Genomic DNA, 72089 nt, shown 5'->3' on the forward strand with positions numbered 1-72089 from the left:
GGATGGATGCAGCAATACATAGTGTGACAGTGAATGACAGCAATAAAGGAAAGTATTCCCCATGGGTAAAAATTCAAATGGTGTATTTAGTTTTCCACTTTGGACTGAAAGATGGCTGACTCATAGGCAACTGCTGATGGTTTGATTGGATGATCATTGACTTGGAAGGAACAGGGTTGAAAGATAAGTGTCCAAAAACGTCTGGAAAGACTCGTGGATGAGCCTCTCAGAATGGGCAAACACTGTGAAATATTTTTGTCCCATGTGAATGTTCACTAAAGGAGGCTTTCAATAGTCCAGTGGACAAAATTGCTCACATCACTCAGTCCTTATCCATAGTCACTTCATTACAAGGTAAATGAGCCCATGTACAAAGTGCCCTTGGTGGCAGGGATAGAGACAATGCTTGGGTTCAAAACTTGGACTTTCTGTTACCAAATCTGACCTAGAAGCTATTACTGCTGAGTGACTAATCTGCCAACGGAAGAGATCACCCCTGAAACCCCTTCCCAGTGTAGAGGAGAATCAGCCAGCCAACTGGTGGCAGTTGATTTTGTTGAACCTTTTCCATTATGAGGGGTCAGAGATTCATCTTCACTGAAATAGACACACATATTCTGGATATGGATTAACCTTCCCTGCGCATATGCTCTTGCCAGCACCACAATTCACAGACCTATCTACTGTGCTATTTTACAGAATGTTGATCCTGATTATCCACTGTGATAATAATTCAAATAGCATTGCTTCTGATCAAGTAAATCTTTCAAAGCAAAGAAAGTGCATACAGGGGCCCGTGTCCATGGAATTACTGGTATTTCCTCTTTGCTTGTTATGCACATGTGTTTATTTATATGTTGACTTTTTTTCTTCCCTCTTTCTCTTTCTCTTATTATTCTATATACAAGTTGATGGAGACCAGCTTTAAAATGTAGTCTAGCAGTGACCAAGATGTCCTAAATGTTTCCTTCATCTTAAATAAACTTTAGACAGGCTTTTTCCTGACTATAGACACCCTCACCCCAACTTCAGATTTTTTGAAGCATTTACATTAGAAAATTTATAAGTGTAAATCCTTTTCCTGCCCCTTTGACATGTAAATCTTTTAAAAAAACTCCTTGCTAGTTTTGCAACCTAGGAAGGAGCTTCTAAAGTCCCTAGGAGCCATCGTTTTGAAATGTAATCATCAAGGAAGATAGGGCCTATCTCCCAGTTTCTGTAGGAGGGAAAAAGCCTAACTTCTTTAATACTCACTTGAACTATTGCAGCAACCCCCTACTTATTTCCACTCTTATCTCCTTCAACTTCATCCTCCTCTCTGCTACCTGAATATTCTATTTAAAGAAGAAATATGACATGTTACTACCTTTCTACCATCCTTAAATTTTCCTCATACCTAAGATTTTACTCCTCAAACTCAGGCATGCCTGTTACCACACATATAGAGATGTACTAAGAGAAACTCAAAGCATAAAAACATGGCACATATTTCTAGACCATCGATTTTACTCAAATATTTTTGGAAGCAATTTAACAAGTAATTTTCAAATTATTACTATATTACTAAGTAGACATATAATGGAGTAGAATCTAAAATTTACATGAAATTTTAAGCTAAGTGATAAAGTATCAGTGCAGTATTATTATAGCAGTCTCTGTTGTTAGGTGTACTTTGGTGAGAAAGATTAAGAAGCACTGAGGGACAGAATAAAAGCCAAGCTATGTAATATCACAAAGATTGCTGTGACTTGTCTTCCACCTATAGCCCAAGCTCATCTCCCAGCACACTGTCCCCTTAAGCCTACCTCTTAGACCTTTAGAGTTGCTTTTCCTTCTACAAATGACACATAATTATATTGTTTCACGTTGTCATCGCACATGTTGTTTCCCTCACCAGATTGTTCACCTTATGCCCTCATACGCCAAGAGTCTTCTACCAATTCATTTTCTATTCACATTTCAGATGAAATTGATCTGCCATCTTCATGTTTCCTTGACCCACGAGGAAATCTAAGATAAGATTCCTCCTCTTTGCCCACTACTATAACTGCACTTGCCATATTGTATTAAAGCCATCTGCTTACATATTTATCAACCTATTTATATTGTAAACTTTTGAGGAGTAGGAACCACATGTCATTACTGTGCTATTCAACTCTGTATCCCTAGTACCTATCATTGTGTCTGTCACATAGTTAACACTCAAAAAATGTTGCTTGAACAATGCTAAAGTACATAACCAAGCACTGTATTTGTGCTTCCACCATTTAAACCTGAGTTTGATAACATCCCTATATTTTAATTAAAAATCCAGTGCTCTCAGAAACCTTGGATCCACCAATCATGCAGGTAAACACGGTTGAATCCCCCCTTGTAAGACCTTGTGAGTTCATGAAACATGCACAAAATATATATAACACATAGCTATAATATTATGATGAGTAGGTGACTGTGATTGGAGGGATTTCTCTACATTGATTTTGCTCAATCTTAAAGCCGTATCATGAGTGTCTGTGCATGCCTATTGGCTGCCGTTGCCAGCCTTGTGGATGTTATTTGATTCTTAGTGCTTTTGCGTGTGACTTGACCTTTGAAAATTAAGTAAATAATAGTACATATGTTATTATTTAATTTTTAAAAATATATTCAACCTAACATTATTTTTCCAGTACTGAAAAGAAAAATGTTGACAATATTTGAATGAGTATCTAACAGCTAGTTAAAAAGTATTTTCTCATATCAAGCAAAGTTAAAAGTACTAAAATACTTCTAAGAAATTTTTTTATTGTTTTACTTTTGCTGGAAAAGTAACTGTTTTGAATGATTTTTCCAAAATTTGATTACACTGCTACTACTGATATTATATATTTATATAAATGGCTAGTTTACATATATAATTTGATATATTATAATTTATATAAGTAAATAAATTACATTAAAAGTTACTCAACAAATAGAATTAAAAGGTTAAATTAAATGTTTATAGCTTTTCAGTTTTTGAATTTTCTTTTAACTTAAAAATATTAGTCATTCTTAACCCTGTATTGAATAAAGAGTAAGACTTCTGCTTACCTTTTATAAGTATGAAGCACAGATATACATATAGTATATAAATGGATACACAGTATTTCTGGTATTATTAAAATCTTATAAAGGAACAATTAGGAAAACATGTCAAAAAAGGCTTTTTAGTGGGGAATTAATGAAAAACAAGATTGAGAAATATTATCTTAAACCACACAGTCAGGAAGTGTAGAAGCCAGAAATCAACCCTGTTTTGTAGCTGCAAATTCTATGTTTAAAAAAATCATCCCAGCTGGCTTCTGGCAATCAGAAATCTGATGGAAAAGTCATTCTACCACAAGAACATGTTGATTTTTTCACCTCTGCCTGGGGCCTCCGGTGCCCTCTTAATGGCCTGTGATTCTCTGCTCAGCAGAAAAACATTTTCTCCCCACACATCCTGGGAAATGCTCTTCCCTAAGACCAAATACCTTGCAAATCACAACAGACCTAGAGCTTGACTTAAAATTCTGTAATATGCTTTCCTACCATCTGTGCCAAACAGGAACTGATTAAAAGACAGTTTAAATAAAGTGAGTCCATACTAAAAGGGGGATCACCTACAGGTGGGCCAATTCACTCTTCTATTTAGTATCTAGTCTTGGCAGGATGCCCACTGGACAGGCATCACAAGACATTCACCAATAATGCAGGTAAATATGGTTGAATCCCCCCTTGTAAAACATGCGCACACACAAAATAAAACAAAAACAATATCCCTTATATAGAGGGTAGCAATGCCTTCCTATTCATCTTCCCTACTACCAAAATGTTTTAGTGTATAATTAAAGATCTCTAATACTTTTTCAAAGAGAAACCAACAAGTCTTAGACCCGATTTAGTCATTCTACTATGACTTACACAAAATCATAGAAATGCAACAGAGAAGGATTTACCCCTTTGTAAGTTGAAGCTAAAATTACTAAATAATGAGACATCATCTAATTAACACAATGGTAATAACTCATAAAATATAAAATTGCAGTCTATGGGCATTCCAGAAAGCCAAAGCCAACAACCAAGAGTGAAAACTGGGTAACTCCAGGCCAAAGGCTGGTATAGAGGATTTGACCAATCTGGTCAAATGTTATAAAGTTACCATTACGTTCTATTTGCAAATATCCTGGTCAAGTAGGGATGTGCAATGAGTCCTCTGAAACAGAGCCCCCAGGAAACTAGATGGTAAAGACACATTATTTTAAATAAAGGATGACTGTGTTTCCTGGAAGAAGTAAGGAAATAGATTTTGAAGAAGACAAGAGTTGAATATAAAAATGATACAAATGAACTTATTTACAAAACAGACTCACAGATCTCAAAATCAAATTTACAGTCACTGAAGGGGAAACCTGGGGGGAAATGATAAATTAGGAGATTGGGATTAACATATACACACTACTATATATAAAATAGATCACTAATAAGGACCTACTGTAGAGCACAGGGAACTCTACTCAGTATTCTGTAATAACCTATATGGGAAAAGAATCTGAAAAAGAATGGAGATAAATATATATATAATTATATATATATATATATATATATATATGTGTGTGTGATTCACTTTGTTGTACACCTGACACTAACACAACGTTGTAAATCAACTATACTCCAATAAAATGTTTTTTAAAAAGAGTTAAATGTATATCCTTCATTGTAGTAAGATTAATTAGGAAAACAATGTACCACAAAGTGATTTCCACCCAAGGACTTCCATCACAGGAATACAGAATAGGGAGAAATATGTGTTTCAAGACAGTTCACGGCATCCTTCAGTTTTGTCTTTACTCTTCATACAAATTTAATAGAAACTTTGGCTTTCAGACACTCTTCTAGGCACAGGGGCTAATATAAATGTTCACATTAATAAATTATCATAATTATAAACATGAAGCCACCACCCAGGCCAAGAGATTTAGAGCATCAACAGCATCACCAAAGCCCTAAGCAGGCCTCTCCCCATTAACAAAAGTCTCACTCTTCTCAAAAAATAATTACTATCTTGAATTTATGTTGATCAACTCATTCCATTTTTTTTATAGTTACATCAGCTAGGTATGTGTCTCTAATGTTATGGATTAGTATTTTTACAGTATGTAGTATGCCTGTCATTTTATTGTAATCTTCTAAAATAATTATGTCTGTAGGACTCATCCACATTGCTGTGGGCATCTGTAGTGTACCACTTTCATTTCTGCATAGCATTTCACTGTATGAAAATACCACAGTTCATTTAATAATTCTCCTTTTCAAGAACATATGCACTGTTTCCAACTTGGGTTGTTATGAATAATTCATCTATTCTAGTGTATATTTTTAATGCACATGATCATGTATTTCTGTTGATTTTATACCTGGAAGTGGAACTGCTGGGTTACAGATATGTTTACATCCAATTTTAATAGATAATATCAAAGTATTTTCCAAAGTGGTTGTCCTTATTGACAATAACATCAACACTGTACATGAAAATTACTATCAGTCCACATCTATTCCAACATTTATTATTATCAGTCTTCTTCATTTTAGCCATTCTGACAGGTGTGCACTGGTATGGTATTGTAATTTTAATTTACATTTCCCTAATAATTTCTAGGATTGAATACAGTTTCATTTGGCTTCTTGGATAGCCTGTTTGTGAATTGGGTGTTCATTCTTTAATACATTTTCTCTACTGATTTATCAGTTTTCTTCTCATTGATTTGTAGGAATTCTGGATAAGAGTCCTTTGATAGTTATATATGTTGCAAATATTTTCTCCCACTACATGGTTTCCATTTTCACTCAATGATTACATTTGATAAACCAAAGTTCTCAATTTTCCTGTAGTCAAATTTATCAATCTTCTAATTCACCAGTCTTCTTCTGTTATAGTTATTGCATAATGTGTCCTGTTTAAGAAAAGTTTTCCTACTGCAATGTCATGAGATATTCTTCATTCATCTTCTAAAATCTTTGTTGTTTTGCCTTTAATAATTGAAATTGATTTTTATATATAGTGGGAGATGGGAATGGAGTTTCATTTTCTTCCAGGTGTATATCCATTATCCCAGCATTTTTATTGAAAAGATAGTTTCTTTCATATTGCGCTGTATTCCAACATTTATCATAAATCTGGTGACCATATGGAATGAGTCTAATTCTGAGTATCTCTTTTCTGTCCTATTGTTCTTTTTTTCCTCTTATTCTGAGCATACCATACTGTCATACATTTTGTAGCTTCTTATTAAGACGATATCTATTAGAATGAGCTCCCTACCTTTTTTTCTTTTTCAAGTGGTGTCTTGGATATATGTGATATCTATATCTATTAGACATATGATACCTATAGATAGATAGATAGTTGATAGATAGATAGATAGATAGATAGATAGATAGATAGATAGATAGATGATAGATAGATAGATAGAATTCTTATTAGAATACTTCCATCATGTTCCACTAAAAATTAGTACTAGATATTTGATCAATGAGATCATTCTGGAGAAAACTGATATCACTTCAGGTCTTCTAATCCATGAAAATTATATATCTCTCTTATTTATTTGATTTTTCTCAATAAGGTTTAGAACTGCAAAGATAGTGGAGAAAAAACCCTATGATTGTTTAGGTAGTCAAAACAATTTAGCTATTAAAAAAAGCTGCATATTTGTCATGAATGATACAACATGTACAAAGAAGAGATAATTGCAAGTTTTAATAAAACATAGTTTGACACAAAATTTTACCTATGAAGTTGTTATTTGGGTGGGAAAATGAGGCATTCATGAATATTCAAGGCTCTGAAATAACCACTTATATATCTATTAGAAAATTTATCTAATAAGATAAATAGATATATTTACTGTATATTATATATAGTAAATATACCTATTTACTATTTATTTAAATATATCTATATTTATTCTATATAGTAAATATATCTATGTATAAATATATCTATAACATATACATAGATATATTTAAAAATAGACATATTCTAGCCAATTGAAATAGAAATCAAAATTAAGAACTCAGGAAAAGGAAAGTCAAAATTTTTAAAATAATAATATAGAGCATTGAAAACAGTTAAGCATGTCAATTAAGGTACTAAAAAAATGTGATTAAAAAAAAAAGATAACATCCTGAGAATAATTTTTGAAATACAAGATTCCTGTAGTAAAAAATAATCATTTTAATAATGAATAATGTCTAATAATCTCTCCTCTAAGAAGTATGAAGGAAAAGGGGAAAGACATGGTAGGTAAAGGGAAGAACAATTTCTTCCCCTAAATATGGGTAAGATGATTATTTTTAGCTTTTATTGACTATGATAATTAAGAAATTAGAAACTTTAAAATGTCTTTGGTAAATTTAAAAGCAAGCAGTAGTTTACTTAAAAATAATTTTAGAAATAAAACGAAACACAATCTCCTTCTATGTGATAAGCTTAGTAGGAGGTGGGGATATAGTGACCAATCTGACATAGTTTCTTGCTCTTAAGAGGAATATAGTGTAATGATGAAAACAGATATTATGATTATATTTTGTAATTTTGTACTGCCTAATAGAACTACCTAATACTTTCAAAACAAAGCAGTAATGTTAATCATCGTTGTTCCTCTTTGAATCTAAAGGGAATGCTCTGATTTCAATCTTCAAGTGCAATACTGACATTTAATTTGAGATATAAACGTATTTTGAAACATCATAGAATTATGTATTTATTCTTGATCTAACAAGATTTCTTCTTTTGTTGAGATATTAAATTTTACCAAATATTTTTCCATGATTTAAACAAAAACACTTTTGATTAGTTAATATGGTCATTGCATTCACAGATATTTTAAAATGAATCATCCTCTATAGCTAAAACAGACTTCACATTGATTTTGGTGTTTTTAAATAAACTACAAGTTTCAATTACCAATATTTTGAGATTTTTTGTATAAATATTTACACATGCAACTTATTATGTGTTGCATTTGTTGATATTTTAAAATACTATTCTATGGTGTTTAGAAGAGAATTAATTTTGTTGATCTCAAAAACAAGAATTCAGGACAGAAAACGCTTTTGCCTGCCATTTTAACATAGAAGCAAGGCTCCTTTTTTTTTTTTTTTTTGAGTTTCCATCCTTCTTGATTTTTTTTTAACCTCTTTATTGGAGTATAATTGCCTTACAAGGTTGTGTTAGTTTCTGCTGTAAAACAAAGTGAATCAGCTATATGTATACATATATCCCCATATCTTCTCCCTCTTGAGTCTCCCTGCCACCCTCCCTATCCCACCCCTCTAGGTGGTCACAAGGCACAGAACTGATCTCCCTGTGCTATGCAGCTGCTTCCCACTAACTATTTTACATTCGGTTGTGTATATATGTCAATGCTACTCTCTCACTTCATCCCAGCTTACCCTTCCCCCTCCCCGTGTCCTCAAGTCCATTCTCTACATCTACGTCTTTATTCCTATACTGCCCCTAGGTTCATCAGTACCTTTTTTTTTTACATTCCATATATATGTGTTAGCATACAGTATTTGTTTTTCTCTTTCTGACTTACTTCACTCTGTATGACAGACTCTAGGTCCATCCACCTCACTACAAATAACTCAATTTTGTTTCTTTTTATGGTTGAGCAACATTCCATTGTTATATATGTGCCACATCTTCTTTATCCATTCATCTGTCGATGGACACTTAGGTTTCTTCCATGTCCTGGCTATTGTAAATAGAGCTGCAGTGAACATTGTGGTGCATGACTCTTTTTGAATTATGGTTTTCTCAGGGTATATGCCCAGTAGTGGGATTGCTGGGTTGTATGGTAGTTCTATTTTTAGTTTCTTAAGGAACCTCTATACTGTTCTCCATAGTGGCTGTATCAATTTACATTCCCACCAACAGTGCAAGAGGGTTCCCTTTTCTAAGGGAGGCTCTTTTAGATAACTTTCTTACTGTCTTACTTGGATATTTATCGTTTTAATTTTTCTCCATTTTCTTCTGTTAGTTTTAGTGATTTGTAGTTTCCTAGGGAAACTACACAGAGTAAAGAACAGTGAGCTGACTGACAGTGGTTAACAACTAAATATAAGTGGAGAGATGAAGCAAGAAAGTTCTCCAAGAGATGATGAAGGAAAGGAGGTGAAGTGAGAAATCAACAAATAATCTAAGAGTATAGATTTTTTTATCATTATGAAACAATGTATCACAACCCTAGCTAATACTTCTAGATACTTAGAGTTAATTTTATGTGCCAGGTACTGTTCCAAGTAGGGTAACGATTTATGGTTGTTCAGGCAGTATAGTGAACAATTCCAAGAACACCACTTACACTGGTGCTCCTGGAATTGCTTAGTGTAAATCCTGAGTGCCAAACACAGTGGCCTTCCCTTAAGCACTTTGTATAGTAACATATGTAACCCTCAGAACAACTTTAAGAAATAAGAACAATAATTATCATCTCATTTATAGATAATGGAACAGAGCTAGAGAGTGATTAAGTAGCTTGCCCAAGATCCCTCAGCTAGAATGGGTAGAGCCAGGCTTCAATCCAGCTCCAAACCACCACACTACTACATGGAAAATGAAGTTTTGTTGAATTAAACTAATCTGTGCAGAATTACACATTTTCCTACAGACAGGGAGAAAAAGAAGAAATCAGTTCAGAGCAGGGTGATGGGAACATGATGATGGGTGAAAATGTTATTTTAAAACTGTCTTGAAGGCATGAGTGGAATCAGAATGGATGAATAGGTAGAGGAAGGGCTCTCCTGATGGCTCTAACTCATCACCCAAAACAAAAGCTCAAACCCTATCAATGACCTACATTCAAATATATGGTCTTCACCACAAATGCATGCTCCTGCTCCTGTGCACCCAAAATAACCTTCATTATTCAAATCTATATTCAGCATTCTCTTTTTACAAAGTGTACTGAATCATAATATATACTTCAAAAAAGTACATATGTGTACTGTGTTCAACACCTGTTTTTCTTGCTTTAACTTCTATATATGAACAACCATAATTCTTCCTAAAGTATATGTGTGTGTCTGTGTGTCTGTGTGTATGTAAAACCTATCATGATTTATATAACTTTTGAGGACTCATTTCACTCAACATATTGCTAAGATCTATCCATTTTGCTGTTATCACTTTTGTTTATTCTTTTTTGACTGCTCCATAATATTCTATTGTATGATATAATAGAATTTACTTACCAATTATTCTTTTAATGGATATCTGGATTGTTTAAAGGTTTTGTTAATGCAGACAGTGCTGCCTTGAAAATTCTTGTACAGAATTATTATACTCTAATGATCTATTTTTGGATAAATTACCATGGGAGGATTTCTTGTGTCATAGGTTTGTGAATGGTTAACTTTAGGAGGTAATGCCAAATTGCTGTTCAAAATAGTTGCATCAATGTATATATCCCTTAGTAGTGGATAAGAAAGTCCTTGCATTGGCATCCTCATCAATATTTGGTATTTTCAGATTTGTAATATATTGTTACTCGAATGAGTACTAATTGGAGTCTTACCAAAAACAATATATTTATATATATATATATATATATTTATATATATATATATATCTGTATAAAAATTGTATTATGTTTTATTGCATTTTGGTTTCAGTTGAAGAGCTTTTCATGCCACTAGACTAGGGCATATATTTGGCATAAAAAGTAAAATCTAAAAGCAGAGGAATTTATATTTTTCTGTCTGAGAGTATGTGAAATGTCAGTAACAGCATCACTTAACTTCACATTTTTACATATGAATATGCCATAATTAGTCTTAGCTCTTTGATGTACATAAAAATTTTAATTTAGAATAAATTTCCTACTTCATGAATCAAAATGATCATTGAGATGACTGATTACATACATATATATCTTAATCACATAGCTTTACATGCCTCAAAGATTTCACTTAAACTTTTCAAATCAAAGTTATTTTTGAGATGATCACATTTTTTTCAACTTGATGCAAAATTGTAAAGTAATTAAAAGTTAACATCAATTATAAGATGAAATATACATATATACATGTGTGTATACTTATATTACATGTATTTAAATACAATTGAAAGAATATTGAAATTAGCCTATTATGCTGTGACACAGAGTTCCATGTTGCAGAGATTAAGTGATCTGATCACAGAAGGCTAAGTCAGAAAATAAAATAAGATTAAATATATGAAGTAGAATAATGAGAATTTGCTCTCTTGCTTGACTGAGACATCCATCCCTGAATCAGAGTCCTGGTTCTCAGACATTCCATCTTGGACTGAGACTTTAACACCATCCGCCCCCAATTCTTGGGCCTTCGGACTCAGATTGGGATTAACACCATTGGTTTTCCTGGTACTCAGGCCTTTGGATTTGGACTTGGAACTACAGCATCAAATTTCCTGAACCTCCAGATTGTGGATAACAGATCATGGGACTTCCCAGCCTCAGTAATCAAGTTCCAACTGAAGACTGTATGCGGTGACACAGCTTCTGTCTTGGTTGTACCTTCATGTACCCGGTTAAAAGGTACTCAGAGTTGTTTCTGTTTTCCTGGCTAGACTCTGATTAATATAAGAGTTTATAAGAGATCCATCAAGATGGTGGAGAAGAGGAAGTGGAGCTTACCTCCCTCCAATGAACACATCATAAATACATCTATATGTGGAACAATTCTTACTGAAAACTAACTGGAAACTGGAAGAAGGACTCCTGTACAACCAACAGGAGTGTTGTAAGAAAAGATACACACATAATCCAGTAGGGAGGGAAGAAAAATGACTGGGTTTGGATCTGTGCCCCTGGGAGGCGACTCAGAGGAAAAAGGAGATTGCATGGGTGGACATCAGTCTTGGGGATTGAGTGGGCTGAACCACAGACTGGCCGTCCCAGTCCTAGGTATCCCTAGGACTAACAGGAGGCCTATGGGAAGCCTGAACTCAGCTCCTGAGGAGCTCTCATGTGCTTGCTAAGCTCTGGGGCAGGTGAAAAGAGGTCTGCTTTAATGGCTGCCAGGTTTCCCAAGCAAACACTCCAGCCCCCCTCACTCCATGACACATCGTAGCACTGGACTGGAGAGAAGACTTGGCTGTGGGACACAGAGGCAAACTAGTCATGGGTGGGGCTGTGGCTGCCATTGTTGGCATTTACTCAAATAGCACATCAGAAGCAGCCAGATCTCTGACAGTGGCCACTCTACTACATACATGCTTAGAGTCCAGGAGGGCTCTGCCTACCTGCAGTGCAGCTTCACAAGATGGGGGCAGGAGGACTTCCCTGGTGGAGCAGTAATTAAGAATCCACCTGCCAATGCAGGAGGCATGGGTTCAATCCCTGGTCCGGGAAGATCCCACATGCCATGGAACAACTAAGCCCGTGCACCACAACTACTAAGCCTGCGCTCTAGAGCCCACATGCCACAACTACTGAGCCCACATACCACAACTACTGAAGCCTGTGCACCTAGAGCCCATGCCCCGAAACAAGAAAAGCCACTGCAATGAGAAGCCCATGCACTGCAACGAAGAGTAGCCCCCACTCACTGCAACTAGAGAAAGCCCACATGCAGCAGCGAAGACCCAATGCAGCCAAAAATAATAAATAAATAAATTTATTTTAAAAAAAAAGATGGGGCAGCAAAGGCTGAGGGCAGTGACGGGCTGTGAGGGACAAAGGGTACTTGCACCCAAGGCTGCATGTGAGCAGAGCAAGGGAAACAATTGCGGGCACCTGCACAGGCAGCACGTCTGAGACAGCTTGGACTTCTGTCTGTAGCCAAAAGAAGCTGAGCCCACACAGGCACCACTTGCTTCAGCTCTCCTTCAATCTGGGGCAAGTGTCCTGACGAAGGGAGAAGGGAAAACACACTTAAAAGGAGCAGAGCCAACTCGGGCCTGACCCTCAGGGCTTCTGCTCCAGCAACTTAGGATCCGACCCTGCCCCTGAGAGGTTGGTGATAATCGCTGAGCAGAGAGGAAGTCCCAACTAACACCCAGCTCCAGCTCTAGCCACTCCATCTCCAGCTCCACCCCCTACCAAGGTGATAGCTGCCAGCAGATGCTGAGGCAAGACATGACTTTCATCCACGTCAAATCCAGCTTCCCAACCAAAGGAATTAGTCATATGCAGTCTGTATAGGAACACTCCCACATAAGAACACACCTTCAAGATCACCATAGGTAGCCGCTTCACCTAAATTCATAGAGGCAGAGAAAGTTAAGCAAAATGAAAAGGCAGAGAAACTACTCTCAAGTGAAAGAGCAAAAGAAAACCACTGAAAAAATAGTGAAACAGAAATAAACAATTTACCAGATAAAGAATTGAAAGCATTGGTGATAAAAATAGTAACTGAATTATGAGAAAGAATAGATGGGCACAGTGATAATTTTAACAAGGAACTAGAAAATATAAAAAAGACCCAATCAGAAATGAAGAATTCCTATTGGGAAGCAACCGCATAGCACAGGGAGAGCAGCTCGGTGCTTTGTGACCACCTAGAGGGGTGGGATAGGGAGGGTGGGAGGGAGGGAGATGCAAGAGGGAAGAGAAATGGGAACATATGTATATGTATAACTGATTCACTTTGTTATAAAGCAGAAACTAACACACCATTGTAAAGCAATTATACTCCAATAAAGATGTTTAAAAAAAAAAGAAGGAAAGAAGTGAAGAATTCAATAGCTGAAATATAAAACACACTAGAAGGAACGAGTAGCAGACTAAGTAACACAGAAGAATGCATAAGTGATCTGGAAGATAGACTGATGGAAATCACCCAATCAGAACTGCAAAAAGAAAAAAAAAATTTTTTTTAATGAAAACTGTTTAAGAGATCTCTGGGATAAAATTAATCATACCAGTATTTGCAATGTGGGTGTCCCAGAAGGAGGAGAGAAGGGGGCATTGAAACTGTATTTGAGGAAATTATGGCTGAAAACTTCCCAAATCTGATGAAAGAAACTGATATCCAGGTACAGGAAGCACAGAATGTCACAAACAAGATGAACACAAACAGACACATATAAAGACATATCATAGTCAATATGGCAAAATTAGAGAGTATTCTAAAGGCAGCAAGAGAAAAACAAAGAGTCATATACAAGGGAATCCCCATCAGGCTATAAGCTGATTTCTCTTCAGAAAGTTTGCAGGCCAGAAAGAAGTGTTATTAAATATTCAAAGTGCTGAAAGGGAAAAGCCTACATCCTAGGATACTCTATCCAACAAAGTTATCATTTAGAATAGGAGAGATAAAGAACTTCTCAGATGAGCAAAAACTAAGAGTTCATCAATATTAAACCTACCCTGTATTCAGTTTCCTCACAGTCTTGACTACAAACGTATCTCCAGCTACATCCTCCTTCAGATTTCTCACTCCAGTTTCTATTTTACTCAATATTTGGTGAATGTTTTGTGATTTCAGGTCTTCTTGGCTCTGCTCATTTTGACTGAGTTAGAGATAAGAGTCTATATAAGAGTGAAGTGTAAAGTCAGACCACAATTTTTCTAGCATGTATCTGGTAATAGGTACAACTTGTTTCCATGTCTCAGTTATTATAAATAATGCTGTCTTGAACATTTGTGTACAAGTTTTTGTGTGAACATATGTTTTCATTTCTCTTGGATATATATCTAGGTGTAGAATTGCTTGGTCATATAGTAACTACCAGATTGCTTTCCAAAGCAGATGTACAATTATATACAATTCCTACTTGTCTACATCCTCTCTAGCACTTGTAACTGTCCATCTTTTAATATTAGTCATCCCAGTGGGTGTGAAGTGGTATCACTGTGGTTTTTATTTGCATCTCCCTATTGACTATTGATATTGAGCATTTTTATGTGTCTTATGTCTGTATATTTTCTTTGGAGAAATATCTATTCAAATCTTTTTCAATTTTTCAATTGAGTTATAGGCATTTTCACTGTTTTAATGTAGGGGCTTTCCATTTCTGATAACAGACTAATATTCTAGATATCCTAGATAATTAGTCTGTTATCAGAAACATGACTTGCAAATATTTTCTCACATTCAGTGAATTGTCTTCACTTCTGGATAGTGTCTATTGAAACATAAAGATTATTAGTTTTGATGAAGTCCAGTTTATTTTTTCTTTCGTAGCCTGTGCTTATGGTGTCATATCTAAAAGACTATTGCTTAATCTAAGGTCATGAAGACCTATGCATAGGTTTTCTCTCAAGTTTTATAGTTTTAGCTGTTACATTTAGATCTTCGATATACTTTAATTTTTGTACATGGTATGAATTAGGAGTCTGACTTGATTCTCTTGCATGTAGATATACATAGACTCTCAATTCTATTCCATTGACCTGTATGTGTATCCTTATGCCAGTACCACATTGTCTTGATTACTGTAGATTTGTAGTGGGTTTTAAAAACTGAAGATATGAGTCCTCCAACTTTGATCGTCTTTTTCAAGATTATTTTGATTATTTGAGGTCCCTTGCATTTTTGTGTGACTATTAGAATAAGCTTATCCACTTCTGCAAAAAATGGCAGTTGAAATTTTGATCAATTCCGCTTTGATCAATTTAAGGAGTACTATCATCTTAACAGTATTAAATCTTCCAATTCATGAATACAAGATGTCTTTCTATTTATTTAGACTTTATTTAATTTCTTGCAATGATACTTTGTAGTTTTCAGTGTACAGCCTTGTACTTTTTTATTAACCTTATTCCTAGGTATATTACTCACTTTGATGCAGTTGTAAATGGAATTGTCTCCTTAAATTCATTTTTGGATTATTTATTACTAGCATATAGAAATAAAATTGATTCTTGAATACTGATCTTGTATCTTGAAATCTTGCTGAATTCATTATTAGCTCTATGTTTTCTTTGTGGATTCCTTAGTATTTTCAATATACACAATCTGTAATTTGCAAATAGAAATTATTTTACTTCTTCATTTCCATTCAGAGTGCCTTTTACTTCATTTTTTTGCCTAATTCCCCTGGCTAAACCTTTCACTACAGTGTTGAATACAATTCCTGAGAGTGGATGTTCTTGTCTTGTTCCTAATCCTAGGGGGAAAGTTTTCAGTCTTTTACCATTCAATATAATATTTGCTATGTTTTGTTTTGTTTTGTTGTTGATGTCCTTTCTAACACTGAGGGAATTCTATTCTTCATTTGTTGAGTTTCTTAATCATAAAACGGTGTTGGATTTTGTCAATGATTTTTCCACATCTACTGAAATAATTATGTGGTTTTCATCCTTTACTAATATGTTGTATTGCATTAATTGATTTTTGTATATTGCACAAACCTTGCATCCAGGGATAAATCCTAATTGGTCACATTTATTTTGAGTGCTGGAACAAATTACCACACATTTACTGGCTTAAAACATCACAAGTATACTATCTTATAATTCTATAGGTTAGAAGTTCAACATGAGTCTCACTGGGCTAAAATCAATGTATCAGCAGGACTGCATTTCTTTCTTTCTGGAGGCTCTAGAGGAGAATTTGTTTACTTGAATTTTCCATCTTATAATGGCTGCCCATATTTTTGGGCTCATGGCATGCTTCCTTTATCTATAAGCCTGCAACAGTGGGTTGAATCTTTCTTATATCATGTCATTCTTGACTGTGCTTCTGTCACCACATCTCTTTCTCCTACTTTTTTGGACCCTTGTGATTACATTTTTTACCTGGACATGTATTCCTACATCCTCCAATTATAACAATTTTGGTGCATAAATATTTATTCAAACCTAGAGTAATTAATGAATGAAATAATAAAACAGTCATTCATATATTTTTTATTTCCTACTTACTACAAAATGTAAAGAGATAAATACAAATTTTGAAAGGCATGATAAATCAGCATTTCATAAAACAAAACCAAAAACATAAAATGTGTCTCTGTAGACAGTGTATAGTTGGAGAATGGTGGTGTATTTATTCTCCAATCTTTCCCTTTAGACTGGATCCACTTATAATTAATGCAATTTAATATATTTGATGTAATTACTGATAAGGTCAAATTACATCTCCCATTTTGCTGCTTGTTTTCTATTTATCTCATGCCTTTCTCTTACCCTATTCCTCCATTACTACCATCTTTCATGCTAAATTGGTATTTTCTTGTGTATTATTCTAATTTCCTTGTTTATTCTTTTACTCTATTTTTAAAGTTATTTTCTTATTGGTTGCCCTGGGGTTGAAAATTAACCCTTAATTTATAACAATCTAGTGTAGTTTATTACCAACTTAACTTCAATAATTTACAAAACTTTACTCCTATATAAAGACGTTGTTTCTCTTCTCCATGTTGTTGCTGCACAAATTACATCTTTATACAATGTAAGCCCATCAACACTAATTTATAATTACTGCTTTATAAAGTTGTCTCTTAAATCAGATTATATAAATAAGAGTACAAATAAGAAATTACATTAATACTCCCTTTTGTATTTACCTATGTAGTTACCTTTACTGGAGCTCTTTATTTCTTTATGTGGATTCAAGTTATGGTGTGCTGTCCTTTCATTTCATCCCAAGGGATTATCTTTAGTATTTATTTAATGACAGGTTTGCTAGTGATAAATTTAGTTTATAGCTAGATTTAGTTTATGAAGGAATGTCTTAATTTCTTTTTCATTTTTGAAGGATAGTTTTGCTGAATATTGAATTCTTTCTTGACAGGCTTTTTTTCCCCAGCATTTAGAATATGCAGCTTTACTAACTTCTGGCCTCCATTGATTGTTTGGTTTTTTGTTTGTTTGTTTTCACTGGAAATCAGAAAAAAAATATGTATTTATTCATTCAAAGAGAATATATTCCATATAACAATAATTGGAACCAAAAAATGAAAAAATAAAGATAAAAAATAGAAAGTATTAAATAAGAAGATTGAATCTATTAGTAATGACTGCCCAGGAATTGGGTAAAATTACATATGAAAAGACAGATTTCCAGATTGGATCACAAAGCAAAAAAATTTTTATACAATTTTTAAATGTTACTTTCCATTTACAATTATTACAAAATATTGGCTATATTCCTCATGTTGTACAATACATTCTTGAGCCTATTTTACATCCACTAGTTTGTGTCTCCCACTCCCCCACCCCTATATTGCCCTTCCCTCCCAGCACTCCCCTGGTAACCACTAGTTGGTTCTCTATGTCTGTGAGTCTGTTTCTTCCTTTTTATATTCACTAGTTTGTTGTATTTTTTAGATTCCACATGTAAGTGATATCATACAGTATTTGTCTTCCTCTCTCTGACTTATTTCACTTAGCATAATGACCTCCAAGTCCATCCATGTTGCTGCAAATGGCAAAATTTCATTCTTTTTTATGACTAAGTAGTATTCCATTGTATATATATATACCACATCTTCTTCATCCATTCATCTGTTGATGGACATTTAGGTTGCTTCCTTATCTTGGCAATTGCAAATAATGCTGCTATGAACATTGCGGTGCATGTATCTTTTTCAATTAGTGTTTTTGTTTTCTTCAGACATATACCCAGGAGTAGAATTGCTGCGTCATATGGTAGGTCTACTTTTAGTTTTTTGAGAAATCTTCATACTATTTTTCACAGTGGCTGCACCAATTTGCATACCCACCAATGGTGTACAATGGTTTCCTTTTCTCCACATCCCCACCAACATTTGTTATTTGTGGTTTTTGATGTTAGCCAACACACTTGTGAGATGATATCACATTGTGATTTTGATTTGCATTTCCTTGTTGTTTAGTGATGTTGAGCATCTTTTCATGTGCCTGTTGGCCATCTGCATTTCTTCTTTGGAAAAGTGTCTATTCAGTTCTTCCTATTTTTTAATTGGTTTGTTTGTTTTCGTGATGTTGTGTTGTACAAGCTGTTTATATTTGTTGGATATTAACCCCTTATAGGTTACATTGTTTGCAAATATTTTATTCCATCAATAGGTTGTCTTTTCATTTTGTCAAAGGAGTCCTTTGCTGTGCAAAAGCTTTTAAGTTTAATTAGGTCCCATTTGTTTATTTTTGCTTTTATTTTCTTTACTTTAGGAGACTTTAGATCTAAAAAATATTGCTGCAATTTATGTCAAAGAGTGTTCTGCCTATGTTTTCCTCTAGGAGATTTATAGTATCTGGTCTTACATTTAGGTCTTCAATCCATTTTGAGTATATTTTTGTATATGGTATTAGAGAATGTTCTAATTTTATTCTTTTACATGTAGTGGTCCAGTTTTCCCAGCAACACTTATTGGAGGGACTTTCTTTTCTCCATTGCATACTCTTGCCTCCTTTGTCATAGATTAATTGAGCTTAAATGCATGGGTTTATTTCTGTGTCCTCCATTGCTTATGATGAGAAAGTAGCTGTTATCTTCTTGAGGATCCCTAATCATTTGTCTCTTGTTATTTCCAAAATCCTTTCTTTGTTTTTGCCTTTGAAAGTTTGTTAAGATGTATCTAGGTGTGGATCTCTGAATTCCTTTTTCATCAAATTTTGGAAGATTGTTATTATTACTTCAAATGCTCTTTCTTCTCCTTTCTCTCTCTCCACTACTTTGGGACTACCATTAGGCATATGTTTGTACTCTTGATGATACCCTACTGGTCTCTGGAGATCTGTTCATTTCTTTTCATTTTTGTCCCTCTGTTTCTCCAACTAGAAAGCCTCAATTGACCTATATTCAAGTCAAATATGCTGTTTACCAGCTCGAATCCACAGTTGAGCCCTTCTAGTAAATTTTTAATTTCAAATATTGTACTTTTCAATTTCAGAATTTCTATTTAGTCTTTTTAAAATATAATTTCTATCTCTTCATTGATCTTTTCTATTTGGTGAGAAATCACTCATACATTTTTTCTTTTGATATTATTTTCTTTAGTTCTTTGAACATATTTGAATAGCTAAATTAAAGTTTTGTCTATTAAATTCACATTTGGTCTTCCTTGGTGATATTTCCACAAGGATTACATGAAAACTGACTTCTTTTTTGCCCTCTCAGGAACATACTTTCTTGTTTTTTTACGTAACTTCTTGTTAAAATGGGCATTGTAAGTAATATAATGTGGCCACTTTGCAAATCAGTTTTCACAAAGTCTCAGTGTTTTGTTGGTGTTGTTTGTTTATATTGCTATTGCTTCTGCTTGTTGTTTGTTTAGTGACTTTCCTGAACTAAGTTTGTAAAGTCTGTGTTCTTTGTAGAGTGGATCCACTAAAGCCTCAGCTCAGCTAGTTTAGTAGTCAACTAATAATTGGACATAGATTTCTTTAAGTACCTGTAACCACTAAGTTTTCAGCTTTTCCCAAAGGACTCTGTGTCTGTTGGGGCATGCCTTTAACACTCAGCCTGGTAGTTTACAACTCTGCCTTAGCCCTCACTTCCTTCTTGTGCAGACCTCAAGGTCAGCTAGAGGTAAGAGTGTAGGGCCATCTCAGGTTTTTGCCAAGCATGCACATAGCCTTATCTATGAACACAGATCTATGCACATGAGGGAACTTCTGGATCCACAGGAATATGTCAGAAATTTTCAAAGCTCCTCTGGATATTTCCAGAAGCTTTTCCTTTTAAGTTTTTGATCAGCCTGTCAAAACTGTCCCAACTGTTATCACTACCTCAGGCAATTGCCTCTGATTGCTTTCAACAAATGCTCCCCTGGAGAAAATGCTGTTTATACTGGATGAGCTCTGAGTCAGATCAAATAAAGACAAGTGTTGTAAGTGGTATTTTCTAGGGAACTGCTATACAGGTCAAATAATGACAGCTGAGAATGGGGGTTTGAAGGATCTCCAACCCCATACACACTCTCCAGTGTCTGCTAGACTGCTGGTTTTCCATGAGACTATATGGCTCTTGGTTTTCAAGGCTACAAAAGAGACAAAAAGGATGGGGATAGGGTAAGTTAAAGCACCACAAAGCTCATTGCTCTTAACAAGGTTGAACAATTTTTCTTGAATAAATGCTCACAAGAAGGTTGAAAGCCTTTGGTTAATTCACAGAGTTCTGGAAATGTTGATTTTGTCCATTTTTCCAGGGTTCTCATTGCTTTTATGAAAAAGAGAATTTTCAAAAGTTTTTACACCATCATTCCCATTGATGTCACTTGTTTTCTATAGAGATACTAGATGATGGTATTCTGTAGCATAACATTCTAATCTTAAGAAACTTGTAGAAAAACTTTTCATCAAATCCTTGTGGAGAGTATACAGAAATATGAGCTGGATAATAGTACAATTAAGCAGATTCACAGTTAGGCAATTATATTATCAATGAGTTGATCAATAAATTGGCTTAAGACTGGAAGGAATTCTCCAGTGGCTCAGATTTTTGTTTTATATCGTTCAGCAGCTTCTGAACAATTTGGATAAATATACAGAAGATTTTTAAATCAAATTTTCAGAAGTAATTTTAGATGAGGTATTTTGCTTTTTTTCATATTTAATGGGCTGAAACACTGAGTAACAAGACCCAACGTACAGTCCTGTTTTTATCTTTTAAAATTTAATTGCCTTTTGCATATTAGGGGAAGAAATTTAATAGCAATCTATAATAGAAAAGGAAGAAGAGAGAAAAAGAAGGAAGAAAACTAACAGTTTTAGTTGACCACTGAAATACTATGTGCTAACAATAGGGCACACTTATAGCTGGTGTACACAAACGTATATACACACACTGCACTCATAAATATTAATTATTAATTAATTCAAAAGATATTTTTGAGTACATAATATATGTGATCTACTCTGTTAGATACTGAAGACAAAGATACATGGGAAAATATATGGCTTTGTCCTCAGTTATCACTAAAAATAGAAATAAATGAAAACAAATCATAAGACAATTCAATAAGTATTATATCACAGATAAGCACAAAGTGGTAAGGGAACACTCCAACAGAATGATTAATTCTGTTTGAAAGGAAAAGCTTGGTGAGTAAGTAGATTTTAACAGGCACACAAGAGTTTAAAGAGGATTCCAGGGACTAGAAATAACTTTGTATGTATTATTTACTATGTGTTTGGTGTTGGAGTAAAAAATAATAAAACAGGAATTTCTTGGCTTTGACGATCACATTCTAGTGAGACACCCTTCACCAGCAGAAAGAACTCCCTAATTTCCTCCAAGTGAAAATTTGCTGAAAGATCTTAGTCAGTTATTAACTTGGCAAAAGCACCTCTGGATGACTTCTCCCAGTTTCACAGTGGTGAAAAGGAAAACTTCAATTCATGCTATGACAAGTTCTATGGAAATATACTTGGGCATTATTCAGTGAATTAGAGATGAACAAAAAAGATTAGAGTCATATGCATCTACTCATAAAACTCTAATGTGAAGTCCGAACAGTCATCAGACTTTTAATTAAAGCTTGGAAAGTAGTTCTACCTCTATAATGTTCTGGATTCCTCTGAACTTCTTATTACACAAGCATTTTTTCATTGAATTGCTATAGCAACTCTGTGCATTGAACAAGATTTATAATATCACAGATTGGATGACAGATAATGGTGATAGCTAAAGATAATAAATAATTATTGGTACCACCTGGACTCTTTGAAAAATGTCCTTTTAAGGAGTGCATTTCAGAGTCCTACAAAAATAGAATTCATGCAAAAAAATAAAAATGTTAAATTTAAATTAGATGGGACCAAAGATATTAATTTTAATTCACAAGGGGGATATAGATCTTATTTAGTATCAACTGACACAAAATTATAAAACAGGATGGTTTTTCAGATAAGCATCTACATTGAAGAAATAGAATAAGTTCTCTATTAATCTCTTCATGTCAAAGATAGTAAATGCCACCAAATCTGAGTTATGAGGTCACTCTAATAGATTTTCCACTTTTCAACTGAGAAGTCTGATTACTATTGACACTGGAACACATTATACTAAATGTGAAAAAACACAGTGATTGTACATGCATATGGTCTATTTATTCTATTCAGGTCTTTCTGCATTAATGGAAAGTGAGTTAATAATATCAAAATGTTAGTGGATGATTTTGTAAAGACATTAGGTTTGATGATCATTCTAAACCTGTAACAGCATGTTTTTTCTTGATGCCTGGTTCTTCCCTGAGGAGGGAGGGAAGATAACCCAGAATATCTATACACACTTTTATCAGGGTTTCTCATAGAAGCAACTTATAGGAACAGGACCTAATCCCAAGAAAAAGAGTTTTAAGGGGGGTAGTTGTAGCAAATTCACTTAGATATTTGCCAAGTGCCTACAAAATACAACACACGTTTTACACATAGCACTTTACATGCACCCTATTTCCATTCACAACAAATGTTCTAAAAGGATTCACTCCATTTTCCAGATAAGAAAACTGAGTTAAATGTCTTGCCCAAACTGCAATCTCTCTGTACTATTTCCATACTATCACTCAATTGACGGAAACTTAGGGAAAAAGTTAAATTGAGCCACTAAAGAGAGAGGATCTAGAGCAGATTGAAAGCTAGAGAGGTGCAAATAATATCAACATGGACCAGGACATGTTATACTGTGTGGGTAAAGATAAGTATATGTATGTGTGTCTCCAGCCCAAATTATCACCAGAAGTTTAGACAACTGCTTACTGAGTGTTATCTCTATTTATCTAATCTTTATCAATCTCTACCTAATATATCTAAACTATCTATTTCTGTCTAATATTCTCTAAGAAGGACAATCTTCACGTGCTAAAAGCTGAATTAATCTTTCCCCATTCTTCCTATCCTATGCCACTCAAACCCTCTACCCACTTAGTGACTGACACTAGGAAGAGTACAAGTGTAAAATTCATCCTTGCCTACACCTCTCCCTCTCTCTAAACTCTGCAACCCTAAACCCCATTCAATTTATGACAGTCCTTTATTCTAATACAAAAATATCTCTTCAGTCTATTTACTTCTCTCTGCCTCCATTACTGCCCCAGCTTGGCCATCACCATCTTTTGGTGGACTTTTGAACAACTTCCTAACAGTTCTTCCCACTCAAGTGACCTTTCTAAATGTTAATATAATTAGATTCTTCTCATGCTTAACTTCCTATAGCTTTCTGATATTGTTAACATAAAATATGTTTAAATATTATACCTCATTCCTTCACAAATAGCTCACAGATATTCCAGACTTTGGAGCGCTTTTCAGTTACTTGACCCAAGTTCTTTCTGGGTCCTAGGCTGTCACCTATTTGGCCATTTTGCTTAATAATCCCATCCCACAATTTTTCTGGGCTAACTGCCCCTTTCTGTCTCAACCTACATATCACTTTCCCTAACCTACATACTTTTTTCACCATCATCAGATTTTCTTACATATCCCTAAAAAATCAGCCAGCCCTTCCTTTATCTTAGCAATTATCCAATAACATGTTATGATTCTTTGATTGTCTGTCTCTTCCACAGACAATAAACTCCAGAAGGGGAAGGACAATGACTGGATTAATCACTGTTCAATGCCCTGTTTCTAACATAGTATCTAGCACTCAATTAATGTCTAATATTTGCTGAATAATTCGATAAATAGGTATTACTTGCAAAGCAAGGCCTAAAGGAATCTGATCACATCAGACCCTTTTTGACATTTGGCTCCCCCTCTAAGTTTAAACTTCTTAGCATTGTAACCAAGCAGGACCCTATGGAGTCTTCCCAGAACTGACTCCCTCTCATGTCCTGCATCTGCCTTCAGATGTGTAGAAAAACTTTAGCCTCCTAGGCCTTCCCCGAGGTCCAAAGAATACATTTAATCAGAGAAGTGAGAAAATGCAGAAAGAAAGGAAAACAGGTCACACAAGACAAAATAATAATGGTCTAGCCATTAAACAAAATCAAGGACCTTTAGTTCCTCTTCAAAGGCTATAGATAATATTCTGAGCCATATCCTTTGAGCTGTTTTCCAGATACTAAGACCCCCACCAGGTAGAAGAAGTTAACTGTATGCTGCCCACAAGCATGTAGACCCCAGACTGGTTAGAACCAGAAGGTAGATGATGTTGACTCCTGATTAGCTCACCACCAATGAATCAGAAGAATGCCCAGGAGCTGATCACACACCCCCACAACCCTCTTCACTTACTCTGCCTTTAAAAACCTTTCCCTGAAAACCTTCAGGAAGTTTGGGCCTTTTGAGCACTAGCTGCCTGGACTCCTTGCTTGGTGCCCTGCAATAAATGCTGCACTTTCCTTCACCACCACCTGGTGTCAGTAGATTGGCTTTATTGTGTATGGGCAAGCAGACCCAAGTTTGGTAGCAGCATGACCTGCAAAACCCTTTCAATTTGATTCAAACTTTTCTGTGTCATCCCCTGTAATTTGCTCCAGTTTTGTAACCACAGTGCTCTGTTTACAGTTCCCCGAACAATATTTCCTCTTGGTTTTATACGTTTGCTCCTGTCATCCTTAGCACTGAGATATCTTTTCTTACCCTCTAAGTTTCTAAATCTACTCAGTTTTCAATGTGCACTTCCACGGTCATTGATTCTCTGGAGATTTTTCTAAATTCCTTAGAGAAAGTTATAATCTTGTCTCTACTCTCAAAATACCTTATACAAACCTCTGAAAAAGCGTATCTAATTCTCTCTTGTGATTATCTATTTGCTTATGCACCTTATTTAGCAGACTCCTGGAGAAGGAATACAATCCTCTCTGAAGTGTCTCTGCCTCCACAGCCCCTAAGAACATGGTGGATACCCAGTTCATTTTGTTAATGAATAAACTCCCCACGTACAATCATTCTCTCTTCTTTTTAAACTTGCCCTGAATCTTCAGTTCCAAAAGACAATATTCTTATTATATTTATTCTCCAGAATTGAGGTTATCTAAAGGGTATATTAGGTTTTCATATGTACATTAAGTAATCTTCAGCTCAACACTTGAAGCCTGATAGAACAATACTCTAAACACCATTAAAATATTCCTTACTCATATCCTGCATACATATAATCTTACACTTAGATTTAGTATTTTTATTACCAGTCTATTGCCTAATACTAGATTTAATAATAGAATCTACTGTTAACTACCTACCTTTCAAAATGCATGGAACTTGTCTTTGGCTTTGCTCTTTTATATATTAGTAAGATAGATATATTTTTTCTTACTGGATTAATACACCAAGATTCAAAGAAAATTATGTTTTTTATTGTTTTTGCATTAGTACCAATTATTTTGATATATGTTACCAAAAAATGGTAATTGAGGTGGGAAACACACCTTTGAAATGTGTCTGTTCAGCAAACATATCTGCCATTTCCTTCACATTTTTTTGTGTGTGTCTTTTCCTGTACATATGTCAGCAAATATGTTACATAATTTCCTTAACACACACCTTCCTCACGTTAATGAGTTGTTCAAAACTATCTTCTAAACTTCCAATTCCACCATAAGAGAGTTATGGACACTGTGCTTACCTCATGCTCGAAACAGCTCTAAAACAGGACAAAATATATAAGGCAACAGTTTTCAGACATTGGACAGTAGGCAGCTCAAGACTGATATTTGAAAGAAGGAAAATGTACATGCGTGTCCCTGCCACAGCCACAAACACCATCACTGGGATCCTTTTGCTTGCTGCCACTTGTAGGACTGCTCTGCAAAGCACTGCACCTTCACTAAGCTGAAGAAGCCAAGCAAGATAAGTGTTAGACTGTTGAAATTATTGTAATTTGTGTCACAGGGCTCTAAAGAGGACTGAGCTTGAAGGAATGGCAGAATTTCGTGTGAGGCTTCACCAGTTGATCAAGAGCAAAACTGAACTGTACATAAATGTAACAAGACTCTATAAGCCCTAGTAGAGAGAGACTACTGCAAATGTGGCAGCTGAATAGAAATTCCAGAAGGCCCACAGCATGTGGATGTGTTAGAATTCTAACCAAAGTGAAAAGAGCTGTCTGAGTACCCCAGGCATTGAGTTGCCTCGAGAAAGGCCTTACCTTAGGACTAAGGATCATTGTTTTCAAAGCGTGGTTCACAGACTATTATAGATCACAAGACACTCACAGGGAGTCCACAAAGTCAAAACTATTTTCATGAAAATACTAAGACGTTATTGCCTTTTTCTCTGTGTTGACATTTGCACTGATGGAGGAGAATAAAAGATGGGTAAAAGTTCTCACAAATTAACATCAACCACAGCACCAAAGTTTACTAATAGCATTCATTTTATTCTTCACTGCCACACAGTCATAGTATAAAATTATTATTATTATTATTATTATTATTATTACTGCTACTATTGTATATGTATTTTTTAGTTCTATGTAAGTATGTCATTGATGAAACAGTATAAATTTTAAATTTTATTAAATTTTGATGCTGCATTTTATTAATAGTCTTTGTATGTACATAAAGTGCTTTTGTTGCATACCAGAAAAACAAGAGTTGTTCTAAGAAAAAGCATTCATCCAAATAATTTGCATTGCAAATTGACCTAATTTTTTTTCATGGAACATCAGTTTTACTTGAAAGAATAATTAACCAAAAAACATGGTCATTTAGATTTGGATACTTTGCAGACATTTTCTCAAAACTTAATAAGATTAGCCTGTCTCTTCAAGAAAACAACAAACAATATAGATGGCTAATGAGAAAATTTCAGCTTTCAAGTAAAAGTTATAATTTTGGAAAACTTGTGTCTGCCTTCATGACCATGACAATTTCCAAATATGTAGTGACTTAATGACTTTTCTGATAATATTGGCGACTGTGAGCTTCTGATATTTTATAATAACATGTATCAACATTTAGAAGATCTTCATAACTCATGAACCAATATTTTCCCAATTATCAATGCATGATATTACAAAATCCTCTATGGAGAAAAATAGTCATTCAAACTGCAAGACACATCAGTGGATTTTAATGTATCAAAGAACACAAAAGGTCATGGATATGGTTTCAGATTCCACATTACAACTAACTTCTAAGAAGCAAACATTTGTCAAAGAGAAATATCCACAATTATCTGAAAATGCTATTAGAATTCTCATCACCTTTCAAACTACATATCTGTGTGAGGTTGGATTTTTTTTACATACTATAACCAAAACAACAAGTTGAATGCAAAATCAGATATGATATTCCAGTTGTTTCTACTAAGCCATATATTAAAGAAGTTTCGAGAAATACCACTTTTCTCACTGACTTTTTCAATAAACAAATATAGTTATTTTCATAAAAATATATTCTTTATGTTAAAATTTAATGCATTTATTACCGTATGTTTAACAGATCTGTAAATAAGTACTGCAAAATTTCTCATTTCTAATTTCTAATAACATACATATTGACAAAGATAACCCACATAAACAAAAGTGTTTGGAGTGTTCAATAAATTTTAAAATGATAAAGGAGGTCCCAAGGCTAGAATGTTTGAAGACTGCTGCCCTAAGGTAAGGGCCATGTCTTGGAACTAATGATAAAACTGAAACATAGGGACTTCCCTGGTGGTCCAATGGGTAAGATTCTGCGCGCCATATGCAGGGGGCCCAGGTTCAATCCCTGGTCAGGGAACTAGATCTCACATGCATGCCACAACTAAGAAGTATGCATGCCACAACTAAGAAACCTGTATGCTACAACTAAAATATCCCGCATGCCACAACTAAAGATCCTGCATGCTGCAACAAAGATCCCACATGCCACAACAAAGATCCCGTGTGCCAAAACTAACACCCAGTGCAGCCAAAATAAATTAATTAATTATTTAATTTTTTTAAAAAAACAAATATATATTGCCTAATGAATAATAAAACCAATATTTTTGGAACTAAGAGTATTTACCAATAATTGTAACTGCCTTCCAGAACAAAACTTATTAACTTTTAAAGGAAGACAACATAATATAGACACACTTACATCTTTTCATCTACAATGTCCAGCATATGATCAAAAATAATAAATATTCTAAGAAGCAGGAAAAAAATGACAAATAATTGTTTAAATGGCAGCAATAGAAACAAAACCCAAGATGATTCAGATGTTAGAATCAGAAGACAAGTACCTTAAAAGAGCTGTCTAAACATATTTAAGGATTAAGACAAGATAGACCTAATAGGTGAACACAAGGAAAATATCAGCAGAGTAATGGAAATTATAAAACAAAACAGGTGAAACTCTATAGTGGAAACTGTAATAACTTAAAATGAATAGACTTAATAGTGCAGTGAAAATGACAAAAGAGAGGGTCAATAAACAGGAAGGCAAATGAGTAGAAACCATCCTACCAGAAGAACAGAAAAGTAGCCAGGCTGGTGGGGAGTGGTGTGGAAGGGAGAGGATAGAAACATAAAAGGAATAGAGCTTCAGTGAACTGTAGACAACAGAAAGTAGTTTACTTACCTGCAGTTGGAAGTTCAAAAGAAAAGGAGAGCTAGAATGGAACAGGAAAAATATGTTGTTATAATGGCCAAATTTTCCCAAATTTGGTGAAAATACAACTATCTATAACTCCTCCCAGCAGAAAACTAAATCTATTCAGGTCATACTTAAACTGTTAAAACCAAAGATAAAAAATAGAACAAATCATAAAAGCAACTGAAAAGGGGAAAATGCATGTTACAATACAATCAGGAGAGCAATGACAAGAATAACATGTAATTTCTCATTGAGGGGGAAAAAAGGAAACCAGAATAAAATGAATGGATATTTAAATTGTCAAAAGAAAACTAGAAGAAGGAGGAAGAGAAGAAAGTCAGTTTGAACCCTAAATTCAATTTCCCAAAAAAATTCTTAAAAATCAAGAAATAAAATATAAATAAATAAAAATAAAAGCTTAGAAATTTTTTCACCAGCAGATTTTCTAAAAGAAAGTCTGAGACATCAAATGGAAACTCAGATCCCCAGAAAAGAATAGAGTACCAAAATTTATATAGATGTAGATATTTGAAAAGAAGAATTTTTCTTTTCTTAATTTCTTTACAAGGAATTTTGTCATTTAAAGTAAAATTAATAACATTGCACTGCAGGGTTCATTTGTATGTAGAAATAAAATACATTACAAAAATATTATATAAAGAATGGAGTCGGGGAGATGGATACTGTTCAATGTTCTTGCATTTTAGGTGAAGAGGTACAAAGTAGACTGTGGTAAGAAATGGGTTATATGTTATAATATTTTGAGTAATCACTAAAAATGTAATGCTAAAAAGTGTAGATTATAGATTAAAGTACAATAGAGGAATGGAAATAGAATATTAAAAAGTATTCAGTTAAAACAAAAGAAGTCAGGCAAAGCAGAAGAAAAAACAGAAAGTGACATGAATAGAAAACAGCTAGAATGATGACAGACAAATAAAACCGTATTGATAATTACACTAAATGTAACTAAACTAATACATAAATTAAGACATAAATAGGAACACTGGATAAGATAATCAAGACCAAAAAGAGGAATTAAGATGGTGGAGGAGTAGGAAGATGTGGATTTCATCTCTCCCCAAAAATGCATCAAGAATACATCTACAGGGACTCCCCTGGTGGCGCAGTGGTTAAGAATCTTCCTGCCAACGCAGGGGATACGGGTTCAATCCCTGGTCCAGGAAGATCCCACATGCTGTGGAGCAACTAAGCCTGTGCACCACAACTACTGAGCCTGCGCTCTGGAGCTCACATGCCACAACTACTGAAGCCCTCACACCTAGAGCCTGCGCTCCACAACAAGAGAAGCCACCACAATGAGAAGCCCACACACTGCAAGGAAGAGTAGCCCCTGCTCACTACAACTAGAGAAAGCCCATGCACAACAATGAAGACCCAATGCAGTCAAAAATTAATTAATTAATTAATTTAAAAAGAATACATCTACAAATGTAACAATTCTCACAAAGCACCTGCTGAACACTAGCAGAGGTCCTTGGACACCTAAAAGGAAAAGAAAGATCCCCACATAACCAGATAGGATGAGAGAAAGAAGAGGAAAACGGAAGAAGAAAGGAAGCGGGACAGGACCTGTGACCCTGGAGGGGAACTGAAGAGGAGGGGAGGTTCCCACGTCCAGGGAAGCCCCCTCACTGGCGGAGAAATCAGTTGGGACAGAAGGAGAGCTTCAGGGGCTATCAGAAGAGAGCACAGCAACCGGTCTGTGGCAGGCAGGACAGAGTGAGACCTACACAGATGGTCCTTACCACAGCCCTGCTCACTTGATCCCGAGAGGTGTGTCTGCTAATGCAGACGGGGGTTGGGTGCTGGAATGTGGGGTTTGGAGAGCAGACCAGGAGTGAGGACTGATGTCAGCTGTGAAGAGATAGCCTGAAAGGATGGGAGTGAGAAAACCCACAACTGGGAATGCTTGTGGAGGAAACCCGGACCACCATAGAAGTGAAGTGCCATTGTTGAGTGACGCACAAAGGGCAGGGCCATCATTGTATCTTTCCCCACGTACTAGATGCTGCCTCCCTGGGCACTAGGAAGGGCTCCCATCAGGCTGGACGCTCTTGCGACCCTGGCACTGCTGCTTCGTCCTCTACACCCCATCACAGCTGAGGTGGACACTTTTGCGAACCTGGCAGCAGCCACCTCTTATTCTGCATCCCATCCCCCCTCACTGGGGGCTCTCATGACCCCAGCGGTGGCTGTTACTTCCTCCATGATCCATCCCCGCCATGGCAAATGCTCTCATAACTCTGGTGGCAGCTGCCTCTTTCTCTGTCCCCACTGGGGATGGCTCTCTTGTGTCCCCAGTGCAGCCTCCTCCATGCCCCCTCCTCGCAGGGGCGGACGTGTGTGCTCCAGGGCAGCCTCGAGAGCAGAGCCCTGTGGGTGACCCATGACCAGAGGTGGGGCTGAAACCACAGCTGAGCTCCAGGGGCCATGCAACGAAGGAAGAAAAGCTGAAATCTCTCCTTGCAGCTGTGCAAAGTGTGACTGACACACGCATGACTGGCTTTGTAAACTCAGTGCCTGCTGAACATCTGAAAGGACAATGACTGCTCCCGCAGCCAAGACGGGTGTAGCTTTAACAGCTATAGACTCTGTAGGCACATACATGCAGGGGTAGGCCAGAGTCCGAGCTGCCCTCATAACAGTGGGTCCAGATCCATGATTACTACAATCCCAGGGCCTGAGTTCAGTGGATCTATGCTGGTGGCCAGGTGAAATTAATGCCTGAGAGACAGCAGGGCCAATTGCTGGCATACCCATGGCTAAGTTGGGGCCAAAAGCAGTGCCAACAACAGTGTAATCAGAGAGCTCACACAATAGGTGAAAGGTGACACAACAGAGCACACCCACAGGTGAACAGCTGAAGAGGAGGAATACTCAGTGCTTTCCCTCTCAGTAGGAGTGCTCCAATCCCACCTACCTTGCACTGCAGATCAGAAACATAGCTAAGAAACAGATCTGAGGGTCTCTACTCCAACAGGTAGAGAGCAGATCCCACCCCTGACAGAGCAGTGACACCCATAGAGCAAAGGGGAGGCCCTGCTCAATATCCAGTGCAGGCTCTGGTCACCACAACACCAGTCACACCCCCTATCAAGGAGATAATGGCCAGCATACACTGAGGAAAGAGGTGGCAGACATCTATACTAAAAACTGCCCTTGCAACGAAAAATGTTAACCCCATGCAGGCTACACAGGGATGTTCCCATGTAAAAATAGCCCTCCGAGACAGTCTGAGGGTCTGGCATCAGAAGGAAGAATCCCCCAGAGCATTTAGCCTTGAAAGCCAGTGGGGCTTGAGTACAGGAGCTCCACAGGGCTAGGGGAAACAGACTCCACTCTTGGAGGGTGCACACAAGGTCTCATGTGCACTGGGGCCCAGCACAAAGCAGTACCTGCATAGAAACCTGGGTACAGCTACCTAGGGGTCTTGGAGGTTCTCCTGGGTAGGCGAAGGTCAACTGTAGCTCACTGTCAGGGCAAGGACACTGGTAGCAGAGGCCCCAGGGAATATTGATTAAAATGAGCTCTCCCAGAGGTCCCCATTTCGACACTAAGACCCAGCACCACCCAACAACTTGCAGGCTCCAGAGCTGGAAATACTCTGCCCAAACAACAAACAGGACAGAAACACAACCTCACCCATCAGAAGATAGGCTGCCTAAAGTTGTACTGAGCTCACAACCACCTCAAAACACACCTCCTGACACAGCCCTGTCCACCAGAGGGCAGGCACTAGTCCCTCCCAATAGGAAACTTATACAAGGCCCAGGACCAACCTTACCCACCAGGGAGCAGACACCAGAAGTAAGAGCAACTATAATCCTGCAGCCTGCAGAAAGGAGACATCAAACACAGAAAGTTAGACAAAATGAGACAACAGAGAAATATGTTGCTGACTAAGAACAAGATAAAAACCTATGAGAACAGCTACATGATGAGGATGTAGGCAATCTACCTGTAAAAGAATTCAGAGTAATGATAGTAAAGATGATCCAAAATCTCAGAAATAGAATGGAGGCACAGATCAAGAAGATACAAGAAATGATTAACAAGGAGCTAGAAGATTTAGCAAACATAGATGAACAAAACAATAACTGAAATGAAAAATACACTAGAAGGAATCAAGAGCAGAATAACTGAGGTAGAAGAACAAATAAGTGAGCTGGAAGACAGAGTGGTGGAAATCACTGTCACAGAACAGAATAAGGAAAAAAGAATGAAAAGAAGTGAGGACAGTCTCAGAAACCTCTGGGACAACATTAAACACACCAACATTCACATTATAAGGGTCCAAGAAGAAATAGAAAAAGAGAAAGGGCCTGAGAAAATATTGGAAGAGATTATAGCAGAAAACTTCCCTAACATGGGAAAAGAAACAGTCACACAAGTCCAGGAAGCACAGAGAGTCCCATACAAGATAAACCCAAGGAGAAACACACCAAGACACATATTAAGCAAATTGATGAAAATTAAATACAAAGAAAATAATAAAAGCAACAAGGGAAAAGCAACCAATAACATACAAGGGAATCACTGTAAGATTATCAGCTGATTTTGCAGCAGAAACTCTGCAGGCCACAAGGGAGTGGCATGATATATTTAAAGTGATGAAAGAGGAAAAAGTACAACCAAGAATATTCCACCCAGCAAGGCTGTCATTCAGATTCAATGGAGAAATCTAAAGCTTAACAGACAAGCAAAAGCTAGGAGAATTCAGCACCACTATATGAGCTTTACAACAAATGCTAATGGAACTTCTCTAGCCAGGGTAAAACAAAGAGGTCACACTAAAAATAAGAAAATCACAAATAGGAAAGCTCACTGGTAAAGCCAAACATACAGTAAAAGCAGGAAACCATCCATACACAAATATGATATCAAAACCAGCAACCATTGCAGCTCTATTTACAATAGCCAGGACATGGAAGCAACCGAAGTGTCCATCGACAGAAGAATGGATAAAGAAGATGTGGCACATATATACAATGGAATATTGCTCTACCATAAAAAGAAACGAAATTGAGTTATCTGTAGTGAGGTGGATGGAACTAGAGTCTGTCATACAGAGTGAAGTAAGTCAGAAAGAGAAAAACAAATACCGCATGCTAACACATATATGGAATGGAATCTAAAAAAAAAAAAAAATGGTTATGAAGAACTTAGGGGAGGACAGGAATAAAGACACAGACGTAGAAAATGTACATGAGGAATGGGAAGGGGGAAGGGTAAGCTGGGACGAAGTGAGAAAGTGGCATGGATTTATATATATTACCAAATGTGAAATAGATAGCTAGTGGGAAGTAGCCGCATAGCACAGGGAGATCAGCTTTGTGTCCACCTAGAGGGGTCCACCTAGAGGGGTGGGAGGGAGAGGCAAGAGGGAGGAGATATGGGGATATATGTATATGTATGGCTGATTCACTTTGTTTTAAAGCAGAAACTAACACACCATTGTAGAGCAATTATACTCCAATAAAGATGGTTAAAAAAAATTTTTTTTTGTGGCCAAAGGATGTGGTTTAAAAAAAAAAACCTACAACGAATTATCACCTCACACCAGTCACAATGGCCATCATCAAAAAATCTACAAACAATAAATGCTGGAGAGGGTGTGGAGAAAAGGGAACCCTCCTACACTGTTGGTGGGGATGTAAATCGGTACAGACACTATGGAGAACAGCAGTATGGAGGTTCCTTTAAAAACTAAAAATAGAGCTACCATATAATCCAGCAACCCCACTCCTGGGCATATATCCAGAGTAAACCATAATTCGAAAAGATACTTGCACCCCAATATTAGTTGCAGCACTATTTACAATAGCCAGGACATGGAAGCAATCTAAATGTCTATTGACAGAGGAATGGATAAAGAAGATGTGTCACATGTGTACAATGGAATATTACTTAGCAATAAAAAAGAACGAAATAATGCCATTTGCAGCAACATGGATGCACCTAGAAGTTGCCATACTGAGTGAAGTAAGTCAGACAGAGAAAGACAAATATCATGATATCACTTATATGTGGAATCTAAAAAATGGTACATATGAACCTACTTACAAAACAGAAATAGAGTCACAGATGTAAAAAACAAACTTATGGTTACTGGGGGGGTTAGGGGGGAGAAGGGTTAAATTGGGAGACTGGAATTGACATATACACACTACTATAGATAAAATAGGTAACGAATAAGGACCTACTGTATAGCAAAAGGATCTCTACTCAATACTCTGTAATGACCTATATGGGAAAAGAAGCTAAAAAAGATTTCATATATGTATATGTATAACTGATTCACTTTGCCATATGGCAGAAACTAACACAACATTTTAAATCAACTCTACTCCAATAAAAATTTACAGAAAAAGACCAAAGTATGTGCTATCTAAAATATTGCACTTTAAATATAGAGATGTAGAAAGTAAAATGAAGAAAAAAAGATATGCTACACCATCTTTAGAAAGCTCATGAGTATATATTAACATCAAAAAAAGATAAACTTCAGGCAAGGAGATTTTCAGTGATTAAAAAATAAAGGGAACATACAATGATAAAAGAGTCAATGCATCATGAAAACATAATCTTAACTCCATCTGCAAAAACAACAGCTTCAAAATACATGAAACAAATATGAGTTAATGAGATAAATTGCCAAACCCACAGGGCTTACGATTGTAGCTCTTCCTGATCAGTAATTCATAGCAAGTAGAAAGAACAATCAAGATTATGTAGAAGATTCATACATTACCAACCAAACTGATGTAATTGGCATTTATAGAAGACTAAAACAACTCCAGAATATGCATTTTTCTTGAGCAAACATGGCACATTCCCAAAGATTATATTCAGACCCATAAAACAAGTAGCAATACATTTTAAAGTATTAAAAATATATAGAAGTTATGTTCTGACCTTAAAGAATTCAATTAGAAATAATAATAAGATATCCATGGGCTTCCCTGGTGGTGCAGTGGTTAAGAATCCGCCTGCTAATGCAGGGGAAATGGGTTTGAGCCGTGGTCCAGGAAGATCCCACATGCCATGGAGCAACTAAGCACGTGCACCACAACTACTGAGCCCGCGTGCTGCACCTACTGAAGTACGCATGCCTAGAGCCTGTGCTCCACAACAACAGCAGGCACCACAATGAGAAGCCTACACACTGCAATGAAGGGTAACCCCAGCCTGCCACAACTATCGAAAGCCCACATGCAGCAATGAAGACCCAACACAGACATAAATAAATAAATAAATAAATAAATAAATAAATAAATAAATAAATAAATAAATAAATAAATTTATTTTAAAACAAAGATATCCAGAAAACTTCAAATATTTGGATATTAAAAAGCACAATACTAAATATTTAACTGGTTGTAGAACAAATAAAGAAAATTGGAAATATATATCTGTAGATCTGGAACATGCAACATATCATAATTCGTAACATACACCTAGGGAAGTGCTTAGAGGAAAAAAATTTTTTTTTAATTTTTTAGTTTTATTTTATTTTTTATACAGCAGGTTCTTATTAGTCATAAATTTTATACTCATCAGTGTATACATGTCAATCCCAATCGCCAATTCATCACACCACCACCACCACCACCCCACAGCTTTCCCCCCTTGGTGTCCATAGGTTTGTTCTCTACATCTGTGTCTCAACTTCTACCCTGCAAACCGGTTCATCTGTACCATTTTTCTAGGTTCCACATACATGCGTTAATATACGATATTTATTTTTCTCTTTCTGACTTACTTCACTCTGTATGGCAGTCTCTACATCCATCCACGTCTCAACAAATGACTCAATTTCGTTCCTGTTTATGCCTGAGTAATATTCCATTGTATATATGTACCACAACTTCTTTATCCATTCATCTGTCGATGGGCATTTAGGTTGCTTCCATGACCTGGCTATTGTAAATAGTGCTGCAATGAACATTGTGGTACATGTCTCTTTATGGTCTTCCCAGGGTATATGCCCAGTAGTGGGATTGCTGGGTCATATGGTAATTCTATTTGTAGTTTTTTAAGGAACCTCCATAATGTTCTCCATACTGGCTGTAAGAATTTACATTACCACCAAAAGTGCAAGAGGGTTCCCTCTACTCTACACCCTCTGCAGCATTTGTTGTTTGTAGATTTTCAGATGATGCCCATTCTAACTGGTGTGAGGTGATACCTCATTGTAGTTTTGATTTGCATTTCTCTAATAATAAGTGATGTTGAGCAGCTTTTCATGTGCTTCCTGGCCATCTGTATGTCTTCTTTGGAGAAATGTCTATTTAGGTTTTCTGCCCATTTTTGGATTGGGTTGTTTGTTTTTTTAATATCGAGCTGCATGAGCTGTTTATATATTTTGGAGACTAATCCATTGTCCATTGATTCATTTGCAAATATTTTCTCCCATCCTGAGGGTTGCCTTTTTGTCTTGTTTATGGTTTCCTTTGCTGTGCAAAAGCTTTGAAGTTTCATTAGGTCCCATTTGTTTATTTTTGTTTTTATTTCCATTACTCTAGGAGGTGGATCAAAAAATATCTTGCTGTGAATTATGTCAAAGAGGGTTCTTCCTATAGTTTCCTCTAAGAGTTTAATAGTGCCCTGTCTTGCATTTAGGTCTCTAATCCATTTGGAGTTTATTTTTCTGTATGGTGTTATGGCATGTTCTAATTTCATTCTTTTACATGTATCTATCCAGTTTTCCCAGAACCACTTATTGAGGAGACTGTCATTTCTCCATTGTATATCCTTGCCTCCTTTGTCATAGATTAGTTGACATAGGTGCATGGGTTTATCTCTGGGCTTTCTATCTTGTTCCACTGATCTATATTTCTGTTTTTGTGCCAGTACCATATTGTCTTCATTACTGTAGCTTTGTAGTATAGTCTGAAGTCAGGGAGTCTGATTCCTCCCACTCCATTTTTTTCCCTCAAGACTGCTTTGGCTATTCGGGGTCTTTTGTGTCTCCATACAAATTTTAAGATTTTTGGTTCTAGTTCTGTAAAAAATGCCATTGGTAATTTGATAGGGATTGCATTGAATCTGTAGGTTGCTTTGGGTAGTATAGTCATTTTCACAATATTGATTCTTCCGATCAAAGAACACGGTATATCTCTCCATCTGTTGGTATCATCTTTAATTTCTTTCATCAGTGTCTTATAGTTTTGTGCATACAGGTCTTTTGTCTCCCTAGGTAGGTTTATTCCTAGGTATTTTATTCTTTTTGCTGCAATGGTAAATGGGAGTGTCTCCTTAATTTCTCTTTCAGATTTTTCATCATTAGTGTATAGGATACAAGAGATTTCTGTGCATTAATTTTGTATCCTGCAACTTTACCAAATTCATTGATTAGCTCTAGTAGTTTTCTGGTGGCATCTTTAGGATTCTCTATGTGTAGTATCATGTCATCTGCAAACAGTGACAGTTTTACTTCTTCTTTTCCAATTTATATTCCTTTTATTTGATTTTTTTCTCTGATTGTCATGGCTAGGATTTCCAAAACTATGTTGAATAATAGTGGTGAGAGTGGACATCCTTGTCTTGTTCTTGATCTTAGAGGAAATGCTTTCAATTTTTCTCCTTTGCGAATGATGTTTGCTGTGTGTTTGTCATATATGGCCTTTATTATGTTGAGGTAGGTTCCCTCTATCCCCACTTTCTGGAGAGTTTTTATCATAAATAGGTGTTGAATTTTGTCAAAAGCTTTTTCTGCATCTATTGAGAAGATCATATGGTTTTTCTTGTTCATTTTATTAATATGGTGTATCACATTGATTGATTTGCATATATTGAAGAATCCTTGCATCCCTGGGATAAATCCCACTTGATCATGGTGTATGATCCTTATAATGTGTTGTTGGATTCTGTTTGCTAGTATTTTGTTGAGGATTTTTGCATCTATATTCATCAGTGATATTGGTCTCTAATTTTCTTTTTTTGTAGTATCTTTGTCTGGTTTTGGTATCAGGGTGATGGTGACCTCATGGAAACAGTTTAGGAGTGTTCCTTCCTCTGCAATTTTTTGGAAGAGTGTGAGAAGGATGGGTGTTAGCTCTTCTCTAAATGTTTGATAGAATTCACCTGTGAAGACATCTGGTCCTGGACTTCTGTTTGTTGGAAGATTTTTAATCACAGTTTCAATTTCATTACTTGTGATTGGTCTGTTCATATTTTCTGTTTCTTTCGGGTTCAGTCTTGTAAGGTTATACCTTTCTAAGAATTTGTCCATTTCTTCCAGGTTGTCCATTTTATTGGCATAGAGCTGCTTGTAGTAGTCTCTTAGGATGCTTTGTATTTCTGTGGTGTCTGTTGTAACTTCTCCTTTTTCATTTCTAATGTTATTGATTTGAGTCCTCTCCCTCTTTTTCTTGATGAGTCTGGCTAATGGCTTATCAATTTTGTTTATCTTCTCAAAGAACCAGCTTTCAGTTTTATTGATCTTTGCTATTGTTTTCTTTGTTTCTATTTCATTTATTTCCACTCTGATCTTTATGATTCCTTTCCTTCTGCTAACTTTGGCTTTTGTTTGTTCTTCTTTCTCTAGTTCCTTTAGGTGTAAGGTTAGATTGCTTACTTGAGATTTTTCTTGTCTCTTTAGGTAGGCTTGTATAGCTGTAAACTTCCCTCTTAGAACTGCTTTTGCTGCATCCCATAGGTTTTGGATCGTCGTGTTTTCATTGTCATTTGTTTCTAGGTATTTTTTGATTTCCTCTTTGATTTCTTCAGTGATCTCTTGGTTATTTAGTAACGTATTGTTTAGCCACCATGTGTTTGTGTTTTTTACGTTTTTTTCCCTGTAATTCATTTCTAATCTCATAGCATTGTGGTCAGAAAAGATGCTAGATATGATTTCAATTTTCTTAAATTTACTGAGGCTTGATTTGTGACCCAAGATGTGATCTAAAATGGAGAATGTTCCATGCACACTTGAGAAGAAAGAGTTTTGGATGGAATGCTGTTTTTGGATGGAATGTCCTATAAATATCAATTAAATCTATCTGGTCTATTGTGTCATTTAAAGCTTCTGTTTCCTTATTTATTTTCATTTTGGATGATCTGTCCATTGGTGTAAGCGAGGTGTTAAAGTCCCCCACTATGATTGTGTTACTGTCGATTTCCTCTTTTATAGCTGTTAACAGTTGCCTTATGTATTGAGGTGCTCCTATGTTGGGTGCATATATATTTATAATTGTTATATCTTCTTCTTGGATTGATCCCTTGATCATTATGTGGTGTCCTTCCTTGTCTCTTGTAACATTCTTTATTTTAAAGTCTATTTTATCTGATATGAGTATAGTTACTCCAGCTTTCTTTTGGTTTCCATTCGCATGGAATATCTTTTTGCATCCGCTCACTTTCAGTCTGTATGTGTCCCTAGGTCTGAAGTGGGTCTCTTGTAGACAGCATATATATGGGTCTTGTTTTTGTATCCATTCAGCAAGCCTGTGTCTTTTGGTTGGAGCATTTAATCCATTCACGTTTAAGGTAATTATCGATATGTATGTTCCTATGACCATTTTCTTAATTGTTTTGGGTTTGTTTTTGTAGGTCCTTTTCTTCTCTTGTGTTTCCCACTTAGAGAAGTTCCTTTAGCATTTGTTGTAGAGCTGGTTTGGTGGTGCTGAATTCTCTTAGCTTTTGCTTGTCTGTAAAGCTTTTGATTTATCCATCTAATGTCAATGAGATCCTTGCCGGGTAGAGTAATCTTGGTTGTAGGTTCTTCCCTTTCATCACTTTAAGTATATTATGCCACTCTCTTCTGGCTTGCAGAGTTTCTGCTGAGAAATCAGCTGTTAACCTTATGGGAGTTCCCTTGTATGTTATTTGTCATTTTTCCCTTGCTGCTTTCAATAATTTTTCTTTGTCTTTAATTTTTGCCAGTTTGATTACTATGTGTCTTGGAGTGTTTCTCCTTGGGTTTATCCTGTATGGGACTCCCTGTGCTTCCTGGACTTTGGTGGCTATTTCTTTTCCCATGATAGCGAAGTTTTCGACTATACTCTCTTGAAATATTTTCTCGGGTCCTTTCTCTCTCTCTTCTCCTTCTGGGACCCCTATAACACGAATGTTGTTGTGTTTAATGTTGCCCCAGAGGTCTCTTAGGCTGTCTTCATTTCTTTTCATTCTTTTTTCTTTATTCTGTTCCACAGCAGTGAATTCCACCATTCTGTCTTCCAGGTCACTTATCCGCTCTTCTCTCTCAGTTATTCTGCTATTCATTCCTTCTAGTGTATTTTTCATTTCAGCTATTGTATTGTTCATCTCTGTTTGTTTGTTCTTTAATTCTTCTAGGTCTTTGTTAAACATTTCTTGCATCTTCTCGATCTTTGCCTCCATTCTTTTTCCGAGGTCCTGGATCATCTTCTCTATCATTATTCTGAATTCTTTTTCTGGAAGGTTGCCTATCTCCGTTTCATTTAGTTATTTTTCTGGGGTTTTATTTTGTTCCTTCATCTGGTACATAGCCCTCTGCCTTTTCATCTTGTCTATCTTTCTTTGAATGTGGTTTTCATTCCACAGGCTGCAGGATTGTAGTTTTTCTTGCTTCTGCTGTCTGCCCTCTGGTCTGTATGCATTTTAACTCAGTTGTTAAATTATATGGTCACAGGATATGCACTTGCTTAATTTTGGTAGATAATGCTAAACAATTTTCCAAAGTGATGGTAGCAATTTACACTCTCATCAAAGAATGAGAGTTTCAGCTGCTTCACATCCTTGCCCCATTGGCTGGTTCGAGGACCACTGGGACTACCAGAATGGCAGTGGGAAGCCTTTCCACACGCGGGCTTGCCTGCAGGCAGGGCAGAGAGAGGTCTGCTCCAGTGGCTGACTGATTTCCCACAGACCACCTCAGCATGCATCCCAGTCTTATTCCAGCAAATGATCAGGCCTTGGCTTAGTCCATGTCACAGCACCCGGCACTCTCCCCACTGGTAACCACTAGTTTGTTCTCTATATCTGTGAGTCTGTTTCTGTTTCACTATAAACATTTTTTTTCTTTTAGAGTCCACAGAAACGTGATATCACACAGTATTTATGTTTCTATGTCTGACTTACTTCACTAAGTATAATATCCTCTAGATACATCCACATTGCTGCAAATGACAATTTGTTCTTTTTTATGACTGAGTAGTATTCAATTGTGTGTGTATGTATGTGTGTATATATATGTGTAAATATATATATATATATATATATATATGTATATATTCCACATGTTCTTTATCCATTCATCTGTTGATGAGCACTTGGGTTGCTTCCATATCTTGGCTATTGTAAATAGCACTGTATATACACTGGGGTGCATGTGTCTTTTTGAGTTAGTGTTTTCATTTTTTCCAGATATATGCACATGAGTGGAATTGCTAGATCATATTGTAGTTCTCTTTTCAGTTCTTTGAGGAACCTCCATTTTGTTTTCTATAGTGACTGTACCAATTTACATTCACACCAACAGTGTACAAGGGATCTCTTTTCTCCACATCCTTGCCAATATTTGTTATTTATAGACTTTTTGATGATAGCCGTTCTGACAGGTATGAGGTGATATCTCATTGCCTTGATTTGTAAGTCTATTTTTTTGTAGATAATCACTTTTTTTCCTGTTAAAATGTGACAGATTTTCTATAGAGGTGTATATCACCAAGTAAGCCTCATAACATTTGTAAAACAGCTAAATATCACATACTGACAATAAAATCATCTATATGTGAAATATTCATATAGATGATTAATATCTTAATATTCCATATTAAGAAAATAATATGACTAATACGTAATATGTCTTCTTACAGCTATATCCTCCTCAGAAAATGGTGTAACAATAGGATCATTTCTCCAACCTTTATGCCCTACCACGGATAATGTTCTATCAGATTTTATCTTTCTCATTATCATATGTAAATGGAAGGAACCAGGTGATCAGTGTACCTTTGTGCATTTCAGTAACCGGAGTAATTCATAGTGGCCCTAAATGACAATAATGTCTTAATATGTTCTTTTTTTTACAAATTTTATTTAAAGCTATATCATGGAAATTAGGCCTATAATAGTCCATGAAAAAAATAATTACTCTCTCTAGGACTCTGTGTCAATTTCCCATTTCATATGGATTTTTATTAACGTTCATTATAATTTCACATAGGCATGAAGAAACTAACATTTTATTGCAATTTTAAAGGGAGAAAAATTAAGAACAAGTATCTTACTCAAAACAACCTAAGTGGTACTATGAGGAAAAAGTCATTTTCTGAAACTATACACTTATTCTCCATATTTCAAATTCATGCCCTGAGAAGCACAAGTAATCAATAAATGCTGACTAATTACGATGATGATGCTACATGTCAGAGAAAAGACATTGAATTAAAGATACACACATAGGGCTTCCCTGGTGGCGCAGTGGTTGAGAGTCTGCCTGCCGATGCAGGGGACACGGGTTCGAGCCCTGGTCTGGGAGAATCCCACATGCCGCGGAGCAACTGGGCCCGTGAGCCACAGCTACTGAGCCTGCGCGTCTGGAGCCTGTGCTCCGCAACAAGAGAGGCCGCGACAGTGAGAGGCCCGCGCACCGCGATGAGGAGTGGCCCCCGCTTGCCGCAAATAGAGAAAGCCCTGGCACAGAGACGAAGACCCAACACAGCCATAAATAAATAAATAATTAAAAAAAAAAAAAAAAAGATACACACATAAATGTGTGTTTGGTTGATTGTGTGTGTGTGTGTGTGACTTGTGCAAGTATATTTTTCAGGTGCATGGTCCAAATAGCCAGGTGAGATCTTGTCTAAGAGAAATTGTTTATTTGAGTTATTCATAAACACAGTTCCCTTGAAAAAGTCTCTATCAAAATCAGCTAGCATGACTGAAAATATTTGTAGTAAGAATACAATTTCAGATAAAACCCCCCAAGATTGCAATGTAAACAAACATTTTTCGCTAATAGGTTGAAACCAAGTCATGCTTATTTTCTGAAGAAAAATGGCTTATTTAACAAATGCTTGCCAGCCGGGGCCAAATCAGCTGAATAGAGATGGAGGTGGAAATAAAAATTAATTTTTTGAAACTTAGTTCAAAATCAAATGCATTAAATCATACAGCCTTTCCAAAAAGCCTGACTTCTTGGAAACAGAATGAAATCAGTTTACTTAAATGAAGAAAAAAACATTTTGTATTTGTTTATAGTTGAATCCATCTCTCCCAGTCCACTCCCAATTTCAGGGGGAAAACGTCAATGCCAGTTTCAGGTACTTTTATATTTACAGTCATAATAAAAGAAGACACTACTTGTGACTGCCTACTATGTTCCTGGCACTTTATCTCACATTAAAGCCTAGAGCAGAATAACTAATACATTGCTGCTGACAGGGACAATGTCAGCTGTCATATTCTCTTAACTCTTGCTCCACTACCAAGGGGTTGAGTCCTAGTTTACTTGATATCTGACAATGCCACCACCATTACCTCCACACCTAGCCCTGATACTGAGCAGGACCCTATGGGGCTCCTGGGCACAAAAGCCTTTCTGTGTCCCTCATTTCTTAATTACAGGAAATAGGCTTCATTCAGCCTCCATGACCTCCCCTGCGTTCCAAGGAGCAGGTTCAAACAGTTGCTAATTAAGGAAGGGAGCGGATGTGGAGATAAGGCAGGAACAGTCAAAAGAAACAATAGTGTAGACTTGGGGCAGGGTCCTGGTTCCCCCTCAAGGGATACACATAACAATATCTTTGAGCTGTTTAGCAGACACTGAAACCCCCACCAGGTGGGAGAAGTTATCAGTATGCTGCCCACAAGCACATGGACACCAGACCTGTTGAAACCAGCAGGTTGATGATGTTGACCCCACTTACCTCACCACCAACCAATCAGAAGAATCTCCACAAGGTGATCACGCACTCTTTGAACTATATAAACTATAAAACTCCTCAACTACCCCCTCCAGGTTGGGACACACAGTTTTGAGGGCAGTAGCCCGTTGAGGCCCCCTTTGGCTCGCAAAACAATAAAGCTATTCGTTTCTACTTCACTCAAAACTCTGTCTCAGAGAATTAATTCAGTGTCAGGGTACAGAGGCCAGATTCAGCTTCAGCCCCACGACCTACCCTGTGGCTTCTCTTAAAAATTCACAGAAAGCGAACTGTGTGATCTCAACCACCTGTCCATGATCATCTAAACAAGAGTTTTTAAATTTCACCAAAAGGATACTTGTTATGATAATAATGTTATTCCTATTGGTTAAAGGTAAGAGGTAGGATGCAAACAATAGGCAGATTTAAATGTGGACACCAATATTTAATTGTCATACAATTTTCATGGGTCACAAAATATTATTTTTTCTTTGAAATTTTTCTCCAACCATAAAAGATGTAGGAGTTAATCTTACTCTCAGAACATACAAAACAGGTAACATGCTGACATTGGCCACTAGGCTTCAGTTTGCCAAGCCCTGTTCCAGAGAACAGATTGAAGGTAGCAAGTGATAAATCAGGGAATCCATCTAAAAGACTATTACAAAAATCTATGCAATAGATGATGGTAACTTGAACGAATGTTTTGGTGTAATGATGGAAACAAGTAAATGAAAGTTAGATATATTTCAGACAAGACAGATAAGACCTAGTGATGTATTAACTTTAAAGAGTCCATATTCTATGCTGTTCTGTTCCAGTGAAGATGCTTCACATTTAGAAAGAAGATAAAGTCTCTTAGGATATTAGAGAATTTCATGTGAGTTTCTTGTTTGTTTTGTTTTGTTTGCAAATTACCCATGATACTGCTGATCTTGAAACTAGGGCCATGTTTCTTGTTACAAACCACACAGGACATAACCCTTTAGGGATAAAGGGAGTAGTTGGGATTAGGGAAGATCGCACAGCAGACATAGTATTTGATCTTGCAATTAGAGGAAACAGCCTAAGCAAATATGTAGAGTTATAAAAATATGCTGTGTTGGGGAATTTTCAAATAGCCCTGCAAGAGAAAGAGCTATAAAAGAGTGAGATATGAAAGATAATATTGAACTTGAGTATAGAGTAATTTTTTAGACAATGCTAAGGAGCTTGTGTAGTTTTGTTAGTTTAAATCAATTTTAAAATATGGAAAATGCACTAAATACGAATAAGAAAAGAAAAAGTCTTCCTTCCCTAAACATCTGCTCTGGTGAGCTAAAAATTCATAAATCTCATAACCTGCCTGAAGGCAATAATAAAATAGAACAAAAATACCAGTAAGACCTCATTATAACCACTCTAACAGTTAGAACCTTATTTCATGGAACAAAAATGCAGCATTAAATCCTCACCAGGACAATTTAAAATGCTGCTCTTTTTAATGTTGTGTAATGCTTTTCTAACTATTGCAAAAATTGAACTAGCTGATCAATTCATGATACTGATTGTCATAATTTATAATATCAACACATTGGTTCTGCATAAAACAGCCTGCCACCCAAATCCTCATAAATAAATATTCTATGATTAAAATATATTATGTCTTCTAAAACATAAGGAATTCTGTTTTCCTGTTCTGTATACTTTGCCAGGTATCTTCATTTGCTCCAAATATTATAACAGCAACCTAAATCAACGTGTTCAAGATGAATCTTAACATACTCCTGTGCAAATGTGCTCTTTTTTTTACCCTGGCAACAACAACAAATTATAAAAGACAGTCCAGGGGCTTCCCTGGTGGTGCAGTGGTTAAGAATCCGCCTGCCAATGCAGGGAACACGTGTTCAAGCCCTGGTCTGGGAAGATCCCACATGCCGTGGAGCAAATAAGTCCATGTGCTGCAACTACTGAGCCTGCACTCTAGACCCCACGAGCCATAACTACTGAGCCCGCATGCCACGACTACTGAAGCCCGTGTGCCTAGAGCCTGTGCTCCGCAACAAGAGAAGCCTCCCCAGTGAGAAGCCTGCACACAGCAACAAAGAGTAGCCCCTGCTTGCTGCAACTAGATAGAGCCCAAGAGCAGCAACAAAGACCCAAAGCAGCCTAAAATAAATAAATAAAATAAATAAATTTTTAAAAGTAATAAAAAAATAAAATAAAAGATAGTACACTTAGCAGTTATCTTGAGCTTTTTCTCACATATAATGTGTTATTAAGTTCTACTGATTTTATTGCTAAATATGTATGCCTCAAATTTTTCTCTTATGCCTATCCCATTGCCTCTGGTCTGTTTCAGATCCTTTTCCAATGAAAAAATGCAAAAGCCTCCCAACTATTTATTTCCCCCTTCATTCCTGCTTCCCTCAAATAACTTCTACAAAAATAATCCTTCTGAAAAACAAATCATAGCATATCATTCCTTTGCTTAAAACCCTTCAATAATTTTGGTTCACTTAAAGAATAAAATTATAAGACAGGACTGAAATAGATGGCTTTAATGAAATTGACTTATCCTCATTCTCAAGAATTTTATACCTTAATAGATGGAAACAGAGGAAAACAAGTAAACAGATAAGAAAATATCCACGGCAATGAATACTAAGGTGAAAATAAAACTGGGTGATTTTAAGAGAATTACAGGGTGCAGTTGATGTGGTTCTTTTAGATTGTGTGACAAAAGATTGCTTCCCTGAGGTGGTGACATTTAAAGTCAAGTCTGAATGATAATAAGGAATCAGCCATGCACAATGTGGGAGATGGGAACTCCAAGGAAAACAACAGTGAGTTCAAATTTCCTATGGCATTAATGGACTTAGCATGCTTAAATAAAAGAGAGAGGGCCCATGTGGCTGGAGCACAAGAAGCAATGAGGAGAGAGTTATAACATGATGGGAGAAGTAGGCAGGCGCCATATCACGTAAAATCTTTCAGAACAGAGAAAGGAATTTGGTTTTTATTCCTACATGATGTGAAGTTGAGGAGTAATATGATATGGCTTATAAATTTTAGAAATTACTTTGGCTAGTAATTGGGGAAGGGATGCATAAGGCAAAAAAAAAGGAATTGTAACTAAGTAGCAAAGAATCATGGTGGCTTAGATAGACATAGTGAAGTGCAGATGAAAGGATATAGATACAGATGTAGGATGTTTCGGAGATAGTCAGTTGGAATAGTGAGAGAATAGAAGTGGAATAGTGAGAGAATGGGAGTGGAGCATGAGAAAAAGGAAAAGATCAAGAACAAATTCCAGATTTTTGCTTATCTCATGGACAAATTATGACATCATTTACTCAGGAAAAAGACATTTTTTGATAAGTAGGGAAACAAAAATTTTTTTGAAGTATAGTTTGATTTACAACGTTGGGTTAGTTTCAGGTGTATAGCAAAGTGATTCCTTTATACATACATATATAGGCATCTATTTTTTTTCAGGTTCTTTTCCTTTATAGGTTATTACAAAATATTGAGTATAGTTCCCTGTGTTATACAGTAGATCCTTATTGGTTAGCTATTTTGTATATAGTAGTATGTATACGTTAATCCCAAACTCCTACTTTATCCCTCCCCCCTTTCCCCTTTGGTATGGTAACCATAAGTTTGTTTCAAACATGTTAATTGTAAAATATCTATTAGATTACCAAATACATATTTCAAGTAGGCAGTTGTATACACAGGTTTGGGATTCTACAGAGACACTTAGATGGTGATAAAATATGGGAATAATAGATGTAAAGAAATGTAAATCCATATAGGATAGATACAATTTCCACGACAAGAGGAAAGATCCCAGGATTGAGCACTGGAACATTCCAGTATTTAGAAATTAAGTAAAGAAAAATATAATCTTATCCCCTCTTTGTCCCCAGTACCTACCACAATACCATGTGCCCAGTGATTACTGAGTTCAATTGTTCCTTCTCCATATCACAGTAAGAACAAATTGTAGAATGACCTTGGCTACTATACAAAATTTCTTTAAAAGCTCTCATTCCTGGGAGAAAGATCAAGGTGGTGGAGTAGGCGGACACTGGGCTCACCTCCCCTCAGGAACACATCAAAACCTCAACAATACATGGAGCAACTCTCACTGAAGTCACCTTGGGGACTAACTGGACAGCTCTTCCACAACCAAGTCTGTAGAGAAAGATCCACACAGGGTCTGGTAGGAAGGGAGGAGAAAAACACAAGATAATACAACCAATATTTTATAATAACTTTAAATGGAGTATAATCTATAAAAATATTGAATCACTGTGTTGCACACCTGAAACTAATATATAACATGGTAAATTAACTCTACTTCAACTAAAAACTAATAATAAAATTTTTTTAAAAACATAATTCCTATTACATTTCTTAATAGATGTATCATTTTAACATATTCTGATCTGGGAGATAAATTATGTTGTCTTGATACATTACATTTTTTCTATACCATCAATGAATCTGGTATACAGAAAGATTAGCAAACTATAATTCAAAAATAATCCATCCCTATTTGTGCCAAATAACAGAACTCCAGCAGAACACAGAGATCATAATAACATGGCATGATTTTTGCTCAAACACAAATGAATACATACAATGCAAACTTGTACAAGAAAGTCACAGGTTTCACCTCAGTTTCTGTTTTGTATGCTTTAATACTGTAGGTAACAATGAATTCTTTGGAAATCAAATAAATGTATAGTTGCCTCAGCTACATATTCAAACCTGCCATTTACCCTGAAATTATAGACTGAGGTCTTTTTCAAAATAAATCTTGTAGATACTCTTCAGACCTACAGCTGGCATAGAACAGTCCCTCTATAAGATCAAAGTTTTTCCTTCATTTATTAATTTATTGGAATTCATTCTCTTCACTCTCTCTTCTCTCTTTCCCTCTCTCTCTCTCACTTTAACCAGACTAATTATATACAGTGTATGCATGTGTGTGCACCCCTCACATATAATTCATAAATATATAAATGTAGATATGACTATATAATTCTTCCCTTTCTCAGGGGAAAGTATATATGTAAACATATATATAAATGTCTCTAATAATTCCTCAAACTGTTTAATATGAAGTTACCTAGTGATAGAAATTGTACAGTTCTAGTTGGCTCTAAAAATGGAAATTAAACTCAATATAATGTTGGCTCAATAATAACTTAAAAAATATGAAATAAAGACCACCTGGCTTACAGAATCTTTGGAAGCTTTAAGGTTTTATTGACTTTGTGATGCACAGTTGTTTCCCAAAAAACGAGCAAAGTGATATCACAATCTCAATTTCTCTATTTAAACAAGTAAATGTTTAGAATTGCTTAAGTAGCCCAGTTCCTCTCAAATCTGCAACATATTTCCAACATGACCCAGTTCAACACACACACACCTGCACGTGCGTGCGCACACAAACACACACGTATTCACTCCAATACCATCTCAACCAATAGGCTATAATAAGCAACTGTGGCATTCCTAACAGTTCACTGGTTCCTCTTGCTCATGAATATTCACACAAATTGGGCAGCAAGATTCACACTCAGGAGACATGGAAAATATGAAAGGTGTGAACCAATGCCTTGTATGTAGCTGTGCATGGATTTTACTCACAATGCCTAGATATTGACCAAAAATATCTCATCAGGAATCCTACTATTGTTTTGGCAGTTTCTGTCCAGAATGTTTGAATGTACAGGTTCTGTACTGCTGCACTTGTACCCCAGAGAGTATACTCATAGCTACACATGCTTTTCCTAAGAGAATAGCATCTAACTATCAAAGACACAGAGATAACTTTGAACTTACAGACTCTTGTGTTATGGATAAAGAATTCTAACCATGCCATAATTGCTCAAAAAGCTTGCAAATTATTTTCAAAATAATAAAACATTCAATCCTGTAGATAAGGGACAACATGGGCCATAAAATTAATCCTAGCAATGAATAAAAGCAGCATGATCTAGGAGAGTATCATGTGCCCAAAGTACAGAGATAAATTTAGAACAGTTTATATAATGTTGACATTTTGAATCAATCTCTAGACAATAAGTTTCATGTTGTCCACTTTAGCTTTCTATGTTTTGTTCTAACTGAAATTAACTGGAAATTTTTTTAACCTAGCAATACCTCTCCTCCACTGAAAAAAAATTGATATTTAGTTGTCTTTTCTTGGGACTATGAAATTATGAATAGATTTTTATTAGCAAGAAACACAAAAAGTTAGTATGTGTTCAAATCACAAAGAAGTGTTATCAATATTATTGATACTGAAGGGCAACCAAAAAGACCAATTGGAAAATAATCATAGATGATGCAAAAATGATGGGGTAATATGTGGAAGAGAGAAAAAGAGGATGAACACGGCTCTATCACAAGAAATATAGAGAGAGGGGAAATTCTAACAGTTTGGTTTTTAGAAACAGAAGTGTTTGGGCTGTTAAAAAAAATGACAGGAAATTGTGGATCTGAAGATAAAAAAAAATTTCTAAGATTTGCCTGAGTCATACCTTCACAATGTGGTCTCTCAAAATTCTAAGTACAAAAGTCAATCAATATACACGAATTTGTAGTACCCAGTATTACCCTCTGTTATGTATTATTTACCCCACTAATACATATTTCAATATTCTATGAGAAACTCTCCCAACTTTTTTGAAAGTGTTTTGTCTTTCAAGAGAGCATAGTTGTTGTAAAACAGAGGTTGTTTCACTGAGTATCAAATAAATTGAGTATCAAATAAATATGCACATATGCCAAAATATGCTCCACAAAACTATAAATTGGGTCTTAATACACTATACGGATTACATACAGGACTTCATAATCCATAGTAGAGCTGTGATTCTAACTGATGGAACAGGTGAGGGAGAGGAGTAACATTCTTCAACAAAGAAGCTTTACCAAACCCCATGTGAACAAGCATACACACACCGAAACACACACGTGCATGTGAGTGAACACACACATACACACACTCACACATATTAGATTTGACAACATCCCCTCATTAATAGTCCTTTCAAGTTTCTGACAGGCTGTTGACTGAACACCTACAGGGCAAGGAACTCACTATGTCTTCAGGTAAATCTTTCTTTTAAAAAAGCCCTAAGAGTTACTAAAGTATATATACATTAAGCTTTTTACAGTGGTCACAAATGTACTATTTCTGTACTATGAGTCTCCTTGGAATAAGATCGTTCTTTCTTCCACATGACCTAACTAGAAATTAGGCTTCAGCAACTAAATAGACCTATCAAATTTGCTTTTATAAAACATCAAAGTTGGAAAAAGAATATCTATGTATGTATAACTCAATTACTTTGCTGTACACCAGAAACTAATACAACATTGTAAACTGATGGTTCTTCAATTAAAGAAATAAATAAAACAAAACACATTAAAGAATGTCAAAAGGGGACCTTCAAGGTGGCGGAGGAGTAAGACATGGAGATCACCTTCCTCCCCACAAATACATCATAAATACACCTAAATGTGGAACAACACCTACAGAATACCTACTGAACACTGGCAAAAGACCTCAGACTTCCCAAAAGATTTGCTTTTACCATTTGTCCTAGGGTTCTCTCTGTCCGTTTTTGTTTTTTTAGTATAGTTTTTAGCACTTGTTATAGGTGGTGGATTTGTGTTTTGGTTTGGTTGTTCTCTTCCTTCTTTCATTTTTATTACTTTTTTATTTATGATAATTATTTTTATTTTAATTATTTAATTTAATTTTATTTATTTATTTATTGTTTTTTTTCTCCCTTTCCTTCTGAGACGTGTGACTCACGGGGTCTTAGTGCTCCAGACTGGTGTCAGGCCTGAGCCTCTGATGTGTGAGAGCCCAGTTCAACACATTGGCCAACCTGAGACCTCCCTGTCCCATGTAATATCAAATGATGAAAACTCTCCCAAAGATATCCATCTCAATGCTAAGACACTGCTCCACTCAATGACCAGCAAGCTACAGTGCTGGACACCCTATGACAAACAACTAGCAAGATAGGAACACAACCCCACCCATTAGGAGAGACTCTGCCTAAAATCATGATAAGGCCACAGACACCCCAAAACACACCACCAGATGTGGTCCTGCCCACACAAGAACCAACCTCACCCACCAGAACACAGGCACCAGTTCCCCTCCAACAGGAAGCCTACAAAACCCACTGAACCAACCTTACCCACTGGGGGCCGACACCAAAAACAACAGGAACTATGAACCTGCAGCCTGAAAAGGAGAACCCAAACACAGTAAGTTAAGCAAAATGAGAAGACAGAGAAATACACAGCAGATGAAGTCACAAGGTAAAAACCCACCAGACCAAACAAATAAAGAGGAAATAGTCAGGCTACCTAAAAAATAATTCAGAGTAATGATAGTAAAGATGATACAAAATCTTGGAAATAGAACAGAGAAAATACCAGAAACATTTAACAAGGACCTAGAAGACCTAAAGAGGAAACAAACAATGATGAACAACACAATAAATGAAATTAAAAATTCTCTACAAGGAATAAATAGCAGAATAACTTAGGCAGAAGAATGGATAAGTGACCTGGAAGATAAAATAGTGGAAATAACTACCGCAGGGCAGAATAAAAAAAAAAGAATGAAAAAAAATGAGGACAGTCTCAGACACCTCTGGGACAACATTAAACACACCAACATCTGAGTTATAAGGGTCCCAGAAGAAGAAGAGGAAAAAAAACAAAAGTGACTGAGAAAATATTTGAAGAGATTATAGTTGAAAACTTCCCAAATCTGGGACAGGAAATATTCAATCAAGTCCAGGAAGCACAGAGAGCCCCATACAGGATAAATCCAAGGAGAAACACACCACGACACATATTAATCAAACAAAGCATAAAAACAAAGAAAAAATATTAAAAGCAGTGAGGGAAAAGCAACAAATAACACACAAGGCAATGCCCCTAAGGTAAACAGCTGATCTTTCAGCAGAAACTCTGCAAGCCAGAAGGGAGTGGCAGGACGTATTTAAAGTGATGAAAGAGAGAAACCTACAAAGATTACTCTAACCAGCAAGGTTCTCTATCAGAATCGATGGAGAAATTAAAAACTTTACAGACAAGCAAAAGCTGAGAGAATTCAGCATCACCAAACCAGCTTTACAACAAATGCTAAAGGAACTTCTCTAGGCAAGAAATACAAGAGAGCAAAAGACCTAAATAACAAACCCAAAACAATTAAGAAAATGGTAATAGGAACATACATATCGATAATTACCTTAAATGTAAATGGATTAAATGCTACAACCAAAAGACATAAACTAGCTGAATGGATATGAAAACATGACCCGTATATATGCTGTCTACAAGAGACCCACTTCAGACCTAGGGACACATACAGACTGAAAGTGAGGGGATGGAAAAAGATATTCCATGCAAATGGAAATCAAAAGAAAGCTGGAGTAGCAATTCTCATATCAGACAAAATAGACTTTAAAATAAAGACTATTATAAGAGACAAAGAGGGATACTACATAGTGGTCAAGGGAACAATGCAAGAAGAAGATATAACAATTGTAAATATTAATGCACCCAACATAGGAGCATCTCTATACATAAGGCAAATGCTAACAGCCATAAAAGGGGAAATCGACAGTAACACAATAATAGTAGGGGATTTTCACACTCCACTTTCACCAACAGATAGATCATCCAAAATGAAAATAAATAAGGAAACACTAGCTTTAAATGATACATCAAACAAGACAGACAATAGATATTATAGGACATTCCATCCAAAAACAACAGAATACATACACTTTCTTCTCAACTGCTCATGGAACATTCTCCAGGATAGATCATATCTTGGGTCACAAATCAAGCCTTGGTAAATTTAAGAAAATTGAAATCATATGAAGTATCTTTTCTAACCACAGTGCTATGAGATTAGATATCAATTATAGGAAAAAATGCTTTAAAAAATACAAACACATGGAGGCTAAAACATACACTACTAAATAACCAAGAACCACTGAAGAAATCAAAGAGGAAATCAAAAAATACCTATAAACAAATGACAGTGAAAACATGATGACCCAAAACCTTTGGGATGCAGCAAAAGCAGTTCTAAGAGGGAAGTTTATAGCAATACAATCATACTTCAATAAACAAGAAACATCTCAAATAAAAAACCTAAACTTACACCTAAAGCAATTAGAGAAAGAAGAACAAAAAAACCTCAATGTCAGCAAAAGGAAAGATCAGATCAGAAATGAATGAAAAAGAAATGAAGGAATCAATAAAACTAAAAGCTGGTTCTGTGAGAAGATAAACAAAGTTGATAAACCGTTAGCCAGACTCATCAAGAAAAAAAGGGAGAAGACTCAAATCAATAGAATTAGAAACGAAAAAAGAGAAGTAACAACTGACACCGCAGAAATAAAAAGGATCATGAGAGATTACTACAGCAACTACATGCCAGTAAAATGGACAACCTGGAAGAAACAGACAAATCTTAGAAAAGCACAACCTTCCGAGACTGAACCAGGAAGAAATAGAAAATATAAACAGACCAATCACAAGCACTGAAATTGAAACTGTGATTAAAAATCTTCCAACAAACAAAAGCCCAGGACCAGAAGGCTTCACAGAAGAGCTAACACCTATCTTTCTCAAACTCTTCCAAAATATGGCAGAGGGAGGAACACTCCCAAATTCATTCTACGGACCACCATCACCCTGAAAACAAAACCAGAAAAAGATGTCACCAAAAAAGAAAACTACGGCCAATATCACTGATGAACATAGATGCAAAAACCCCCACCAAAATACTAGTAAAGAGAATCCAATGGCATATTTAAAGGATCATACACCATGAACAAGTGGGGTTTATCCCAGGAATGCAAGGATTTTTCAATATATGCAAATCAATGAATGTGATACACCATATTATCAAACTGAAGGAGAAAAATTATATGATCATCTCATTAGATGCAGAAAAAGCTTTTGACAAAATTCAACACTGATTTATGATTTTAAAACAACCCTCCAGAAAGTAGGCATTGAGGGAACTTACTTCAATATAATAAGGCCATATATGACAAACCCACAGCAAACATTGTTCTCAATGGTGAAAAACTGAAACAATTTCCACTAAGATCAGGAACAAGACAAGGTTGCCCACTCTGATCACTATTATTCAACATAGTTTTGGAAGTTTTGCCCACAGCTATCAGAGAAAAAAAAAGAAATAAAAGGAATCCAAACCAGAAAAGAAGAGGTAAAATTGTCACTGTTTGCAGATGACATGATACTATACATAGAGAATCCTAAAGATGCTACCAGAAAACTACTAGAGCTAATCAATGAATTTGATAAAGTAGCAGGATACAAAATTAATGCATAGAAATCTCTTGCATTCCTATACACTAATGACGAAAAATCTGAAAGAGAATTTAAGGAAACATTCCCATTTACTATTGCAACAAAAAGAGTAAAATACCTAGGAATAAACCAACCTAAGAAGACAAAAGACATGTATACAGAAAACTATAAGACAATGATGAAAGTAAATAAAGATGATACATACAGATAGAGAGAGAGACCATGTTCTTGGATTGGAAGAATCAACATTCTGAAAATGACTATACTACCCAAAGCAAGCTACAGATACAATGCAATCCCTGTCAAACTACTAATGGCATTTTTCCCAGAACTAGAACAAAAAATTTCACAATTTGTATGGAAACACAAAAGACCCTGAATAGCTAAAGCAATCTTGAGAAAGAAAAAAAAAATGGAGCTGGAGGAATCAGACTCCCTGACTTCAGACTATACTACAAAACTACAGTAATCAAGACAGTATGGTACTGGCACAAAAACAGAAATATAGATCAATGGAACAGGATAGAGAGCCCAGAGATAAACCCATGCACCTATGATCACCTTATCTTTGATAAAAGAGGCAGAATATACAGTGGAGAAAAGACAGCCTCTTCAATAAGTGGTGCTGGGAAAACTGGATAGCTACATGTAAAAGAATGAAATTAGAACACTCTCTAACACCATACACAAGAATAAACTCAAAATGGATTAAAGACCTAATGGTAAGGCCAGACACTGTAAAACTCTTAGAGGAAAACATAGGCAGAACACTCTATGACATAAATCACAGCAAGATCCTTTTGACCCACCTCCTAGAGAAATGGAAATAAAAACAAAAATAAATAAATGGTACCTAATGAAATTTAAAAGCTATTGCACAGCAAAGGAACCATAAACAAGACAAAAAGACAACCCTCAGAATGGGAGAAAATATGCAAATGAAGCAATTGACAAAGGATTAATCTCCAAAAGATACAAGTAGCTCATGCAGCTCTATAGCAAAAAAACAAACAACCCAATCCAAAAATGGGCAGAAGACCTAAACAGAGATTTCTCCAGAGAAGATATACAGATTGCCAAGAAACACATGAAAGGATGCTCAACATCACTAATCATTAGAGAAATTCAAATCAAAACTACAATGAGGGCTTCCCTGGTGGCACAGTGGTTGAGAATCTGCCTGCCAATGCAGGGGACACAGGTTCGAGCCCTGGTCTGGGAAGATCCCACATGCCACAGAGCAACTGGGCCCGTGAGCCACAATTACTGAGCCTGCGCGTCTGGAGCCTGTGCTCCGCAACAAGAGAGGCCGCGACAGTGAGAGGCCAGCGCACCGCGATGAAGAGTGGCCCCCGCTCGCCACAACTAGAGAGAGCCCTCGCACAGAAATGAAGACCCAACACAGCCATAAATAAATAAATTTAAAAAAAAAAAAAAAAGTGTCTTCTCTAAAAAAAAAACAAAAAACTACAATGAGGTATCCCCTCACTCCAGTCAGAATGGCCACCATCAAAAAATCTACAAATAATAAATGCTGGAGAGGGTGTGAAGACAGGGGAACCCTTTTGCACTGTTGTTGGGAATGTAAATTGATACAACCACTATGGAGAACAGTATGGAGGTTCCTTAAAAAACTAAAAATAGAACTACCATATGACCCAGCAATCCCACTACTGGGCATATACCCTGAGAAAACCATAATTCCAAAATAGTCATGTACCACAATGTTCATTGCAACTCTACTTACCATAGTCAGGACATGGAAACACCCTAAATGTCCATCGACAGATGAATGGATAAAGAAGATGTGGCACATATATACAATGGAATATTATTCACCCATAAAAAGAAACAAAATTGAGTTATTTGTAGTGAGGTGGATGGAGTTAGAGCCTGTCATACAGAGTGAAGTTAGTCAGAAAGAGAAAAACAAATACTGTATGCTAACACGTATATATGGAATCTAAAAAAAAAAAAAAAAACGTTCTGAAGGACCTAGGGGCAGGACAGGAATAAAGACGCAGATATAGAGAATGGACTTGAGGACACGGGGAAGGGGAAGGGGAAGCTGGGACGAAGTGAGAGAGTGGCATGGACATGTGTACACCACCAAATGTGAAATAGATAGCTAGCGAGAAACAGCCACATAGCACAGGGAGATTAGCTCGGTGCTTTGTGTCCACCTAGAGGGGTGTGATAGGTAGGGTGGGAGGGAGACTTAAGATGAAGGCAATATGAGGATATATGTATATGTATAGCTGATTCACTTTGTTATATGGCAGAAACTAACACACCATTGTAAAGCAGTTATACTCCAATAAAGATGTTAAAAAATAAAATAAAACAGATAACCAACAAGGACCTACTGTATAGTACTTGGAACGCTGTTCAATATTCTGTAATAATCTAAATAGGAAAAGAATTTGGAAAAGAATATATACATGTTTATGTGTAACTGAATCATTTTGCTCTACACCTGAAACCAACACAACATTGTTAATCAACTATGCTCCAATATAAAATAAAAATTTAAAAAATAGATTATAAGGACCTACTCTATAGCACAGGGAAATCTACTCAATATTCTGTATTAACCTATATGGGAAAAGAATCTGAAAAATAATGGATATATGTATATGCATAACTGATTCACTTTGCTGTAAACCTGAAACTAACACAACATTGTAAATCAACTATATTCCAATAAAAATTTTTTAAAAAAGGATGTCAAATCATTTCTCAAAGAAGTATAGATAATAAATCTGGGGATCTTATCAGTCAGAGTTTAGTCAAAGAAGCAGCAGAACAACACACACACGTACACGTACATGTACACATACACACGCATATTTATTAGCAGGATTTGACTTTATACAATTATATAATCAGTCTCTGTGCTTCTGAGACAGGCTGGGACCTGGGACCTAGGCCGCTTTACTGCAATACTTGCACCTGGTCAAACATCTCCTCCAGCAACAGATACAAAGAAACTATAAGGGACAAAAAAACTGCGTGCATGTGCAGTGAGGCAAATTATGAACAACATGGTACAAAAAGACCAAAAACCCAGCTTCCACTTCTGAGGTATGGGGAGCAAAAGCAGTGTACTGCACATGATTCATGCACACAGCGCCACCAGAGGGTAGGCCCTCCCATGGATCTGCCCCTACCCTCACCCCCTTAAAGGGACCAGCTCATCCCCCCTCAGGGAGCAAGCAAGGGAACTTGTTACTTGTTTTCGCTCCCCCCTGCTGCAGCACAATTCCCAATAAGGCCTTGCCTGAATTTCTCATCTGGCCTCTTTTCTATTGATTAAAGAATCCAAGAAGCTGGGTCACTATCAATGCTATTGCGATTGTGTCTAGTGGTGAAGCCTGAGGTTCACAGATAAGGTAGTAGGGAAGAAAAGATTTGAGGTAAGGGAAGCAAGAACAAACTGAACCTGTGGGGATATCCTAAAATCCATAAAGGTGAACTGGAATGACCATAGCTTGAAAGCTCCAATATGGAAGTTGAGTTGATCTTCAGGAGAAGATGGCACTCTGCTTCATGTTGCTAACCATACGTCTGGCCTAGGAGTCAGAGGAGCTGTGGTCCAGCTGCTGCCCATGCCAACAAGATGAGCCATCAGATAAACACCAATGTGGCTTACAGATGGTGATTCCCTTCTACCTATCAAACTTCTCTCAAAATGTCTCTAGTGGCCCATGCTAGCTGGCAACTGTGCAGAGGTGGGAGTTATAGGAAATAAAGTTCCAGCTGAGCTAAGGTTATAAAATACAAATCTACTGTAGTATTTATTCATTTGTATTATTAAATAAAAATATATAGTCCTTATAAAAAATATATTTCCTTGTCAATTTTTCACAAAAGAAATACAAATTATTTCATGGATCTTGAATGCTATATGTTCCAAAAATGGTCCCTGTGTGAAGTATGAGTACCCCCATGTCATAGAACAGCAAGAGGGAGTGGTAGACATGGAGGAGGCCATGTGGATCACATGTTCAATTTTACTATCTCTGTTTTATAGTTAAGGAAACAGACCTAATGAGGTTAGATGTGTTGAATAGAGATGCACACCTTTTCTCAGTCAAGAGTCAGAATTAGAAGCCATATCTCCTTTCTACTAGTCCAGTATTTTCAAATGTACTTCATATATTTTTTGTAATTTATAAATCATATATATAAAAACAACCTTACTACTACTATTATTATTATTATTATTATTCACACCGCCAGTTTTCTTTTCCCCTCACTTGGGGAAAAGCAGAGTTAAATTTTAAGATTGCCTCTACACAGTCTTTCCAAATCTAAAATGGTTTCTTCACTTCCTCTATAATAATTTATTCCTCAGGTTTCATAACTTTTTGTCTTATGTGTGTTTAACTCCTGCAGCATTTGAATTTATCAATTAAATTGACACCTGTTTCTGTTTTGAAATCCATGTTAAGGTTGAATTAGTGTCAACAAAAGCAGAGTGCTTTCTTGTTTGTTTATAGAGTACCTACCTTCTGATTTGGATAGAAGTCCTACTTTGTATTGCTTTAGGCATAAAATTACATTGGAAAGGGAAGCACACCTTAATTAAATCTGATCTAAAGCCATTCCCCTGTACAAGCTCTTTCAGCACTGACAGTGTTTTCTGCTGTATAAACTGCATCACCATCCTTATTCAATGTAGTCTTGACTTAAGTACTACCTAAACATGGCAGTTAGTGCAGAGAGACATAAATGTGTGAGCAAAAATGATCATATCCAGGAGAGAAAATAAATCCTACTTGCAAAACAAAATATAACCAATATGCTCTTATTATAATAACATAAGAAAATTCTTGTAAATTTTTCCTGTTTTACGTTCAAATCCATTCTTATTCTTGTCTACCAATATTTTTAAATTAGTTGATGTGCTGTGACTGCAAAGGTGAAATGAAAAGATTAGGAGTTGCACATCTGTTTACGGTTTTGGTTTATAGCTCTGGGACATTACATTCTGGAGACATTCTGTTCCAGTTCATTTTAACAGTAATTAGAAGTATCCCCATAACGAGGAGCTTGCTGTTGGAAACAACTTCCTTAGTTTGGGTGATTTTATTGGTTTCCTTTAGGGTGAGGAACTAGCACTAATAGTTGTAATTTAATAGGAAAATTACTGAAGCAAGAACGATTCCACTGAATCTTCAATGAGGCATTAGACAGAAATTTCCTTTCCAAATAATGAAATATAAGAGAACAGTGCTTACCTAAAAAATTATTATATTAATTCATATGAATTAGCATGGAAGGGCTATTTTTTGGTTAAATGTTTAAATATTGCTTTAATAAAACATAAGTACCCACACTGAAAAACACAGGTAAAATTGACATAAATGTGTCCACTTAAGGCATTTTCCTTCACAGTTTATTTACATTGACGTAAAGTCAACACAGTTGGCCTTTGGAAAATCAGTCTTCCTTCAGGTAAAGAGGTTAATTCACTTTTCTAAGCCTGTTCTTTTCTCTTGTTTCTATTCTATTATTCCCTTCTCTTTTTTCCCTCACACATCAACTTCCTAAGTAGCAACATTTTCTGTATCACTCAATATTATCCCTTCTGGTACATACATGATTCTGTATCTGCAAAATACTTTATAATCATTTAGGAATCTTTCCTCCCACTTTCAATGCAGTGCAGTTCAACATTACTTTTAGTATTTTAGAGATGAGAAAATAGATCCAGAAAAGGACTTACCAAGATTTCAAGGCAAAATAGAGGCAAATTAGTAATCTGAGATGCAACCTTCTATCCTTTTTCTTAGACTACTTCATGCCACCGCCATCATTTGGAAATGATTCTCTTTTATTATAATAGAGAGAATGTTTTAAAATTTCCAAATGTGTGGAGTTAATAATGTCTGGCCTCTAAAAGACAGAAGCAAAAATAGGAGAAAGTTTATATTTTGGCTTCAAGCTGGTCCTCCTGGTACAAAATGATAACCTTCTATTAAAGGTGTGTTTCAGGAACTATGAGCTGTAAACTCCAGGACTATGTCTGTGATGCTGATTTCTATGATCTAACTATGTAACACAGTGCCTAACTATGGCCAGTTTTCCATAAATATTGGTTGAATAAATATTGGGACAAATAAAACAAAGTGTGATCAACCCTACTGACTTTCAGTAGCTAGAGTTTCTCTCACTTTGTTGAAAAGTTTGGTGTCTGAACATTCTTCCCACTTCATTTCTACATTTTACATTCCAAATCACTCCTCCCTACTCCAGTCCAATTTCCATCTTCTCCAGCTTCCCCTTCTCTATCCTGCAGGGCTGAAGAATAGCAGATTCTCTCCCAACCACCTTTTTAAATCTCTATTTGATGATTTCTCACTTTGGAATTTCTCAGGTCTTGGATTAATAGGCATCACTGACATTGAGTGGAAATCCAAAATCGCCACTATAAATTGAATGATTTAAATTTTAAAAGAAAAGTGTAGGAAAAGTGTAGGTATTTGGAGACATTAAAGCCCTCCCTGTGGGCAAGAGTACTGTTTCTTTAGGCAGTGGATGGAGATTTGAAGTCACGTTAAAAACTAAAAAGAGGGAAGAGAAATAAGGAATTGTTGGGACCACTCAGGAGAAGATACTAACTCCTTAGATCATGTTTTCTGTATCTTTAACTGTTTTGATGTCATATTGTAATTCCCTTTTGAAATTATCACACATCTTCAGTAAAGATTTCAAATACTTTTAAACAGCCTATTACAATAGTCCCAGTATGCTTGAAGAGGGAGGACAGTAAATAGGAAAGGGAAAATTTCCCCTCCCCCATCTTCGTACGACCCCAGTGGAGAGAAAACATTATTCTCAAAGTTGATCTAAGAAACAAGTGTTAACTAGTGCACTGGAAATGGTAGTTCTCAATATAACTGGAAGAATATCTCTAGTGTGTACAGCTCAAAAGAACTAATATGGCAGAAAGTACTAGTTATCCCTTTTAAAAAGTGTTGTGTTCCTAGACCTATGAAAATGGTAACGCTGTGTAGACCACATGAAAAAAGAAAATTCTAAGGCTGAAGGCAGATGAACAAGGAGAATTCATTTGTAGCTGAGTGTCCATCCTGAATGTTAGCAAAATGGAAGATTATATATGCAGTGATAACAGTAATAACAATCTTAACATGTAATTTAAGGTGGTCTAGAATAAACACAAGAAAATAAGCAATTGTGTATAAGGAGTGGCTCATAGTAAGTTCATGTGGCTATTAAGTAACAAATATAATTCTACTCTTAAAGGTTGAAACTTTAGAGCTAAGGTGGTAACTGTAGTTCATTATTATAACAGAAATTCCAGAGCATGAACTTAAAATAAGTTCCATGAAAATTCAGACACTGTTACATCATATGTCAAGGGGTGATATGGTAGGTCCATGTATTTATTTGCATATGAATCTCAGAAGTTTAATAAGAAGAAAAAAATTATTAAAACTTTTATTCTCTCAACCATTCCCAGATTAGTCCATAACTCCAAATATCCCTCCCAATTCTATAGATTGTATAGAACAGTCAATTATTGTGACAATAATGCTGCATAATGAATTATCTTAAAACATAGTGACATGAAACAACTAAGTATTTATTTTTCACTCATGAGTCTGCAGGTCAGCTGAGGTTTGGCTATTCGAAAGTGGTCTTAGAAGGTTTGGCTCCAGTCTGTGGGTTGGATCCAGGTCTGCTTCATATGTCTGGTATTTTCTTTTGACCAGTGGTTACCTGAGCCATATTTTCAAGGTGAAAGTCGGGAGCTCAAGGCGGCAAGCCCAACCACGCAAATCCTTTCAAGCCTCCATGCAAGTTGCATCTTTAACATACTTTAACCAAAGCAAGTCACACGACCAAGCCCAATGAAAATTTCACGAAGTGAATATTTCTTGATCAATAATTTAATTTAATTTAATTTAATAATTTAATTTAATGTCACAGTGAGGAAAGAATTCACCAGTGGAAATATCTATGTTACAATCTCAATAACTGAGGACAGTAGAAACTGCAGGTAAAGAAGAATCTCTGAAAATGTTAAAGAGCAATTTTCCTCAAAATAGGCATATCTATCTCTAGAAAAGTCCAAGGGTATTTAGAGTAAAGGTTATAGTAAACAGTAAATTAAATAAAAGTTGCATTAATACAATACATATGTAATGAGCAGCCTAGCTTGTGTCAAGCACTTCACCAGACACTTGAGGAAAGAAAGTTCAAAAGCACAGGAGCTTCTCTGTGAAGTTGAGAGCACAAGGGAGCAGTGAATTGTGACCTCAGATTTGGGCCTGAAATGTCAAATAAACATGCCATAAAATATGGATGAGAGCAAGTGGAAACATCGACATCTGTTCTACAGGGGTTCTCGTGACAAGATCAGTAGTCAAGGATGCATGCCTTTGCAATATGATAGGTGTGAGTCTGTGGAGGGACATGGAAGATGGCATTTGTTACCTCAAAGAATTCCCACACAGAGGTCTTTGAGAAGGCTGAAGTTCCAGGAGACTGTTGCTGTATGAGACCCTATTTCAATTCCAGCTTGAAAACAATGAAAATACCTATGTTTATTTTAATTTATATCTAGAAGATATATTATTTCAAATCACTGACTTTAAGGGAAAATGCTGGGGCAGATTTCAGGGCAGCTTTTTTAGGATAAACCTAGAAGAGTATAATTTTGTTTTATCCATAGATAAATGGACAAGGGGAAACATTAACATTAAGCTGTTTTCATGGGCATAGCTTGAGTTTCCTGTGAATTAACCCAAGGGCTCTTTTCCTGGATCCTATGTAATAATAGCTTTGTCATTGTCATCTTCATCATCATCATTACGACTGACATTTTTCAGAGTACCAGATACTGTATTAAGTGACTGATATGTATTAACTCATTACACTCCAAAATAACCATATGAAATATGTATTATTTATTTCCTTTTATGAAGGAGTTGTGTCTCAAAATAACTTGTCTAAGATCATACAGTGAGTAAATGAGAAAGTCAAACTTTAATCTCAGGCATAGTCTGATGTCAAAGCATCAGCATTAAAATGACTTATTACACATTTTGCAGACATATATGATACAAGCTCTGCTTGGATTTGAGTTATAACCAGGATATACCATGAGCAAGTAATCAAATCAAGCTTTGACTAAATCTGTGCCACACTTCAATGAGAGGAGGTGAGAGTTAATGTACCTTCTTAATTTAACATCTGATACTACAGAGATTTTTCAGACTGTTAAATGGAAAATGAAGCTCATGGAATGACAGTTGTCTTTCATTTATCAAATTATTTGTTGTGATGATTTACACAGGTATCATTTTAGTGCACAATAAAAGCCAAATTGATATTATATTGAACAGCTCACCCTAATGGCTGGCTCAATAATATGAATTTCTCAGCCCATTCATTGGTAAGAGATGCTGGAATAAATTGAAAGGGAACAAAACTTTAATATAATACAAAGAAAATTGATAAATTATGCCCAAGTAGTATGTAATAGGGATTCTACAAGGCAGGATTTTGTTTTCTGAATATCTGAATAGTAAAGCAATAAAGAAAAATGTTTTCAGAAAATGATCTTTGATCCTTGCTCAAAAATAAAGGAAATGAAAAAAATCTGCATGTCTTCACATCTTGTAAGTATACAAATTCAATAATTCATGTCCAATATAAGAAAGAGCTGGTTTCAGTAGTATAACATTAATAATTTTACTACAACAGCAAGTACTTAACATATTTACTCCAAAAATGGAATGAGTAGGTTAAAAGTCAAAATAAGTGCACATATTAAATCAAATTTTCAAAAGTTATAAAAAGATTTCAGGAATAAAATATTTTGATAATTCTGTTGTTGACCATTTGTCTTCTTTTTCTTTAATCTTTATTAGCCAATCTCTTGTTACCATTGGTATAACTGTTACTTGAACTTCCAAACCAGTTTTTCCTCATTTACATTCAAATCAACATATCTTCTAGTAGCCCTCACATGCTCTTCCTGGTGTTTCTCTCAAATAAGATTATTCCTTTTAGGGCCAATCATCTACAACTTTAATATTCCTATGTCTCTTTACTCCCTGTTTCATCCATAGATTTTCTCATTGCCATTTTTTCTTGGCAATCTGGATCAATTCCACTATCATTTATATCAGGTATCAAATAAATTTTTCTATATCATTTTTCCAGTTGTCTATGAGTTTTCTTAACCACTTTCAGGTGAATTTTTTTCTTATCACTACAAATCTTCCCACAAGCAAGTTATTATAAACAACAAATAATAATAACAGCAAAATGGCTCTGACAATTCCTACACCCTCAGCATTTTGGGTTTATCATTTATAACCTTCTGTAGTAATCAGAAGTTATTCACTGGCAAGTGAAGGATGCTCAACTCAAATTATCTTAATAGAAATGTACTTTAGTATTTAGAGATATCCAAGGGTAGAACTAGCCTCAGGCAAGTTTGGAGCTAGAGATTAAAGAATGTCAGAAGGCATCTCTCTCTCTTTTTCCCCTCTACTTCCCTCTGTATGTTGGATTTATTTGCTCTCACTACAGACAGACTTCATTTATGAAGCTAATGAGGGTGGTCACTGGCAATTTCTCATTTTCATTATCCAGCTTCCAACCTCAACAAAAAAATACAAAAGAGCTTATTTTTGTTGTTGTAATTATTATTGGTCCAACAACTATATATCAATGTCAATACCAAGGAAAGTCTCTGATTAGTCAGCTTAGGTCAGTGCCACATATTGGACTATTCATTATTGCCAAAGTCACAGGATATTATGATTGTCCAATCCTAGGATCCATGACTGGTGAAGAAGAAGCACATACTACCTTAATGACAATCCTATTATACTTATGGAATGGAGTTATCAGATATCAAAGAGAGGAGATAGAAATGCTGAGGTTACAGAACCAACATTTGCAAACTACATTCCACCTTATAGTTGTCAAGTATGTATGTATATTCTGTCTCATGAATATAATTACAGAATATTTTTGTCTATTAAAATAAACTATTACCATTCTTTAAAAGGCAACCAGAATCAGAAGGTCAAGCAAGATGATGACATAGGAGGCTTCTCAGCTCCCTTCCCCAATGGATGCACCAAATGTACAACTACACATGAGCAATTCCCTTTGAAAGAGATCCAGAAGCTAGCTGATCAACTCCTACACATCAGGCAATAAGGAAAATAACCACATCGAAATGAGTAAGAAACACATCCTTGCCATAAACTTCACCCCAGCACACCTCCACAGGAGGGAATCCCCAACTCCCAGCTTCTCCCTGGGGATAAAAGGTTTTGGATCCCACATCTAGCATCACAACTTTTAAGACTCCCACCTGAGGGGCAAGACCCCAAAACACCTAGCTCTGAAAACCAGTAGGGCTTTTGTCCATGAGACTCACAGGACTATAGCAAAGAAGTAGCTTTTGGTGGGCATGTGAGACTCGCCATAGCTGTGCCCCAGTGCCTAGCATAGAGGGGGCAGGCAGAAGCACCCACCTCCCAATCTTCCACTGAAAGAGGTGTTGACTGAAAAAGAATGCACAGTGTGAGAGATGTGAGTTCAGTTTTATTTGGTGGTTTACTGAGGATTATAGCCCAAGAGAGAGCCTCTCAGATAACTCTGAGGAACTGCTCTGAAAAAATAGGAGGGTAGGTCAGTAGATATATGATTTTGGTGAAGAGGGTATATGCAATCAAGCACACATCTCGGTAGAAGATTGTTGCTAGTCATAAGGAGATGTCTGCATTAATTATTTTAGTGGATTTTCTACATATGAGAAGATACAAGAAATTGGGTTCATACAATTTTCTCATGAAAATGTGTATCTGAAGACCTGTTCTTCAAGTTTTCCCAGAGCACAAAGTGCCTTGTGCCTGATCTCCACACTGAATTCCTTTTAGGATGTGTTAATGGTCACTGCAGTGACTTAATTCCTATAGGATCAGATGGTGAGGGACGTCTTTTGTTGTCAGAGGTTTATCTGAATACTTTAAAAGCTGATGATTGAGGGCCAGGCTTCTGCTTTAGCATGTAACAAGAGGCTGGCCAAGATTCTCTATGGAGAATCCTCCTTTCAGCCTGCTCCAAGTCACCAGTATCATCCTGGAGGAACTTGTATATAAGTCTGTGTCCTAGGTTTTATGGCTACAGCCTGAGAGATGGGTCCCAGATTGCCTGACTGATAGCCAACAGGGCTTCCATTCTTGTGTACTACAGGAATGTAGCAAAAAAAAAAAAAAAAGAAGAAAGAAAAAGCAGAAGCAGCAGTTATTAACTGGCTATCCCACCAGGGCTCAACACAGCGAAGGCAAAAATACCCATCCCCCAGTTTTTCCCTGAAAGAGGTTTATCTGTATACTTTAAAAGCTGCTGCCTGAGGGCCAAGGTTCTAATCAGCCTTCATCAAGGTCCTGACTGTGATCCTCCCCTTTGGGACAATGATGGGTTTTCCTATATCCTCAGCTACAAGGAGTAGCTAAAATCAAAGGAGGCAGCTTGGACAATCACAAAGTTTGGAGAGACAACAAAAAAAGCACAGGGTGATTGATGAGGTTCATCTCCTACATGAGACTACAGTACTCTGTCAAGACTGGAAGCGGTGGCTATTTTATCTAATGCACAGAAACCAACACAGAGAGCCAAGGAAAATGAAGAAACAGAGAAATATATTCCAAACAAAAGAACAAGATTAATCTCCAGAAACAGATCTTAATGAAGCAGAGGTAAGTGATTTACCGGAGAGAGAATTCAAAATAATGGTCATAATGATACTCACTGAGTTAGGAGAGCAATGCATGAACAAAGTGAAAATTTCAACAATGAGAAAATATAAAATGTATGATATGGAAATCATAGAGCTTAAAAATACAATAACTGAACCAAAAAATTCAATAGAGGTTTCAACAACAGACTAGATAAAGTGAAATAAAGAATCAGAGAAGTCAAATACAGAGCAATGGAATCCATCCAGTCACAGGAGCAAAAAGAAAAAAGAATAAAAAAGAATGAAGATAGCTTAAGGGACTAATGGGACAACATCAAGTGGGTCTATATTCACATTATAAAAGACTCCGAAGCAGAAGAGAGAGAAAGGGGCAGAAAGCTTATTCAGAGGAATAATGACTGAAAACTTCCCTAACCTAAGCAACAAAACAGACAACCGTATCCAGGAAGCCCAAAATGCCCCAAATAAGAGGAAGCCAAAGAGAAACATTATAATTAAATTATCAAAAGTTAAAGGAATATTATAATTAGATTGGTCAAAAGATAGAGGCAAGGAGAGAATCTTAAAAGCAGCAAGAAAAAAACAACTCATTATATACAAGGGAATCCTCATTGACCATCAGCAGATTTTTCAGTAGAAACTCTGCAGGCCAGAAGGAAGTGGTATAATATATTCAAGGTGATGAAAGAAAAAAACTACAAACAAAGAATAATGACAATCAAGTTACTCTTCTGAACTGAAGGAGAAATAAAGTTTCTCAGACAAACAAAAGCTAAAGGAGATCCTTACCACTAGACTGAACTTACAAGAAAGGTTAAAGAGAGTTTATATGAAACAAAGGATGCTAATTAGTAATAGGAAAATATGATAGTATAAAACTCACTGGTAAAGATAAACATATAGTTAAATTCAAAATACTCTAATGTTGTGATGGTGGTCTGTAAATCACTTATAACGCTAATATAAAGGTTAAATGACAAAAGTATTAAAAATAACAATAACCACAATACTGGATACTCAATGTAAAAAGATGTAAATGGTTACATCAAAACCAAAATATGGGAAGGGATGTTTAAAAATGTAGAACTTGGGCTTCCCTGGTGGTGCAGTGGTTGAGAATCTGCCTGCCAATGCAGGGGACACGGGTTCGAGCCCTGGTCAGGGAAGATCCCACATGCCACGGAGCAGCTGGGCCCGTGAGCCACAATTACTGAGCCTGCGCGTCTGGAGCCTGTGCTCCGCAACAAGAGAGGCCGCGACGGTGAGAGGCCCACGCACCGCGATGAAGAGTGGTCCCCACTTGCCGCAACTAGAGAAAGCCCTCGCACAGAGGCGAAGACTCAACACAGTCATAAATAAATAAATAAAAAAGAACGTGAATTTCTTCAAAAAAAAAAAAAAGCAAACTGGGCTATTCATTTCAGTAACAGTCAAGTGGTCTTAGTTTGCATTCAATTTCCAATCAGTTTCTCAATCAATTAAAAAAAAATGTAGAACTTTTATATGCATTCAAAGTTAAGTTGTTATCAGCTTAAAATAATGCTTACATTACTCATGGATACACAAAGCAAAAGCCTACATATAGTAGATACACAAAAGAGGAAGAGAAAGGGATAGAGCATACTACTACAGGAAATCATCAAATCCCAAAGAAAAAGAGAAGGGGAAAAAGAAACAACAAGGGAATTACAAAACAGGAAAAAAATTTTTAGGGTAATATGTCTATACCTATCAATAGTTACATTATTATTTTATTTATTTATAGCTATTACAGTCATTGTTATGGTTTCATAGAGTGAAAGGACACAGATTAAAATCAACAAAGAGAAAAGGTGCATAGGGCAAATTCCAGAAGAAACCAAGCACAAATTTCCTCTTCCAATGGAGTCACATGTGTAATTTTCCCAACAATAATGCAAAGTGACAATACTTACAAAGTGTTGTCAACCAGGTAAGTATTAAAAATTACTTTACATGGAACTGAAGTATATTCTCCAACTAAAAGAGAGTGACTGAAGGATTAAAAAAAATATAAGACCAAGAGGGCAGACAGCAGAGGCAAGAAGAACTGCAATTCTGCAGCCTGTGGAACAAAAACTACATTTACAGAAAGATAGACAAGATGAAAAGGCAGAGGGATATGTACCAGATGAAGGAAAAAGATAAAATCCCAGAAAAAGAACTAAATGAAGTGGAGATAGGCAACCTTCCAGAAAAAGAATTCAGTATAATGATAGTGAAGATGATCCAGGACCTCGGGAAAAGAATGGAGGCAAAGATCGAGAAGATGCAAGAAATGTTTAACAAAGACTTAGAAGAATTAAAGAACAAACGAACAGAGATGGACAATACAATAACTGAAATGAAAACTACACTACAAAGAATCAATAGCAGAATAACTGAGGCAGAAGAACGGATAAGTGACCTGGAAGACAAAATGGGGGAATTCATTGCTGCAGAACGCAATATAGAAAAAAGAATGAAAAGAAATGAAGACAGCCTAAGAGACCTCTGGGACAACATTAAATGCAACAACATTTGCATTATAGGGTCCCAGAAGGAGAAGAGAGAGAGAAAGAACCAGAGAAAATATTGAAGAGATTATAGTCGAAAAATTCCCTAACATGGGAAAGGAAATAGCCACCCAAGTCCAGGAAGCACAGCGAGTCCCATACAGATTAAACCCAAGGAGAAA

This window comes from Eschrichtius robustus, chromosome 11 (assembly GCF_028021215.1).
Source record: "Eschrichtius robustus isolate mEscRob2 chromosome 11, mEscRob2.pri, whole genome shotgun sequence".
Lineage (NCBI taxonomy): Eukaryota > Metazoa > Chordata > Mammalia > Artiodactyla > Eschrichtiidae > Eschrichtius > Eschrichtius robustus.